The following is a 70154-nucleotide window of genomic DNA, read 5'->3' as shown; positions in this document are numbered from 1 at the left end:
GATGTGGATGACTTTTCCGTGTTGGTTAAAATCCCAGCAGTTCCACTCGCGGTGGTTTGCGTTAAAATCTCCACCTATAATAACTCGATTGTTAGTGTTTAATAAGATTTGCAAATCTGTCTTGACAGAATTTGTAGGTGAGTGTATAGGGAAATAGGTGGAGATGACTGTGATTGGTCGTGAAGTGTTTGGCGTGAGTGTGATAGCTAGGGCTTCAACTGCTAAAAGCTGTGGTAATGTTGTAACATGATGAGGGATGGAGCGCTTGGTTAAAATAAGCAACCCTCCTCTTGCGTTGCCTCTTAGAGCATATCTGCCTTCTGTAGGTCTGTCCCAACGATGCGTCTCGTAGTTGCATGCTCTAAAGTAGTTTTGGGGGCCAAGCATGTGTTCTTGTAGGAATAAAATATCAGGGGAAACTTCATGTAAAAACTCGTTAAGCTCGTAAGCTTTTTGGAGCAGTCCATTTGCGTTCCAAGTAACACAAGTAAAATTGCGTTCCAAGTAATATTTCGCGTTCCAAGTAACACAAGCATATTATGGTTGAGCTGAGACATTATTGTGAATTTCATTTACTATTTCATAGAACATAAATAATTTATCAACAGGGTCACTTAATTCTTTTAACTTTGGTAAATATGTTTTGAACACATTGTTCATTAATCTGATTTTGTTAATTCCTAAAACATTATTGAATTCTGAGATATTTTTCATAAAATACAAAAATTCGGAGCCTTGTGGCTTCTCTTGGTTATCATTTATGACATTTTCACTAGATTTGTTTACATTAGACATATATAGGTTTTTTAATGCATTACTGAGATCAGTTAACTTAACATTTTCACAGTTTTTACTTTGTGCAGCAGAAGCCGATTTTGGGACTGACATATTTGGATTTTCGTTGAACATATGCGCCTGGTTTTTTAACATATCTGCAAAAGAGATTCCTTTTTTAACAGTGTTATCCTTTTTTGGGGGATTAATTCTGTTTTGGGGAAACTTTTCGCAGCCACGGTAGGAAGCCACGTGATTTTTTAGGCAGTTGGCACATTTAGGTTCTTCCATTTTTCCTTTCGTCGGGCAGTCCATAGTTTTATGCTCTTGTGAACATTTCACACAACGTGGAGCGAAATGGCAATTTTCTGATGAGTGGTGCCACTTTTGACAATTATAACATTGTGGCACCTGATTTTTGGAGATGTATTTTTCCACCGTGACCGCGAAAAATAATAAATCACTAACGTTATATATTTCCTCTGCAATTTCATTTTTAATGACCTGTACCAAAAAGAGAGGCATTGGAGCTTTAGTTCGTCGTCGTGTGAGCTGGGTTACTTTGCTGATTCCAAATCCTTTGGCAGTAAGGGCACCGGCAATATCATCTGTGCTTGTGGTTATGGATAAACCCCTAATAACCACTTTTATGGGTCTGGCGTAGTTTGCATTTATGATATAATGCTCCACTTTCTTTTCCAAAAATAAGGCTGTAAGCATCCGATGGTCGTCAGCTGTCCTGGTAGTAGTTTTAGGAGGTTTTTGGAGGTTGGTAGTACTTTTAGGAGTTCTCCGTTCACTTTTCCTAAGAATTTTGCCTCTGTTTTTAAAGATAATTCTTTTAGAAAAACTTCATGGGTTAATTTCCCTGGGTTAACCATAATTGGGGGGATAGTTTGGGTATGATTATTAGTCGGCTGCTGCTGCACTGCTTGCTCATCTGGGGTAGCAATAATATTTACATTATCAACATCAGCATTTTCATTGAGTACATTAAATCTGTTCGTACTTTCCATAACAACAGGAATTTTTTCAAGTTTCTGCTGCTTAGCAGTCTTACTGGGAATTTTAAATCCATCACTAGCAGTAATAATTGAGTTACTACTATTTTTCCTTTTATTTTCAAAATTTTTCCGTTTAACATTAGGGTTGACTGGGGGGGACAATGCCTGAGAAATAAGAAAAATCGCACTTACTTCTAATATCCGCCGCTTGAGCCTGGAGAGTTTGCAGATTTTTCTTCATAATATCCGTGATGGTGTCTGGATCCGATACTGGTCGAAGACGTTGGCACGCTTTCATCGCAGTCTTAAGTCCGTCGATTTCTTTTTCCAAATCCATTAATTTTTCGCGGTAATAATCCATATTGGTTTCGTCAATCTGAGTTTGCGGGGGAAGACCAACGCAGCTCTCAGTAGTAGTAGTCGCCTCTGATGAATCGCTGGTATCCATCCGCGGGCCATTTTCGGCTGGGGTACTCGTTTCCGTCGGAGCGCTCATGACACGCAACCTACTCGTACGAGGACGATGGACCGAATCGATGTGCTCTGAAATGAAAATATATTTGAAAGCATAAGATTGTGTATGCAAAATAAAGTGCAATTCATTAGCCAATGGTCTTGTATTTATCTTTTTCTATCATCGGCTGATCTAGGAAACTTTTGCTTCAGCAGAATTCAAATGCCTACATGGCAGAAAGAATATGACATTCACGCCTTCTCTGAGATTTGATACATGAAACTGAACTAGGTTGAGGTGACAAATTCTGTTTGACTATTAGGATTATCTGGGTTATTTGTAGAAGGCTGATTGCTATCTTGGGGTTTAGATGAATCAAGATGACAACCTTTTTTTACTAGTTACATATTTAGTAGCATTTTTTGGAAGTTTTCTTCTGGCAATTTTAGAAAACCTTTAGGAATACCTTCAGATTTTCTTCATTACTACCAGAAAAAGTATCTGGTTTCCTTTTAAGATGCAAGATTCCATTACTTTGTGTACTTAATTTGTCTATTGTCAGGAAGTGTAGCCTGCTATAGAAATAAAAAAAATCTATTCCTTTCATTGCATAACATTAAGAGTTCTCCCCCCCCTTTTTTTTGTTAAATATTTTTGGCAGTTTTCAAAGGTGAATTTATGCAAAAATCAATCTATGGAGTAGATTTGTCGAGCCATACATAGTATCCCTTGATCAATAATTCCATACTCTGATCCAATTCTTGTACTACCACTTTGATAGTTTCAATATCTATATAATTCAGTAGTATTCTTAATGAAGTATATATCTTGTTATGAAGTATTCACGCATAGGCTCATTCCAATCAATCTTTCCAAATGGAACATCACTCGCTGGCCTTCTAAGGCTGAAACCTGAATGTATGATATATACAAGGTATGTCTTATGAATGTATACAATTATGATTTTTATGAAGGGTACACTTTTAAACTGAATACTTTGCATAATAAGCATTGAGCAAGTTTTTAATTACACAAGTATTATTGGGGGCACATGTATGAACACAAGTCATTTGCAAAATGACGCCACAATAGTCTCAATATCACAGCTTAAAAACGGAAAATAAGTCCATAACTGTTTCAAAGAAAAATGTAAAAATACAATGCAAAAATTTATTCCATCATATCAAAAATGTGCCCACCAGTGCTTGAGCAGTAAAGTTGCTCAAAGCTGGTAGTTTGACCTGACTGCAATTCCAGGTAAACAGATTGGCTGCATGTGTAATGAGGATACGAGTGAGTGTCTTTTAGAAAGTCCTCTATGAAAGCATGCTTCTGCTTATGCAAATAGCTCTCACATACTTTGCCATAAACAAACCATGCAGACCAAGTCAAATCAAATTAAAATAAAAATGAAAATCACAATAAAATAAGTCAAGCTATTACTAAATAAGCTTAATTACTAAATAAGCATATAAATTAATAAATTATATGTTTTTTTCAAGAAGGGGAGCAATTAGCTAATCTAGAATCAATATTATTGTTAAGCATATTAGTTGAATAACTGTATTGCTCTTACATGAGTAACAGATATTACATGTTTCATTATTTAAAAGCCTTACAGATTTTCTATGTCTCATTATTTACATAGCTTACAGGTGTTAAATGCTTCATTTTGTTTTTATTTGGTAAAAAAGGGAGATAATAAATTTCATTGCGAAACATTTTGATAGGTAATTATATATATGACTTATGATATGAACTTTATATTTAATTTTCATATAAATACTATTCCTAATATACATAAAATTTAATTTTTATTTGCCTCTATAATATCTCTCAAGGTATAATACAGCATGGCTTAAGTAATAATTTTCGCAATAGAATGTATTGTGGAATGTGAAACATGAATACAGAAACATATTACTTGCAAAGAACATAGCGAATAAAATGCCATTTTAATCATAGATATTTACAAGAAATAATGCTTGATATTTATCAGAATTGTTAAGATGAACTGTTACTAACTGCAATACATGCACCACAATGACAAAGAAGTGATTGGCATATACTGTGAAAGCTATTCAGGAAGTCTCTGCTGCAGTAATGCTAACTGGCTGACAAGGTCTGCAGTAGAATCAATCTCTGTTTCGTAAACAAGATCCAATGTCATTGTAATGCATGAAGTTTGCATTATCTATTTGTACAATTCATTTATAATAATTCTCAAATATCTTGCTGTAATCATAAACAATTACCAAGGACTTCAGTTTACTTAATTAAATTAAATAAATCATGAAGGAAATACTGCAAAATGTTCACTATCACATTCTGTAAGTTGGAGATGATTTATATTTGTGACAATTAAATTTATCGCATACATATTTCTAAAAAGTTATTATTATTTCTAATTCGTACAATAAATACTAAAAACATTAAATGTGCTTTAAACTAAATATCAGACTGAGGCTACAAATGTCCCAGAACAAATATACTGCAAATATGTTTAGTCTGAGAACTTAGGTCTGTTTAAGCCAGATATTTCTAGCAATTGTGAAGTAACATTGCCACTCTATAGGCAAATTTAAAGTTCCTCTGAATTCAGATTACTGTTCATATCTATGAATATGACATGAAAGCACACATTGACTTATTTTATTGCACTATGATATGAAAGCACACATTGCAAGAAAGTACAAAAAAAAAAAAATGTTTATAGATTACTTGCAATCAATGCACATTAAATAAATACTAAAATGCTTGAACATCGATGAGTACAGGGAAGCATAACAAAGCAAATGAAAACATAAAATAAAGCATTAAATAAATGAAAACATAAAATAAAGCATTAAATAAATGAAAACATAAAATAAAGCATTAAATAAATGAAAACAGAAAATAAAGCATTAAATAAATATTTACTGGTGCAAGACACTTATTTTTACATATATTATCAATATTTTATATTTTATTCAATTATGTGCTTTTTCTAACTCAATAGTCTTTGCTTGATAAGCAAACAGCAAACATACGTATCCCGATCTGCTGCTACGGATAATCCCTTAGCAGGGAAAAAGTATCACGCTGTCCTCCTAGAAGAAGTATGTCATCGGATGACAACCATAACGTGGTCTTCCATAATAAGCTGTTTCTCCCCGTTTTGGCGTTAAGGCTGTTCTCCGAACCTTATCCCAAATTTGGCCTGTAAGAGAAAAAAAGTTAACAAATGAAACTGAACATTTCTTCATATCCTTGAACTATTTTGAGATGGAATCATTTCAGTTAATTAATAGGAGGTATTTTCTACATCTTATATTTCTACGTTTATATTAAAATTACATACTGTTAGACATATTTAAATACCTTTTTTAAAACCAATAAGTGATCTTTTGAAAATTTTCTGTTTTGGCTCTTGACTGCAGCACAACTTATGTAAAAAATGTGATTGTGTTTCACTTTTAATTTCAAATATAAAATGTGAAAAGTATTTAGAATAGTATCTTTAAAAATTAGCCACACAGTTTTGTTACAGGAAATAGCATTAAATGTCCGAACTGTTTTTCTGTTATTTTTATCATAAAAACTAGTATATTGAGGGTGTTATTTATACATAATAAAATTTATGTAATCTTGTATTCTGAAAGTCTTTTATACTTATTTAATAAATTATTGTTATCATTAAAATAGTTGAACTTATTTCTAAATCATGTTCATATTCATTAGTGTTACAAATATATTTCTATCTGATATGCATTATACTTACATTTCTGTTAGTTCTTTCTTTTCGAGAAACTTTGCCCGATGTTTTGCATATGCAGAGTCTTTGAAGAATTCGCATATTTCTTCACGTACCTTTCTCTTTTCCACTTCACAGAAACTGTGCTCTGGAGGTGTTTTCACATGACAGAAATCCTGCAGAGGAACAGGAGTATATGCTTATACTTCCTAGTGTTCTAAGTGCATTTGATATCTGTGGCAGATAAATCCTCCAGCTCATTAATATCGTTCCTGCGCAAATTAAAGTATGTTGGTAAAATTATTTCCTTGATTTTAATTTTATAAAAACTGTCATTAATTTAACTATTTATTTCCATTAAAATATAATAGAAATATCTATCTTTCATTAGGGAAACTGCATAAAAATTCATTCTTTAAATAAAATATAAAATTTTAAATTTTAGGAGGAAAAGTAAATTAATACAGAAAGAAATTTAAGATTTTACGAGAAAGACAACATGCAGTAATTTTAGACCTAAATTTTTTATTTTCCCACACGAGTTATTCGGGAAAGGCATCTATTGCTGCTACTGACATTCAATTTTATACAGATAATATATCGAGAAATGATAGAAAAAATAATTTTAGGCTCTAGTGTAGAATTGGGTGCCCCTTCGATTAGCGACAATTTTTTTTCAAATTTTGGCGATGAAACCTCACTTCCGGTTACCATGATAGTTTTAACTTTGTTTCAGCTTCCTGATTTTATTTTAATGAAAATAGATTGATGTGTACATGGACAAATTTAAGGCAGTGCGCAATGCCTAGTTTGTGCAATTCTAGGATTTTTTTTAAGTGAAAACAGATCGATGTGTACATGGACACAGAGTTTGTGCAATTCTTTAACTTGCACAAACTCTGTGTCATTTATTTTGGTTTTGCCATCTTGAAATTGTGCCTTCCTACCACCGGTCTTGGCGTCAAAAAAGAATCACCCCCCCAAAAAGGGGGGAGGCATCCAATTGTAAACATTTACCTAATTTTATTATGCATGTATGTATGCACGCAGGTATGTACAAATATTTATCTACATTTCTGAAACTGCTCAGAAATATACATACATATGTACCTACATTTCTGAATCCGATCCTAATAGCAGAAAAGTACAAATATCTTTGACCACTTTGTTATTGGATTTATGTCAAATTATCCATTTTGATGACAAATTTTATAATATATAAAATCACAGCATGTAAAAAATACATATTTTAATTAGTTAAAATATCTAACGAATACAAATAATGATACTAGATAACATAAATTTTATATCAAGAACGGTTATTTGCTTGTTTAATGAATAGAAAAGTAATAGCTGAGTGAAAAACATAACACATTTGACTAATTCAAAATTATTAAATCTTACTTACTCATGGCAGAATAACATAACAGAAACACAATGTTTGCAAGATTCGATTGCTCCAGCTTTGCAGCTGCAATGAAATGACTTCATTTTCCATCTGCTTTCATTTTCAATGAATACTCCATTAACCACGTGCGGCGGTGAAGAAGTCGAACTTGATTGAAGACATAATGCTTGTATCGCGATTTCTTCATCTTTCCGGGCCTTAATACCGCACATTATCAGTCGTTTTGAAGCCAAAATTGCTTCCCCTTCTTTTATATAATTACTCGAACTGGTACCTTGTATAAATTCCAAAATTGTTGAAATCTGCAGTTTTTTATCCATCGTAATACTAGAGCTTCAACTGCAGCTAGCTCAGTAAAAAAACAACTCAGACTTCAGGTCTATTAGCAGCATGGAGGTAGGAAGTAAGAAGGAGTCGCCCTAAACAAGTTTCTCCGTACCCTGCTCTGAAGCACCGGCGATCCCTACGTGGTGACCAAAACATTGGGTCATTTATCATTGAGTTCTATGGGATTTGACGCGTTCGGGTGTAAATATTTTGTAATTACGTCGCAAATATACATATAAATGTATATATTTTCTTTTTCTACAACACTTCAGAGTCCTAAGTATGTGAAAACAACATATTTTTAAACAACATTTCATTCTGAACGGAATTAAATGCTATACTTTTCACAGGACAGTTTTCTCAGAATGGTTTAATTTGAATGAAATATTTTCACAAGTTTTCGTTAATTACATTAGAAAAAAAAATTAAGGTAATATGATTGTATTCGGTTAAGGTACAAAAATTAAGGTCAAAGTTTATTGTATTATTAATATTAAAATTATGCATTATTTCTTTTCTATTTATAGAGCTTCTTCCTAAAATACTTTCTTAAATATGACATGATTTTTTGGCTTCTTTTAAATCGAAAAATGTAAGTCAATTTATAATTAATGCTCTATTCGGTTCATTTTAAATTAGAGAATTATTAGGAATTAGCGAAATACTTTAAATAAGTATTTCGCTAATTTCTAATAATTAAATAGGTATTAAATAGTATTTGACTTTCTCTGAACATTTCTGAAAGGGAATAAAATAAGTTTTTTTTTTAAAATTTTTTTTTAAGTATTATTTAAAACTTGTAACTGAGTTATTATAAAATGTAAAGGGAATAATTCTTTTAATTATACTTATCAGATTTTTTTTTTTTTTTTTTTTTACCCTTCATTTCAACAATACATATTCCAAAACTCTTTATTACGTTCTTAAGTGCGCATCTCATAGCATTTGCTTTACAATACCTTTTAACAGATTGCTTTCCAATACGAACAATTCTTGCTTAAATAGTTTTATAACGTATTTGTCAACAGGATTTCAATTTATGTTTACTATTCAATATTAAGGTTATTATATATTTAGATAACATTTATAATCATTATAAATTAGATACATTTAATCATTAGATTTCTTCACAGTACTTTTACAGTTGTTTATAAGTGAATAAATTCTTCATTTCAAATACGTTTATAAATAATTTAATGAATATTTAAGTATTTTGTCAAAGGCAGATACATGCTTTTTGCAAGCACATGCATAAATACCCATACATATTTCCTATTTATCATTTCCGGCATGTGGAAATCTTTAATTTCTGTGCATTCACTATATTTTTCGTGTAAAGGAATTTACACTAATTTAGCATACACCCGAAAGTTTTACATAAAAATATATATGAATATAATTTGAATGAAAATTATAAGTATTATTTTTAATACCCACTCAAAGGTGAGTTTTTCTTCAAAATTCCTCCGCGATGGCATCTCTCTCTTTAGGCAGATAGCCCTTGCATGCGTTACTCTATTTAATAAAAACTTATCTGACCTATGTGCCTAATTACAAATATTTTAACATACATAATTTTATATTTACATTTAGCCATCAAGTTTCAAACTTTTCAAATCTTCTAGAAAATAAATTTTGGCAGATCTCTTTTAGCAATTTTTTAAAATCTATATTTTTGTAGTGCAACAGCTTATAATTTTATAAAACAAATTCATAATCAAAATCGCTGTTGTTAGTTATCGAAAAATAACCAAGATGTTAATAATAATAATTAACATCGAAAAATAACTTTCATGCGAGAGTGCCCCTTTTTCGATTTCTATGGAACTGTCGTGTGTCGAAATACTATCAGAATCTTGTCAAGCGAGCTTCTGAATGTAAACAAAGAACAACCCCGTCTGGTGACCCAAGCTTCAAAGCAGTGCTTCACTTCTAGCGCGGAATGGCCCCTCCTCCCTTTCCTACCTCCATGATTAGCAGTTGCAGACGAATTTGAAATGCCCTCTATCGGTCATTACAATCGCCAATTATAAAGCCACAATGCTAAGCCAGCTTTGAAATTACGAAATGGCAACAATCTGTTGTTCGTTAACCATTTTCGAAATTCTGAAGTTTGGCAATGTGCGTAGCGATATGTGTTGAATATGTTATTTTTGTTTTACAGTATTTATTAAGGACTTTGAAACTTTAAACTGCAAGTAAATTTGAAAGAAATTGATTATGAACTTTGAAGTGACGGTATTGTGTAAAGGTAATCACATTTTGTATTCTAAGCAAAGTATTCTAAATAATGATCTCGCATCTTCAGAAGAGGGTCCTGTGCTTAAACCCGCAGCAGGCCTATTACTGTATTTGAGAATGTAATTCTAGGCACGTCATCTTCAGAAAAGAGTTTGTGCATAAATGTTTCACTTTCGAATTGGCGACTTGAATTGAACTGGAAACTTGAATAGCAAGTGTCTACAACCTTAGATATAACATCTGTGTAGTTGCATTCATCACCTATAAATGACAGCTAGCGTGGCTATCATCCAAATCGAGCCAAAGTTTGTCAACTTTGTGTTTTGAAACTGCCGGGACGAACATTTAGGATATTATTTATGATAATGATAATAGTGGACTGAGAACACATGCAGAAAGATGTGAATGAGACTGTAAAGTCCGAACGTAACATCTGGCAAAGTGTGTACCGAGAATATAAAAATATTGGCAAAACATTGTATGCAAGGCATTAATGTGGATTTTCAAAGACAATGCTTGTGACAAGAGGGATATATCACAAATGGTGTGCAGGAAACATATTTTCAGTAGTGTTAACTCATTTGGAAAACAAACCTTTGATGAGTTGATTGTGGTGTTTGCAGTTGACATGATGCATGACAAGTTACTTTTGACTTCACTGATATGAATTCCGAATGATTCAAAGGTTGCTTTATCCACACTTATGGATGCCACTCCTGCGAAGATAAAAAATGTTGTCTGTTTCTCTAAATGTTTCATATAATTGCTTTATTGTCTTCCTATCAGGTTGATTGCGTTTATAGCAGTGTTGAAATTCATGTTTAATACAAATGCCCAATTTCATTTTGTAAAGCTAAAGCAGAATTTGAGTTTTCTTCATCGAACTCATTTTGGTCAAAAATGTCTTGCTTGAAAATTGATTACTGATTCATTCTTGCTATGTAAGAGATGAAATTGAAGTGATGCACAAAAGTTATCCAGTTAAAATTAAACTATGCTGTAGTGCAGAAATTATGTTATTACAGTCATTAGTTATTTTGTATAACTTTTTTAGTTGGGGGCAAAATTTTGTGGCTGCACTGTCATGAGATTTAAATGCTGTGTTTGTGACTTTTTTCCCTCAGAAAGATACATATAGAGATTATAGTTGAAAGATAAGTTATGTTTTTGCTGAGTAAATATCTGAATTTAGTGATTTTTTTCATGATGAATTACAGTTTTTTAAACTATTGGGTGTTTTTGAAAAACTGAATGATTTAGATATGTCACTCTTCAAGAAAATAACATATATAGTTTAAAAATGGTAAATTGTATGTAGACTGAAAAAGATTTGATTGAATTAACATCAATAGAAGAATGTTCGATTTATCCTGTTAGCTCTTCCGACTATGGGGGAATTGCGCAATGGTTGACCTTAGGCCGCGGATACAAATCTTCATCAATAGGTTCAATATTTTCAGAATGTTAAAAATTTCATAAGATTGTAGCATTTATTCAAGCTTTGTGAAAGTGAACTTCTAATTAATCACCGACTTCAAAATTAATTTATGCAACGTTTTATGCCACTTTGTAATGACAACAAATGTGTTTCCATTGAAATGAATGTACTTGCTTGTGAATTAACATATTGGGTATTAGCAAAAGTATGCGAATTAAAAAGAAAACTTGCCATATGAGCAGTCGTCGGCTAAAGAGAGAATCGCCCATATATTTGATTGGCGTTTGGCGCTTTTTACAAGAGTAAGTAGAATTGGATTTTTGTCAGTTTTCTTTGACTTTTAAGTGAAAATAGGTCAATGTGTATATGGATACCGATTATGTGCAATTCTTAAAAATGTGCCAAGCAATGGGCTATTCTGTACTTTCCTCCAATCTTCTTGAGTCAATTGTCTACCAGAACACTTTTACGCACCTTAGGTTAACTTGCAATTTTCAGATGAATGGTGTCACAAGTGACAATTATGGCACTTGGTTTTTGTAAATTCATTTCAGTTCGTATATTTTCTCGTAATAATACTTATGTATAATTGCAAAGTCATTTTTCTGAGAATCATGGCAGTGGAGACTGTGATCTTCCTTCAGTATTTGTGATATTTTTTCTTACAATTTATCGCTCTCAACTCTACAGGTTTTTCATCACATTTCTCAGTTGATCGCTGAATTTCCCAGTTTTTAATTTTTAGCCTTTCTTATTACATTTTATTGACCATTGTCTTTTATTATGCCCTATCATTGAGGAACTTTCCCTCTCTGATATGCGCCTCCAAGCAGTACAGAATTTTGGGGTTTTCTTCCGCAGCGGATCCGTTGGCGCCGGTGCGTATTTATTCGCCAAGCTCACCAACAGCTGATCGGCCATGATTTTAGCGGTGTATAGTTAGTTACGTTGCAAGATATTTAAGAAATGGAAGCGATAGAAGTAAAATAAATAGGTTAACCATGACATTTAGCGGTGAATAGTTAACCCGGGAGGACGCGTGCTGTATTATTATGTAACACGAGAACGCGCGTCGCAATTAAACGACGTACAAATGTAATAATGTAAAATAATGCATTCTATGTTAATTATAACATTTATTATATAAAATTGCTTAAAAATAAGGTTACTTTTAAAATTAATGACAAATAAATCAAAAGTACTTACGTTTTCTTCATATGACTAGGAATCATTGATTTCTATGAGAAATTTGTGTTTTTTTATTTTTGAATGCAATTATAATCCAAATTAATCAGAATTATTACATGGACAATGAGTTATATAATTAATTTTCAAATCAATTAGGCTGAAGAAGAATTATAGATATTTTATAGTTTGAATGACGTTTCTATTTCACAGTGTTCTTGACATAGTATATTTTTTTATACTTCACACATATAGTTTTTGATTTTCTGTCTTTTTCTCTTGAGCACATGTAACATCTCCGGTAACATAATTTTCTTTTCTTTGTTTGCGAATCTTCAAGAGAATCTTTGTTGTATTCCTTCTGTTTCTGTCGTGATTTTAAATGAGGATCTAAAAGTGCAAAGGCCAAATCAGAAGTGCCTCCTATTCCTGAACTTCTCTGGTGGAGTTTTAGTAGATAAAAGCAAGATCTTTGAATTTATGGTGGCAATATTTAATAACAAAAAAAATATGCCCTTAGGCCATCAGTTTGATACTCTGGCCACAGAGTAAGTGCCACCTATTTCGTCGACTATATCAACTGCTCCTTTTTTCATGGGGTCCTCCAGCAGCTGAGCGGTAAAGTTGCTGAACACTGGTAGTTCGGTCCGAGGTTCAAATCCTGCGAACAGGCTAGCTGCATGGGCATTTTCGTGGTTTTTCCCATGTGTAACGTGTATACAAGACAGTTTCTCTTAGAAAGTCCTCCACGAAGGCATCCCTCCCTTTAGGCAGATGGCCTTAGTGTACTTTGCCATAATCTCAATAAACTTTTGTCATGTTATAAAACATAATTATTTCAGATTTTTTTCAAATCTCCCGTGCTTTCATCGGTATGGTCATCATTGTGCATAGTTGACAAAGGTTGACACATTTGTTCATTTCAACCATATAAGAAAGTAGCATTATATCCTTTTGAAACCCAAAGAGGGTTGAATGCTGTTCTTTATTCTTATTTGACACAAATTCAGGTGGGATAATCTTCTCATCCCTGCATATTGTTCCAACGATAGAAAGTTTATTTTCCTGTAAGAAATTGGTCAATTTATAAACTGGTATACCAACTGTCTGTGGTAACGTTTCTTCTTGAATTGTACAATGGAGTTAGGATGCGCTTTGCTTTTTCACAAGAACTGTTGACTTTCTTGTATGGCCCATCTGGCTACTGACCTGAGTAAATTTCCATGTTGAAAGTATAGAAGGTTCTAAAATCAACCACAGTAAATATCTTTATACCATATCTTACAGGTTTCTTAGGCATATACTTAAGAAAGGAGCATCGTCCTTGAAAAGGTTCTAGCTTTTCGTCCAAAGTCATGTATTTCCCTACATGATATAATTTCTGACAATTCTTGACAAAATTTTCAAACAAATCTCTTATTGGAGCTAATTTATCACTCTTTTTTCTGCCATCCCGTGTTCTGACATCATCAATCATAAGGCACGAATGAAAAGGAAACACTTATAGTTCATTGTTTTACGAAAAATATTCAATCAGTCACCCATAATTTTCTAACATTTACATGGGAGGATAGATAGTGGGAATGGGATTTACATAAGTCCTAAAAAAGCAAGAAACACTTCTTTCTCCATAGGTTTTGCATCTCTTTAAAATTTCCCGAACTATTTTTTACATAAATATTAAAGCATTTCACAATCATTTCAATCATTGTGTCGTCGAATATTAGCTTCCATGCATCGATGGGTGAAGCCACATCTTTAGATATATGTGTGTTGCCAGGCAATTTTTTTATGATATTATGGGATGCCATGCATCTTTGAATTCGAAAGGGTTCTTTCTTCCATTTTGTTGTTTTATCTTTTCCTCTAAAATAGTCACTTTGATCACAAGGAATGTCTTCTGAAGACTCGTACTGTTTTTCGAATTCAGACTGATGATCACTAAATATATCTTCATTATCTAAATCTTGTAAGAAAGTCCGTTTCTGAAAAGATGTTTGGAAACTTATAAGAAATGATGTTCCGCAAATTTACCTTAAAATGGACATAATTCAGTGCTGTATACATTAGTGCAATTTAGAATATCCAAAGTAAGAATGGAAAAAGCATATTCTCATTTCCATTTATGAAATAACCAACGCTGTTGACAAATTAATATGTACCCTAGGATAATTGCAGTTCTAGGATATCATTGAAATAATTTATTCTTATAACAGATGTAGGAAAAATCAGCAGTTCCAGTATTTTAGACTTATTAAAAACCAGCAGTTCCAGTATTTTATTCTGCATCAGGCCTAATGAAATTAAACATGACAACATCATTTTCTTCTGAATGATGCAGCGATACTGAAAAAAAATAGATGAAACACTTCTCAAAATGTTGTATCTGAAATGAGTCGTAAATGCTTTGCGTGGAAAGTTCATAAATTGTTGCCAGACGTTGACACACCTATTTGTATTCTAAGAAAGATCTTTTTAAATCTCTTTTATAGTGAGAGTCTTTGGAGAGACTGCAGCTGATATATTAATTTTGGCAAAGTGGGTAACATGGTCAAGTGAGATTGCTATTATGCCAAGCAGTAATAACTTTAGGGGGCATGGCAGTGCGATGGCCCAAGATACTGAATACTGAAGATTCAAACTTGGGTCAAACTACCAGTATTCAGAATTGTACTGCTCAACTGCTTATGAACTTGAACAAAAGTATGAATATCTTGTTAGTGAAACCCATGACGTAAGAAAATCTGGAAAATTTAAGTTTTCAAGATTAAAACATGGTCGATTTTGTTATAAATCCCATGATTCTGACATTTTTTAAATACACTCCTGCTACACTGATAGAGGCAGAATGATCATTGTCCAGCTTACAACAGATACATCATGTCAATGTAGAATCTGAAGGAAAGTTTAGGTTATTCGAATATGGCAATGAATACCGGCTATGGACCTGAAGAAAAATGCCGTTTTGAACAACTTTCTAAGGAAAACTGGCTTGTATTTGCATTATTACTAGAAAAATCAACCATGCAGCCTAACCATGATATGAAACCAGATCAAACTACCACTATTCAATATCAGTTGCAGGAAAAATCTGAAGAAAATGCTTGCAATATCATGTAATCAGAAATTAACTATGCATAGCAGGATTACTTTTGCAAGTGTCAAGGTAGAGAATATTCTTTTTTTTTTTTTTTTTTTTTTTTTTGTGTGTGTGTGTGTGTGTGTGTGTGTGTGTGTGTGTGTATGTATGTGTGTGTTTCTTTTTCTTTATATAGGTATTTGGCCATGGTATTCATTACACATATTCTCTGTCATTCATACAGAATACTAATATTTTTAGTTAAAAGTGACTTTTTCATTACGTGCTTTGCTTGTTGATATTCTAAAAATTATGTTTAATAATTAGTGCTACTGTACATTGAATAGATTAATGGATTCATTACTAAATAATACATTTAAAACATTCATTTTACACAAGCAATTTTTCAAAGTTGTTTTTTGAATTTACTTGCTGATAGCTTAAAATATTTTATTTTGAAACAACTGTCTTTTTCATAATAATTTTAACAATGACAAGTATCTTCAATAATATTCAAATCCTTTAAAGTAGCATTGTAAATAAAACTAGAATAAAAATTATATGTCTTGTTATCTTTCAAGATTCATTCAAACTTCGATTAATTACTCAAAGCAGTGGTTTACTAACTTTGATGACCCTGGGAATACATAAAAGTATTTTGTCACCTCAGAGAATCAATAATTTTTTTTTTCATTCTAATCATCTATTGTATATAAACACCTAGTATCCTCTGAAAAGTAATTTTTAAAAATGCATTAAAAATATATCAAATTTTTAAGCATGAAAATTGATTTAATTCTTATTATTTTAGGTAAAAATAACAGTAATAAAAATAAAAACTTAACCCACGTTAATCATAATACTTTAGGAGCCCTGTGGTTCTGCGTGTTTAAAGTCTTTTAAAAATTACGTAAGAACACAGCCATACTCTAAAAAGCCATATTAATTCACCCTTCCCCCACCTCCGGCCATTTTCACTACCTAATGCGGTACTGACGCACTCGCTAGCCAGCGGGCAAAACGAAACCCCAATGCCAATGCCAATGATTTGCTAATTTCGGAGTGCCTATGGTTCAAAACCATTTACCTCCACATCAGAATTACTAAAAGTGAGCAGAAATTGGAAAAATTTGGCATAAGTGATTTACTTGATGCTCAATAGAGGGAGCCACAGGCTCAAGAAAGTTTAGGGATAGAGATGAGAATACAAAAACTTAAGTATCATAAATTTTTTATAAGTTTTTAGGTTTTTATAATTTTTTTGTATTTTATATTTTATACTTTTTTTGGTTTTTTATAATATTTTATACACAGTACAAACACTAAAGCAAAAAGCGGATAGGAAAGAGTTTACGATTAATAGGCTCATTGGCATGTGGCTTGTGTTGGAGAGTGCAAATAATTACTGGGATCGCGATGAAAATATTCTTAGGCAGATTTAAAATCTGCGGGAGATGTGATTCTTAAGTAAACAGATTGATAACTTTGCTTGAAGATCTTGATTGTAGTAGAAAAAGATGGAATAAGCAATTATATGGCAGCTCGCTGAAGAGACGTCCTTCCTTCATGGCGCGGGGGCTGGAACTGAAGTTGAGAGGGCGTCTCTTGCCCTTTTGGATGGCGGATAGATGCCAAACTCTCGGCCAATCACGGCTCTCGGTCTCTTCTGTGAGCTGCGAATAGCAGGATCGTATGCTGGAATCTGCTGAAGTGCTCGGTTATCAATCTGTTCAATTTTGAGGAATAAATTTCGACTAAGCTTTTTAATATGGTTATCTACAGGTTTAATATTTAGGTCCGAATGAATCACATCTGTACGGACGTACCAGGCTGCATTCAGGGCCATACGTAGGGTCTTACTTTGAAAAGATTGAAGTTTCTTCACATGAGTTTTTGCAGCAGTACTCCAGATTGTACATGCATACATAAAGACAGGTCTTATAATTGATGTATAGGGAAGAATTTTGTTTTTAATTGACAGATGGCTCTTTCGAGCTAATAAAGGGTAAAGTTGGGCTCTAGCACCTTTTGCTTTATTGAGAATATTTTCAATGTGAAGGTGCCAGCATAATTTTGAATCAAGTACAAATCCAAGGTACTTGTAAGAGTTTGACCAGGGAACATAATCGTCGAAAAACTTTAAATTAATGGAAGGGTACGGGAGGGGGCTACGTTTGAATATCATAGCAGCACATTTAGCAGCATTAATTTTGATTTTCCAAGTGATGAGCCAGTGCTCAAGGCTGGAGAGATATCTCTGAATGGTGTGTACCAGGTTTTCAAGGCGTTTGTGTTGTGCTAGAATGGCCGTATCATCTGCATAAAGTGCAAGAGTGATACTTGGTGATTTTGGTATGTCATTTATGAAAATGTTGAACAAAATTGGGCCTAAAAGTGACCCTTGGGGGACGCCGCTTAGTATTGGACGGGGAGCCGAAATGAAAGAATTAACTCGTACAGAAAAAGATCTGTTAGTGAGGTACGAATTAATTATATGAATTAAATGGGCCGAAACGTCAAGTCGTATGAGCTTGATAATGATTCCTATATGCCAAGTCCTATCAAATGCTTTGGCTATATCAAGAAATAAAGCGCCAGTAAGCATATTGTTACGAAACCCTTCGTGAATGAACTCCACTGTCCTCAGCAGCTGGTGCGTGGTGCAGTGTTTTGCTCGAAATCCAAATTGTTCATCAATCAGAACGTTGTGATTTCGGAGAAAATCATTCAGGCGTTTAAGTAACACAAATTCGTATATCTTAGATAACGAAGATAGGAGGCTGATAGGTCTATAATTTTGAGGATTTGAAAGGCTTTGGCCTGGTTTTGGAATAGGCACAATGAGTGCTTGTTTCCAGCTTTGAGGAAAATAGCAATGCTGTATCATAAAATTTATAAGCATTACTAGGAAAAATAGATAACTGGTGGGTAGATTTTTAATCATACGATTAGAAATAGAGTCCATACCAGGGGCTTTTTTGGGTTTGAGCTTGGTAACGTATTCACTTACCTCGCTCATGGATGTGTATTGTATTTCTCTTGCAAAAGGCGAGGAGAGGAAACGTTCAACATCTTGGAAAGAATTTGCGTTGTTCGCAAAAATTCCTTCATTATGTGGTGTAAATTGAGTTTGAAGAGAATCCGCAATTAGTTCGGATTTCTCAGCGTCTGTGTGAGCCACCACTGCGTCCGTAGCTAAGGACGGAATGTGAGATTTGTGTTTGCGTAGGCGGGCTGATGCGCGCCAAAGACTGTTATTATTGGTCGTTAAGGACTGAATGTAATTCGTGTATTGTGATTGGAAGAACTGGTCACATGATGCCTTGATCTCATTTTGGAGAGTACGGAGTTGAATTTTTAAGCCAGGATTTCTATTTCTTTGCCAAAGTCTCCGTACTTTATTCTTTTCTTTAATTTTGAGTTTAATTTCTTGAGGTATTTTATGAAAATTGGGTCTGAGGGTGGGTTTTGATACTTCCTTATAAGTATCAGTTAGGGTGTTCGTTAATTGATCTACTGCCTTGTCAATATCATGGCTGGATTTAATTTCGAGGGAGGGTATGCTTTTAGAATTTAATTTAAAGCAAAAATTGTCCCAATTTGTTGAGACGAGTGCCGGAAAATTTTGAGTAAAAATAGTACAGCTAAGGTCGATGATTACGGGGTTGTGATCTGATGATAAACAATTTTCAACAGTCACTTGGTATCCAAAAGGGATGTTTCTAAAGAGTGCCAAGTCAATAAAAGAGGGGGCACCCCGTGAACCATATCTAGTGGGGGAATCCGGCGCAATGATTTTAATTTGGGCGCACTGAGCCCATTTTAGGAGGCCACGACCAGCAGGGTTTGATCTATGACAACGCCAATGCTGATGGTGACAATTTAAATCACCAGCTATGATAAGATTATTTGAAAAATTGAGCAGTTTATTAAAATCAACCACAGGAAAATTTCCACCTGGTGGAAGATAGGCAGAGATCATAACTAGGGATGGCGAATTTTGAATAAAAATTTCGATAATCGTTGCTTCAAGTTTGCTCATATTTGGAGTGTCAATTCTGCGATGCGGGATTGAATTTTTTATGTAAATACAAGTGCCACCATGATAAACATCACGTGTATTTGAAGCTTGTCTGTCATTTTTATAAAGTGTATAATTTACAAGCTTGGGAGCTGGAGTTTGGTCTCTTGGACAAAAATGATATCAAAATCTATCTCTTCTACATAGTCTCTAAACTCATGAAATTTGGAAAGAATGCCATTTGCATTCCAGGTGCATAGTTTAAGATTTTTCAAAGTATTAAATTTTAATGAATGTGGGAATCAGAGAATTGGAGAGTGACATAGCTCTCAAAGATGTAGTAAGCCGCATCAGCACCAGATGGAGCCACTCTGAGCTGCGGTAAGGCATTTTTGAATGCCAAAAGTAATTTGCTCTGGTCAATACCAGGCTGGTTAGAAATTTGGATTATAGCCAAAAGGATTTCGGTGCAATTTAGATTCGAATTTACTCCAGTGGGGACCGATAAGTTTGGAATAAGTGGGGGTGCAGTCTGTTGCATACCCGTAAGGGCAGCAGAGTATGAAACTCCAGGGCGAGTATTATTTGCACTGGGAGTGTGTGCAGCCGGCAGTGTTGGAAATGTATTGTGTTGTAAATTAAATTTGTTCGTGTTGTCAACGGTCTGACTGGGCTTTGTACTTGGTTTAGGTGGCTGACGATTCTTTGATCCTGGGAATCTCGGGCAGGATCTCCAGTTGGCTGCATGGCTCCCGGAACAGTTGGCACATTTGTTTGGTTCTTCGAAGGGCTTGGTGCAGTCTTTCGCCTGATGCGGACCAGCGCATCTTACACATCGTTGGGGTAGCATACAAACCTCCGAAGAAGGAAAGAATCCCTGGCAACGCCAGCATTGAGAGGGACCTTTCTGCCCTTTGAAATGCTCCATTACCACTTCTGTTCCAAGGAGTTCGGTGACTGAGTAGACTTCTGATGCTTTGAGGCTATTGTGAATTTGGAGATAGAAGAGAGGCATAGGCATTTTGGTCTTGAATTTTTTGAGTTGAGAGATCTTGTGGATTCTATAACCAAGTACTTCGACCGCAGTCTGTACAACGTTGATCGGTGTGTTGGAGGGTAATCCCCTAATGACCACTTTGAGTGGTCTGTCCGATTTTAGTGTGTGTGATTTAAATTGTATGTTGTTTTCAGTGAGAAATCTAACGACTGTCCTATAATCTGATTCGTTAGTGGTGGTGAGGCGTAGAAATTCAATGTCTTGTTTGGATTGGACAGTCGGTGCGTGTCTGCGTAACTGATTTAGTAAAAAGAACCAATCAGCACGCGGTTTAATGAAGATGGGTGGTGATGTTTGAATTTTAGGTGTTGTAGTTTCAGCCGGCTGCTGCGTTAAGTTTTCTGTGTTTTCTGAGACGTTTTGTATGTTTGTGTAAGAATTTGTGGTTGGAATGTTGTTAGTATTATCATTAGTGTTGGGAAGTTTCTTTGCAATCAAGTGTTTGGGGGGGGGACTGCAAAGCCGTCACTGTCGACAGGTCTGGTTCTCTTTTTGGTGTCAGGCTTAGAATTTTCTTTGGGTGGGTCTGAGGATGAGGGTGAGTTAGAATTTGGATTTTTGGTTTCAGGATCAGATGCTATTGTGGTTTTTTGAAATTCTCTAATAAATTCTTCTTCTGTTGCAGGTAGGGTGAAAAGATTAATGTTGAGTATGGTGCAAAATGTGTGTAAAGAAAATAAAATTTTCTCACCCTCATCCTGTAGTTGCTTCATCATCAGTTCCCTTGTTGGGAGTTTCCGATCGTTGTAAGTGTTGAATGTCGAATAGTAGATCCGTGTGCCTGGTCTTTAAAGCATAAATTTGTAGTGCGCTTTTCGAAAGTTCGTGAGCAGAAGGAGAAGCAGGAGGAGTTGAGTGCGTTGTGTCCATATCCATTTGGACTTGTAATGGTTGAGAAGTCGAGTGGTTGCCTGTTGGCGGTGCCGTAATCGAGGTTTCCGTTTTCGCATTGCGGAGCTCGGAGCTCTCACGTCTGTCGCTCTTGGCGTCCATGACGCGAATCAATGAGAAAACGAAACCCCGAACACACGGCAAATATTCTCTTTCAAAAAGCGAACGAGGTTGCCAATTCGCCGGGTTACCAGCTTTGAACGTTTATCGCCATTTTTGGCGATGTTTACATTTAACGGATCCTTTGCGGAAGTGCTTCCGAATTTTGAAATCCCACGTTGGGAAAATGCAGGGAAGGATGTTTTCAAGCATCATGTGAAGGCAAGCACTAACAAGATCAGAAAGACTCAGATAACCAGCACTTGGCGCAATTTTTTCCGCCATCTTGAATCGGCAAAAATAGCGAAATCCTCGGAAGGAATTTTTTGATGCCAAGAGGGAAATGATGTCAAAAGACACTAAAATTTACTAAAATTTCCCTCCTTGAGCCCGACATAGGGAAGAAACTGGTGGTAGGCGAAAATCGCCTGATGCTAAATACAATAACGTGTTTGCGTTAAAAAGGTAAACAGTGTACATAAAACTAATTTAGTTATTGATATGGTAAAGTTAATCTACATACTTTTTTTCACCTTAGTATTCTAGATTATGATATATATAACTCCAACATTTTTACCCTTAATACTTCTCTCTTTTAACTCTGACTATTAATTTCTACAATTATTCATAATAATAGTTAAGTATGTTTGAAAAGATGTTCTTCATATAAATGCAGTAAAGATTATGCAAATAGAATATTTATCACGTAACATTAAAAATTTTAAAAGATAAAATATACATGAATATATTATTTAGAGATACTGAGATAACTCGCATTACATTTTATGTTGATAAACTAAACCGCTCATTATAGATTTACTCTCTATATGAAAATAAATCCCTCAGGGGGCTCACTTTCACACACACACACACAGCTTCAACCAAATAGATCATATGCTAGTGCCGTTAAAGCAACAAGGACCGTTGCAACTCAAACATTGATAAATGCACAGATCCTCCAAACAAAACCCTCCCTCAGGGGGCTCACTTTTGTGAGTACGGGTGTGGCAATCCCGAGGTACCCTAGCCCTTCAGGGGATCATCTTCTTGGTGAGACGTGTGTCACGATCTTGGAGCCCCCAGTGATCTATCCTCTTTTCCGTCTCCTCTCCTCTTGGCTGGATCTTTTCCCCTTCCCTTCTCCCTTGTGGTTTCTCTCTACGGAGTTTGGGGCTCGTCACGAGAGACTGGAACAGACCTTGTCTCTAGTTCTCGAGTGGCGAGAAAACTGCCCACGTGTTTGCCGTGCGTGGAGACCCGTGTCGCTGGAAAGGAGGGTCCTGGTAGTTGAGGGGCGAGGTACTGTCCCCAACACACTACTTTGGCCTCTGCTTCAGCTAAACGGGAGGCACCTTAGTCGTCCTCACGGGTGTCAATCGGCTGGTCACTAGTCCTTGTGTCAGTGGCTTGGGGTCAAGCTCTCGGGAGTACCTGCTTTCGGGAAAGCCGACTGTGGGGCTTCAGTTTGCGTATAGGTCCGGCCAGCCCTAACACAGGAATCTGTGTTCCCTTGTTGGGCTCCGTGGTGGGCGGGGCCGTCGGACCCGAATCTTATCTCTTTCAAACATGGCTTCACTTTTTATATTAAAAAAAACTGATACAAACGAAACTAAACAAGAAATGGAAATTATAGACAAATCCATTAACAAAAAGATCCGTACCGATGCAAATGCAAATGCAAAGGAAACTACTAAAAATCCGCGCTTCCTAGTTGTCTCTAGCCCTTCTGGTGAACTGCAAATGATGTCTCCTTTTCTAGTAAGCAAATACATTAAATCATGCATAGGTGAGCCAAAGAACATTAAGCGTCTCCGTTCTGGAGACCTGCTTATAGATACCGTTTCAGCCACCCAGTCTGCTTCACTTTTGAGTCAAACCAATTTTGGACAAGTACCTATAACTGTGTCAGCACACAAAACACTTAACTACTGTAAAGGTGTGATCTCGGAAATCGACCTTATGCTTGTTTCAGAAGAAGAGTTGGTTTCTGAGTTGGCTGACCAAAAGGTTTGTGCTGCTAAGCGGATCAAGATGCGTAAGGAAGGTCAGTTGATCGACACAAAACACGTGATCCTGACCTTCAAATCGCCTGATCTGCCAAAGAATATAAAGGCTGGGTATCTAAACTGCCCCGTAAGACCGTATATTCCCAACCCAATGCGATGCTTCCAATGCCAGCGGTTTGGTCACTCTGAAACATCCTGTCGTGGCAGCCTGACGTGTGCTCGATGCTCGTCGGTTGGTCACGATAGTGAAAATTGCACTGCTGCTGCATTGTGTGTAAATTGCAAAGGCGATCATCCGGCATTTTCTCGTTCTTGTCCAAAATGGAAAACAGAAAAGGGAGTACACACGACAAAAGTCACTAGAAACATCTCCTACGCAGAAGCCAGAAGGCTGGTTCAAAGCACACAGCTTCAACCAAACAGATCATATGCTAGTGCCGTTAAAGCAACAAGGACCGTTGCAACTCAAACATTGATAAATGCACAGATTCCTCCAAACAAAACCCTCCCTCAGGGGGCTCACTTTTGTGAGTACGGGTGTGGCAATCCCGAGGTACCCCAGCCCTTCAGGGGATCATCTTCTTGGTGAGACGTGTGTCACGATCCTGGAGCCCCAGTGATCTATCCTCTTTTCCGTCTCCTCTCCTCTTTGCTGGAACTTTTTCCCTTCCCTTCTCCCTTGTGGTTTCTCTCTACGGAGTTTGGGGCTCGTCACGAGAAACTGGAACAACCCTTGCGTCCAATTTTCAAATGGCGAGAAAACTGCCCACGTGTTTGCCGTGCGTGGAGACCCGTGTCGCTGGAAAGGAGGGTCCTGGTAGTTGAGGGGTGAGGTACTGTCCCCAACACACTGCTTTGGCCTCTGCTTCAGCTAAACGGGAGGCACCTTAGATGTCCTCACGGGTGTCAATCGGCTGGTCACTAGTCCTTGTGTCAGTGGCTTGGGGTCAAGCTCTCGGGAGTTCCTGCTTTCTGGAAAGCCGACTGTGGGGCTTCAGTTTGCGTATAGGTCCGGCTAGCCCTAACACAGGAATCTGTGTTCCCTTGTTGGGCTCCATGGTGGGCGGGGCCGTCGGACCCGAATCTTTTCTTATTTCAATATGGCTAATTCCCAAATTTTTCTGATCAAAGACTTCGAAGTCACTCCAGTCTCTCAACCTAGTTCTGAAACGTCTACTACTAAACCAGTCACTCAACCTAGCTCTGAACCACCTACTAATAAACCAATCATTCAACCTAGTTCTGAAAAGTCTACTACTAAACCAGTCACTCAACCTAGTTCTGAAAATTCTGGAAAAAAATTACGGACAGATGCAAATAAAAAAAATCATCACAATAGTCCCCGTTTCCTAGTCATCTCTAGTGCTTCTGGCGAAATGCATAAGATGTCTCCTTTCGTAATAAATAAATACATCCAGTCTTCTATTGGTGAGCCGAGAAACATAAAGCGTCTCCGCTCCGGAGACTTGCTTATTGATACAAACTCAGCCACCCAGTCTGCTTCTTTACTTCAGATTACTAAACTTGGGCAAGCGAATGTCACTGTAACACCCCATAAGTCACTGAACTATTGTCGTGGTGTAATCTCAGAATTCGACCTTCTGTATGTTTCTGAAGAAGAGATCGCTTCTGAGTTATCCGAACAAAATGTCTGCGGTGTAAGGCGGATCAAGATGCGTAAGGAAGGTAAGTTGATCGATACGAAACATGTGATCCTTACCTTCAACACGCCTGATCTGCCTAAGAATATTAAGCCGGATATCTAAATATTCCTGTAAGACCTTATATTGCAAACCCTATGCGATGCTTCCAATGCCAGCGTTTCGGCCATTCTAAGACGTCTTGTCGTGGCAGCCTCACATGCGCCCGATGCTCACAGATTGGCCACGATTCTGATAATTGTACCGCTGCGCCTTTGTGTATAAATTGCAAGAGTGACCACCCAGCATTTTCTCGCTTGTGCCCAAAATGGAAATCGGAAAAAGAAATCCAGACTACAAAAGTTACTAGGAACATCTCTTACGCCGAAGCCAGAAGACTAGTCCAGAGCACACAGCTTCGACCAAATTCATCATACGCCAGTGCTGTTAAATCATATCGTACAGTTGCCACCCAAACATCAATAGGCACACAGACCCTACCAAATAAAACCCAACCGTCTACATCCAACAAGAAAAAAGAAAATGCAACTCATATAGTACAAAAGAAAGAAACAATTATTCAAAGTAAGCCGAAAACTGCCACACAAAAAATATCAAATAAAAATAGAAGTCGCAGCAATAGCTCTCTTGATGACATGATTTCTGAATCTGCGGATTCAGATTTTATGGAAGTGGAAGAGGGTCTGGAATTTCCCAGGCATCTACTTCCACGAAAAACAAAAGAACAGCACAGGAAAAACAAAAACCATTCATAATGGCCACCCTCGTGTCATGGAACTGTCGCGGTTTCCACCGAAATTTGCTTGACATCAAATCTATAATAAATGCTTACCATCCTGTGTGCTTAGCAATACAGGAAACAAATCTGAAACCAGAACACCATGCAAAACTTCGGAGGTTTTCTTTCGTCAGGAAGGATAACCTTGCAGGTGAGTGTGCCAGTGGAGGAGTAGGTCTCCTCTCCTCACTGGATTATCCCTCAAATGTACTTCCTTTGACGACATCCCTCCAAGTTGTCGCTACTCAAATAAATTTTGATATTGTTGTTTCATTTGTTTCTTTGTATTTGCCTCCAAATGAGCACATTTATCAGCAAGATTTAAATAATCTAATAGAGCAGCTGCCTGAGCATTTTATTATAATAGGAGATAGTAGTCAACTCTGGGGTAGCAAAGATACAAATTGCCGAGGAAGACAAATTGAGCAGATGATCGAAGATCACAGCCTTTGTCTCCTAAATAATGGGCAAGATACATACTTCCATGAGCCTTCAAGGACATTCCACGCTCTCGACCTTGCCATCTGTTCACCATCTCTGTTGCCATTTTGCACCTTTAGTGTCGGTAATGATCTTTACAACAGCGATCATTATCCCGTTTTGGTGTCTCTTGCACGAAGAGGAGCAAACCCCATGTCGAGACTACCTCGGTTTATACTGGACAGGGCAGACTGGGAACTCTTCTCTTCCATTGCAGACCTCACAGATGAAATGGTAGAAGATGCGCATATCGATGATGCTGTTGAAGTTGTTACAAATACTATTATTGAGGCAGCTATGCTTTCCATTCCTAGAACATCAGGAAAAATACTGAAATATTCGAAACCGTGGTGGAATCGCGATTGTCATGAAGTACTGAAAAAACAGAAAAAAGCATGGGGTATTTTTGTAGATATCCTACTCTGCGAAACCTCATTGCATTTAAAAGAGCCAAAGGAATTCTTGGATTTCCTATGTGTCATCAATTACATCCTCTACGCCTAGTAAGCGGGTTTGGGAAAGAGTTCGAAAAGCATGCGGAATATATAAAGACCACTCACTTTCCTTTTTGGAAAAAGATGGCCGAGTGATTAGCTCCATAGAAGAAATTGCGAATACTATCGGTGAGACATTTGCTGCCGTTTCTTCCAGCAGAAACTATTCACCTGCATTTCTCTCTATCAAGCAGCACTCTGAAATAAATCCCATTGCATTCAACTCGTCCAAATCTGAGACTTACAATAGAGCATTTACTATGCTGGAATTAAAGAGAGCTTTATTGCAGACACATAGGTCTTCTCCTGGTCTTGATGGAGTGAATTACGAAATGCTAAAACATCTGTCCTATAAGTCACTGACTGCCCTCCTCACTCTTTACAATAGAGTGTGGAAGGAGCGTATTTTTCCCAGTGCGTGGAGGAGAGCTGTGGTAATTCCTATTGCTAAGCCAGGGAAAGATCCAAGGAATCCATCGAACTATCGGCCAATTGCCCTTACGAGTTGCGTATGCAAACTGTTTGAAAAGATGGTAAACAGCCGCCCAGTCTACTTCTTGGAAAAGAATGATATTATATCGTCTTATCAGAGCGGTTTTCGAAAGGGAAGAACAACTGTAGATAACATGCTCCTCTTAGAGACATCTATTCGAAAAGCATTTGTAAGAAGAAGCCACCTTGTCTCGATATTCTTCGACATTGAAAAAGCTTATGATAAGGCATGGAGATACGGTATACTCCGGGATCTTCACGAGAGTGGCTTGCCCGGCAACCTTACCAATTTTCATTCAAAATTTCTTGAAGACTAGAACTTTTCAAGTAAGAATTGGCTCTGTTTTTTCAGATGTTTTTGAACAGGAAGAGGGTGTGCCACAAGGCTGTGTGCTCAGTGTAACCCTGTTTAGTTTAAAAATAAACTCTGTACTAAAAGAACTTCCTCCCACCATCTTGGGATCTCTATATGTTGATGATCTGCAGATTAGCTGTCGAGGAGCAGACATGAGATACGTACAGAGGCAATTGCAGATGGCTCTGAATAAGATCCAAGAATGGTCAAACAAACAGGGATTTACTTTTTCCAAACAGAAAACTGTGTGTGTTCACTTTTGCAGGAAGCGAGGTCTCCATCCTGAGCCTGAGTTATATCTGAATGGTACAATTATTCCAGTTACGCCCGAAGTAAAATTTCTAGGAGTGACGTTCGACCGAAAATTGACTTTCCTTTCTCATGTTTTAAACATGAGAAAGAAGTGTCTGAGAACACTAAATATTTTAAAAGTGTTGGCGAACACCTCCTGGGGTGCAGAGCGTTGCTCCATGCTTTGCATTTACAGAGCGCTCGTCTTCTCTAAACTGGACTATGGCTCAGTTGTTTATGGATCCGCTCGGCCATCAGTGTTGTTAAAACTGGATCCTGTTCACCATCAAGCTCTGCGCATTTGTTCAGGAGCTTTCAGGACCTCTCCCGTCCAGAGCCTGTACGTTGACTGTAACGAACCGTCACTTTATCTGAGGCGTGAGCAAATGTCCCTCTTGCAAAATTTTAATATTCTATCCCAACCTGAGTGAGTGAGTGATTATGGCGCAAAAACCAGAGATGGTTATGACGCGCCAAACACAAGATGGGATGATTACAATTGATGACATTAAAATTCAATCAATAAAAACAAGTAGATAAATGTACCAAATCCAGAGGATGAAGTCATATAAACACAAGTTAAAAAGCACATATTAAAATTCAAGACACAGTCTTTAAAACAAATTACATTTGGTAATAAAAGCCAATCTCTTTTAAATAATAAAATAGATTACAATTCACCTCTCTTCCGATTAAACGGTCGAGAGGTAAGTCACAGCTATTAAAATATTTCTGGCGAAGACTATTAAAACATGGACACTCAATTAAAATATGACGAACAGATAAACAAACATTACAATTAAAACAAACAGGCTCATTTTCAGCTTTGAGAAGATAGTTATGTGTGACTCGAGTGTGACCAATTCTGAGGGGAGTCAAAAGAATGTCCTCCTTACGATTTCCAACAATATCCTAATGCTCAATTCTATGCTTGACGTTTCTCAACTTGTTGTGATGCTGAACATCCCAAAATTGCTGCCATTTTTTTCGGACCTTTCCCTTGATGACATTGCAGATATCTCTAAAAGGGATAAGGCGACTGGACAGTTCAATAGCAGATTTGGCTGCGATATCTGCAAGCTCATTTCCTTTTATTCCAACATGTCCAGGAACCCAGCAGTGCAGGACTTCATAACCTCGAATCGTTAAATTTATATGAATTTTGAGAACATCCACTACCACAGGATTCTGAGTGTTGGGAAAAGCTTCCAAGGATTTAAGTCCCTCAGGGGGCTCACTTTTGTGAGTACGGGTGTGGCAATCCCGAGGTACCCTAGCCCTTCAGGGGATCATCTTCTTGGTGAGACGGGTGTCACGATCCTGGAGCCCCAGTGATCTATCCTCTTTTCCGTCTCCTCTCCTCTTGGCTGGATCTTTTTCCCTTCCCTTCTCCCTTGTGGTTTCTCTCTACGGAGTTTGGGGCTCGTCACGAGAGGCTGGAACAGACCTTGTTTCTAGTTTTCAAGTGGGGAGAAAACTGCCCACGTGTTTGCCGTGCGTGGAGACCCGTGTCGTTGGAAAGGAGGGTCCTGGTAGTTGAGGGGCGAGGTACTGTCCCCAACACACTGCTTTGGCCTCTGCTTCAGCTAAACGGGAGGCACCTTAGTCGTCCTCACGGGTGTCAATCGGCTGGTCACTAGTCCTTGTGTCAGTGGCTTGGGGTCAAGCTCTCGGGAGTACCTGCTTTCGGGAAAGCCGACTGTGGAGCTTCAGTTTGCGTATAGGTCCGGCTAGCCCTAACACAGGAATCTGTGTTCCCTTGTTGGGCTCCGTGGTGGGCGGGGCCGTCGGACCCGAATCTTTATTCTTTCACTATGGCTTCTCATATTTACTTAATAAAAGATTTCGAGGTAACTCCAGTCACTCAAGTCAATCCTGTCACTCAAGTCACTCAAATCACTCCTGTCACTCAACCTAGTTCTGAAACTTCTACTCCTAAACCAGTCACTCAACCTAGTTCTGAAACATCTACTGTTAAACCAGTCATTCAACCTATTTCTGAAACGTCTACTGCTAAACCACTCACTCAACCACTCACTCAACCTCTCACTCAACCTACTTCTGAAAAGTCTACTGCAAAAAAATTACGTACAGATACAAATGAAAAAAATCATAACAATATTCCCCGTTTCCTAGTCATCTCTAGTCCTTCTGGCGAAATGCATAAGATGTCTCCTTTCGTAATAAACAAATACATCCAGTCCTGTATTGGTGAGCCGAGAAATATAAAGCGTCTCCGCTCCGGAGACCTGCTTATTGATACAACCTCAGCCACCCAGTCTGCTTCTTTACTTCAGATAACTAAACTTGGGCAAGCGAATGTGACTGTAACACCACATAAGTCACTCAACTATTGTCGGGGTGTAATCTCAGAATTCGACCTTCTGTATGTTTCTGAAGAAGAGATCGCTTCTGAGCTCTCCGAACAAAATGTCTGCGGTGTAAGGCGGATCAAGATGCGTAAAGAAGGTAAGTTGATAGACACGAAACACGTGATCCTTACCTTCAACACGCCTGATCTGCCTAAGAATATTAAGGCCGGATATCTAAATATTCCTGTAAGACCTTATATTCCAAACCCTATGCGATGTTTCCAATGCCAGCGTTTCGGCCATTCTAAGACGTCTTGTCGTGGCAGCCTTACATGCGCCCGATGCTCACAGATTGGCCACGATTCTGAAAATTGTACGGCTGCGCCTCTTTGTATAAATTGCAAGGGTGAGCACCCAGCATTTTCACGCCTCTGCCCAAAATGGAAATTGGAAAAAGAAGTGCAGACTGCAAAGTTTACGAGGAACATCTCATATGCCGAAGCCAGAAGATTAGTCCAGAGCACACAGCTTCGACCAAATACATCATACGCCAGTGCTGTAAAATCATCTCGTACAGTCGCCACCCAAACATCAATAGGCACACAGACCCTAGCAAATAAAACCCATCCGTCTACATCCAACAAGCAAAAAGAAAATGCAACCCATATAGTACAAAAGAAAGAAACAGTTATTCAAAGTAAGCCCAAAACTTCTACACATAAAATATCCAATAAAAATAGAAGTCACAGCAATAGCTCTTTTGAGGAGATGATTTCTGAATCTGCGGATTCAGACTTTATGGAAGTAGAAGAGGGTCTAGAAGTTCCCAGGCATCTACTTCCACGAAAAACAAAAGAACAGCACAGAAAAAACAAAAACCATTCATAATGGCCACCCTCATGTCATGGAACTGTCGCGGTTTCCACCGAAATTTCCTTGACATCAAATCTATAATAAATGTGTATCATCCTGTGTGCTTAGCAATACAGGAAACAAATTTGAAACCTGAACACCATGCAAAACTTCGGAGGTTTTCTTTCGTCAGGAAGGATAACATTGCAGGTGAGCGTGCCAGTGGAGGTGTAGGTCTCCTCTCCTCACTGGATTATCCCTCAAATGTACTTCCTTTGACGACATCCCTCCAAGTTGTCGCTACTCAAATAAATTTTGATATTATTGTTTCATTTGTTTCTTTGTATTTGCCTCCAAATGAGCACATTTATCAGCAAGATTTAAATAATCTAATAGAGCAGCTGCCTGAGCCTTTGATCATAATAGGAGATTTTAACGGCCATAGTCCACTCTGGGGAAGTAAAGATACAAATTGCCGAGGAAGACAAATAGAGCAGATGATCGAAGATCATAGCCTTTGTCTCCTAAATAATGGGCAAGATACGTACTTCCATGAGCCTTCAAGGACATTCCACGCTCTCGATCTTGCCATCTGTTCACCATCTCTGTTGCCATTTTGCACTTTTAGTGTTGGAAATGACCTGTACAACAGCGATCATTATCCTATTTTTGTGTCTCTTGCACGAAGAGGAGCAAACCCCGTGTCGAGAGTCCCTCGTTTTATCCTGGACAGGGCAGACTGGGAACTCTTCTCTTCCGTTGCAGAGCTGACAGAGGAAATGGTAGAAGGTGTGCATATCGATGACGCTGTTGAAGCTGTTACTAATACTATTATTCAGGCAGCTATGCTTTCGATTCCTAGAACATCAGGAAAAACACTAAAATATTCGAAACCATGGTGGAATCGCGACTGTCATGAAGCACTGAAAAAACAGAAAAAAGCATGGGGTATTTTTCGTAGATATCCTACTCTGCGAAACCTCATAGCTTTTAAAAGAGCCAAAGCAAATGCACGGAAAGTAAGAAGGCAGAGCCAGAGGGATTCCTGGATTTCATATGTGTCCTCAATAACATCCTCTACGCCTAGTAAGCGGGTTTGGGAAAGAGTTCGAAAAGCATGCGGCATATATAAAGACCACTCACTTTCCTTTTTGGAAAAAGATGGCCGAGTGATTAGCTCCATAGAAGAAATTGCGAATATTATCGGTGAGACATTTGCTTCCGTTTCTTCCAGCAGAAACTATACACCTGCATTTCTTTCTATGAAGCAGCACTCTGAAATAAATCCCATCGCATTCAACTCTTCCAAATCTGAGCCTTACAATAGAGACTTTACTATGCTTGAATTAAGGAGTGCTTTATTGCAGACACATAGGTCTTCTCCGGGTCTTGATGGAGTGAATTATGAAATGCTAAAGCATCTGTCCTGTAAGTCACTGAATGCCCTTCTCACTCTTTACAATAGGGTGTGGAAGGAGCATGCCTTTCCCAGTGCATGGAGGAGAGCTGTTGTCATTCCTATTCCTAAGCCAGGGAAAGATCCGAGGAATCCCTCCAACTATCGGCCAATTGCCCTTACGAGTTGCCTCTGCAAACTGTTTGAAAAGATGGTAAACAGCCGCCTAGTCTACTTCTTGGAAAAGAATGATATTATATCGCCTTATCAGAGTGGTTTTCGAAAGGGAAGAACAACTGTAGATAACATGCTCCTCTTAGAGACATCTATTCGAAAAGCATTTGTAAGAAGAAGCCACCTTGTCTCGATATTCTTCGACATTGAAAAAGCTTATGATAAGGCATGGAGATACGGTATACTCCGGGATCTTCACGAGAGTGGCTTGCGCGGCAACCTACCAATTTTCATTCAAAATTTCTTGAACACTAGAACTTTTCAAGTAAGAATTGGCTCTGTTTTTTCGGATGTTTTTGAACAGGAAGAGGGTGTGCCTCAAGGCTGTGTGCTCAGTGTAACCCTGTTTAGTTTAAAAATAAATTCTGCACTAAAAGAACTTCCTCCCACCATCTTGGGATCTCTATATGTTGATGATCTGCAGATTAGCTGTCGAGGAGCAGACATGAGATATGTAGAGAGGCAACTGCAGATGGCTCTGATTAAGATCCAAGAATGGTCAGACAAACAGGGATTTACATTTTCGAAACAGAAAACTGTCTGCGTGCACTTTTGTAGGAAGCGAGGTCTCCATCCTGAACCTGAGTTATACTTGAATGGTACAATTATTCCAGTTGCGCCTGAAGTAAAATTTTTAGGAGTGACGTTCGACCGAAAATTGACTTTCCTTTCTCATGTTTTAAACCTGAGAAAGAAGTGTCGAAAAACACTAAATATTTTAAAAGTGTTGGCGAACACCTCCTGGGGTGCAGAGCGTTGCTCCATGCTTCGCATTTACAGAGCGCTTATCCGCTCTAAACTGGACTATGGCTCAGTTGTTTATGGATCCGCTCGCTCATCTGTTTTGTTAAAACTGGATCCTGTTCACCATCAAGGTCTGCGGATTTGTTCAGGAGCTTTCAGGACTTCTCCTGTGCAGAGCCTATATGTTGACTGTAACGAACCATCACTTCATCTGAGGCGTGAGCAATTGTCCCTTTTGCAATATTTTAATACTCTATCTCAACCTGAACATCCCAATAAGCTGTGCTTACTTGATAATGAGTGTAACACATTATATGAAACACGTCCATCCTGTGTTCCTACTTTCCCTTTAAGAGTTCGCCCTGTCATTGAGGAACTCTCCCTCTCTGATATGCACCCCCAAGCAGTACAGAATTTTGAAATTCCACCTTGGGAAAATTCACGGATCCAGCTTCTTGATGTTTTTAAACATCACGTAAAGGCGAGCACTAACGAGATCGTTTACAGACAAATTTTCGCTGAGCACAGGCACAAATATAGCAGTTATTATCCGATATACACAGATGGATCAAAGTCAAATGATCATGTCGGGATGGCTTTTGTATTTGGAAATTACATAGAGGGCAGATGCCTGCACCATGCTTTCTCTGTCCTAACATCTGAACTAATTGCAATATATTATGCTCTTTTGTACATCTCAAAGCTCTGCCACAAAAAGTTCATAGTTTACACAGACTCGTATAGTGCTCTTAAATCCTTGGAAGCTTTTCCCAACGCTCAGAATCCTGTGGTAGTGGATGTTCTCAAAATTCATAGAAATTTAATGATACGAGGATATGAAATCCTGTACTGCTGGGTTCCCGGGCATACGGGAATAAAGGGAAACGAGCTTGCAGACATCGCGGCAAAATCTGCTGTCGAACTGTCCAGTCGCCTTATCCCTTTTAGAGACATCTGCTGTGTCATCAAGGGAAAGATACGAAAAAAATGGCAGCAAATTTGGGATGTTCAGCATCACAACAAGTTGAGAAACATCAAACCTAGAATTGAGCATTGGGATTTTGCTGGAAATCGTAAAGAGGACGTTCTTTTGACTCGACTCAGAATTGGTCACACTAGAGTGACACATAGCTACCTTTTAAAAGCTGAGAATGAGCCTGTTTGTTCAAATTGTAATGTTTGTCTAACTGTCCGTCATATTTTAATTGAGTGTCCCTGTTTTAACAGTCTTCGTCAGAAATATTTTAATAGCTGTGACTTACCTCTCGACCGTTTAATCGGAAGAGAGGTCAATTGTAATTTATTTTATTATTTAAAAGAGACTGACTTTTATTACCAAATGTAATTTGTTTTGAAGACTGTGTCTTGAATGTTAATATGTGCTTTTAACTTGTTTTTATATGACTTCATCCTCTGGATTTGATACATTTTCCTACTTGTTTTTATTTATTGAATTTTAATGTCATGAATTGTAATCATCTCATCTTTTGTTTGGCGCGTCATAATCATCTCTGGTTTTTGTGCCATAATCACTCACTCACTCACTATGAAAATAAACTTATGTTAGCATTTTATATAGAATAAATAATTTATATAAAATTATCCATTCACATTATATTACAGTAGAAATCCGCAAAGATTGGGACTAGAGGTTGTGCGGATTTTAGGATTTTGCGTATTTCATAACGGAAAAGATAAATCATAATATTAAGAAATGTACTGCAAAATAAATAAGGCGTATTAGATATATTTAATTAAATTATTATATACATTATTGCAATAACTTATTATATGCATTAAATTATTCCACATATATAAATTGATTATATTATTCATTGTATTATATATACACAGCATCGAGGTTTGCCGATTTTGCCCCATGCGAAGATTTCCGGCTTCGGATTCTGGTGTTAGAATCATGGTTGCTGTTAAATTTCAACAGCTTTTTTTTTTTTATCATACACAAGCGTATTGCAATACCATACGATTCTGCTATAAACCGAGGAGTAGCACCTGTCTCCAGCTTTTGTCGAATTTGCACATTTTGGCATTACCGTCAATGCAATGTTTACGGTTTTCAACGTTGCAAGCAGTAAAATCATGAGTTTGGCTGATCTTTAGAATATGGTAACTGGTAGTTTGGCGACATTTTGGAGGCGATAAAGGTTACTACCTAGGACTTTGGTAATAATGTGAGAAGCACGCAGTTCCGATTACGCATTATTTTGTGTGAGGGAAATGAGAGATCATGAGATATGTCATGTGACATTAACGGACGAATTACAGTTGTTTAATCGGAAAAGGGGGGAAATCTGGAAATTTCGTATTTAGCTATATTCTGTGTTGTGTGAAACGTGACATTAATGGACGAATTACAGTTCTTTAATCAGAAAAGGGGGTTAATTTGGAAAAGCTTCATTGTGTGTTGTGTGAAATAGTGTTGATTAATTTTCGGATTGCATGGCGCTTTGTAAAGTGAATTCTAAATTTTTAATGCGTTTATCTGATAATAATAATAAGTTGAGATTGTGTGAAAGGAAGGATATTACAAGTTTAAATGGCGGTGCAAGAAATATGGTGAAAATGGACATTTTGTGAAAAGGAGTGTAAGGAAGGGTACTTAGTTTGCTGAAAATAGTTTGAGTATAGGTGAAATTTTATTAATTTCTTATTACTTGGTGAATAGACTTCTAGTTGAGTACTGGATTTAAGATTTAGAAATTAGCAGTAGTACTGCAGCGACGTATTGAAGATTCTGAAGAAGATTAGGTTAGTTAGTATTTTTAATAATTTGAGGATATTATTTTCATGCATTGTTCTAAATGTAAGGAGTAAATAAATTAAAATGGTATTATTTGAAAATTGCTATTAGCAATGATTTAGTTTAAAGTAATTAGGATTGTAACCTAATTTTTATTAATTTAATGTATGTGCTTATTTATATTTTAAGTAGAGTTTCTTAATTTAATTATATTTTAATTTAATGATCGTGATTTTGTGAGTTATATGTTTGTAGTATTTTGGAATATATTTGAGTAGTATACGTTGAGTATTTTCATGCATTTTCGTGAAATTTTTCTAATTTATGAGAAAAAAGCAGTGTACATGGATATAGTGATGAGTGTGCGCAATGCCATTTTTGTGCAATTCTGGGTTTTTTTTTAATTAAATGATAGTTATTTTGTGAATTTTATGTTTGTAGGAATTTGGTATATGTTTTAGCTGAAGTAAACGTGCATGGAAATAATTTAAATATTTGACACTAAGTATTTGTAATGTTTGCGGTATGAATTCGTTGGTGACGTTTAAAATATAATAGATAATTTAGAGGTAAAAGTTTTTAGATATTTTATTTATTTTATACGTGGAAATGTTTATATTTGGAAAGGGTATATACTTTTTTTGCGATAAGGTAATTTCATATATGTTCTTTTTACCGGGTTTAAAGATTCAGAAAATTGTCATGTATTTTCGTGAAATTTTTCTAATTTATGAGAAAAAAGCAGTGTACATGGATATAGTGAAGAGTGTGCGCAATGCCATTTTTGTGCAATTCTGGGATTTTTTTTTAAGTAAAAATAAGTCGACGTGTACATGGTTTATGTGTATGTGTTATTTTGAAAAACTCGTAAGGAGTATGGTATTGTGCACTTTTCCCCAATTTTGCAGTGAATATTTGTCATGATTAAGCATTTTGTTAGATAAAATTTTTAGCATAAGTGTAATTCGGCTAGTAGATTGTTTTAAGAAGTGTTCAGTAGATAAAAAGAAAAGAAACATGTCTTTACTTCGTGAAGACAAAATGGCGGCGGGAAAAAAAAATAGAGTGTTCCTGTAGGAGAGTTGGTCGCCAAATTTTCGCCAAAAAAACGCCAAGTTACCATAATGTAAAGATCATCTGTAATCGTATTAAAAAGGGCTGAAATTTAAAATATTCTTAATTTATCCTCAAAATATATGGATAAAAAAAAGGCAGCACTAAATAATCTTGTGAAATAACAAAGCTCAGAAAATACAATGTGAATCGTGAACTTGGAACTTGAAAGAAGAGTTGAGTGAATCGTCTGCTTTTTAACCTCAATGCAGATTAGAGGGGAAAAAACTTTTATGATGGTGTCAATAATTTGGTATTTTCGTTATGACTCGTTATTATTCGGTAAGTACTTTTTCTTCGATATTTTGTACTCAATATTGCGGTTTCCGGAACCTATAAACTGAATGTTTATATCTTGATACGCAACGCGGATTTCAGGAGTTGGGGGATTTCGGCTCGGCGGATTTTCGGTATTTGTACCAACAAATTTATAATAAAATATATGAATGAATGCAAAAATAGGTACAAGAATTTTAACTTACCCCATTGCAGTTGTGCAAAACGTATTGTATATCCTTTTATTATATTCTTGTTGATATTTGCAGTTGTTCTAAAAAACAGTTCCTTGAAATATTTACATCTGAGGTTCATGTTTTGATATAATTAATCCAAATCACTTTGTTATACACTTACGAAATGTTCACACTGCATGCAACACAAATCTAGTAGTTAATAGTCCCTGTCTTGCACTATCCTCCTTATATCAGGTCACACACTCAGAGTCATACTTTACATTCTTAAAAATTGACTGACTTCAGCATCTGTTTAAAATATTCCATATTTAAAAAGGTGGGTGTAAATAGATTCCATTTCCGCATCACCTTAGAAGTAGGTTTGCACTTGCTTTAAAAAACAAACTGTAAAATACTCTTTAAGAATTAAAGAAGCATGCTAAATATTTCAATTGTCACTTTTAAGAATTAATTTCAGTTTTAAGGAAATGAAAGTTGAATTATAATCATGAAGAAATTGGTTATTGCGAAGCATGAAATGCATAACAAATTAAGCAATATTATACGTTAAATATTTAAAAATTTTGAAAGTAATTATGTCTGTACATCAAGTGCAAACCTACATCAGGAGGTAGAAATCGTGATGGAATTTTTTTTTTTTTTTTTTTTTTACGGAGGTGTCGCCAAGAGCCGTAATCGGTAAAAGTTTACAATTGGGTGCCTCTTGTTTATTGGCGATTTTTTTTTATGCCAAGATCGGCACCAGGAAGTCACAATTTCAAGATGGTCGCTACACAAAACCAAAAAAAAAAAAAGAAGTTGAAGAATTGCATAAGATCTGTGTCCATGTACACATCAATCTATTTTCATTTGAATAAAATCGGGAAGCTAAAACAAAGTTAAAACTATTGTGGTAACCAAAAGTGAGGTTTCATCGCCAAAATTTTTTTTTAAATGTCGCCAATCGAAGGGGCACCCAATTCTACACTAAAGCCCCATAATCCTCCGAACCTGAAAAATTCAAAAACCAAGGGAGGTGAAAAATGTTTTTTTAAGTATAACAGTCAAGATATTATAAAAATGAAATCACTGTTACAAGAAAAATAAGATACATAATAAAGAAATAATATACAAATAAGGTGTTTACATATTTTTAGAATAATTTTGATCAGAATTTAAAAAAAAAAACACATGTGGACCATTGTGCCTTTGATCTCATAAAGAGCTAAGCTTTCTAAGTGCAAAGCCACCACAACAGATGGAATCTGGAAAGTTATGGAAGAGGAATAAAAATCAATACCCATGGAAATGTTATGAAAAACCCTTCTTTCAGAGAAATCATGGGCATTTTCTGGGCAGGCTTGCCAAAAAAAAAAGCTATCATATTGAACATATAAAAAAATACTCTTTAGATTTTCAACATCCTTCTTTTGTATATATTTACATTTAGTGCTTACCAAAAATACTTAGGAAATAAATTACATTTTCGAACCTGTAATTCTGCTATATTTGTTTATGAAAGGGCTGCAGGATTTTTAATTTCCATACTCTGAAATGCAATTGAAAAACATGCACTTATTACTTTTTTTTTGCAAAGCTTTTTCTATATATACAGGGCATAACAGAATTTATATCACAAGCTTAAGGGATGACAGAACATGGCAAACTTAATAATTTTCAGTATACATTGTCAAATGTCATAACAGAAACACAATAGTATGGAGGACGAAATATTTTCTTATTGATGGTTATTTACAAGAATTGTTAAAATTAAAAATGGTCAACTGCAATATATAAATCACAACACTGAAGAAGTGGCTGGCATAGACATTAAAAGATGCCCACATCAAGTACTCCTGAATTAACACCAATTGTACTGATACATTTTTGAAGAGAATCAATGTATGTCTCTTAAAAGAAATCCGTCATAGTTGTGGTGCATGTATCACCGTGCTGTTGCTACTTGTACTTTTGAACAGCTGTTGTTAATACCAAATGCTATTTTTGGTAATTATCTGCTCTTAGAAAGCTGTCTAACTTCTGCATTTACATTGCATTGTGTTATGCAAACTTTTTTTGCCATGGCCTATCAGCCTTTAAAGCTGTCATATTTATTGCTAAATGTAAGCAGATAATAATAAAAATGCTATATCTTATTGTTTACTTTTTATGATGCATTTTAGAAAAAGAATCAAGTTCTTAAAATAAATTAAAATGAAAAATTGCTTATTCTTACCCCACATATCATCACCATCTTCAAAAAACTGCATTTCATCATCTTGACGGGCAGCTTTTTTCGGTGACATTAAATCTTCAATATTCTCACTTTGCACTGTTGGCTCATTTATAAATTTCAACTCTAAACCATTTTTTCTTTTTTCCATAGCCACGATATACTGTTTTAATATCTTGTAGGAACTAGTAAATTTTTTTGCCCGGATATTGAAATTGCTTCAAACGGAAACGCTTGTAATAATGAAGGGCCATATACTGTCTCAGACTTTGATCATGTTCTTTTAAAAATTTTGTTTTCATTTTCTAACTGATTTGTTGTATTGAATTTATCCTTTTTAGCTACAAATTCACCTGTAATGGAAAAATGTCAATAAGCTTTTGTGTAGATTCTTGAGAAAATTACTTAACATTAGAAAATTTCTTCGTAAACATATTTTTTTAACAAGCTGACTGTATCCGATTAACCAATCATGACCTGTAAATAAGTATTCACAAATTGTTAATTCATTAACATATTCAGATATGAAAACAAAGTGATTTAATTACCTTTGCTGTGATTGTCTTGTGAACAGAGAACAGAGAGTGTCTCCAGAGAATATGCTTTCAACATTTTTATACTGTTTAGCTGAATCGGTACAAATTACTGAAGTTTCTGGATGAACATGATGCTTTATATATGGCCATATGTCTCACTTGCTTTTCCCATTAACTCTAAAAAACAGCCGTTCTTTGTCTTCTCGACAATATATGCTTAAAACAGTTATTGTCATGTTTTTGGTAACCTGCCCACTGTTATACTTACGCTTGGTAAGAAATGTCTATCAACTAAAATGGTTTTACCTGCAAGGCAAATAAAAGGTAAATGAAACATATCACAATTTTGCAATAAAATGGCGTCTGCCAAGCGAGCAAACTGTTTTCATGATCTTCACCGTGTGTACCGTGAGTATAAGCCAGTTTCCCTCAGAATGTCCTTCACAATGGCATTCTTCCTTTTACACAGGTAGCCCTTTTGACTTTAATATGTTAAAATGTCCTAACGTAACTTAACCTGCAGCTTTCGTCCACACGAATTCTGCTGCATAACTAGGCAAGCAACTTTCTGCCAACCAATTCCCAGCTTAATTACATCTTGAACAGTCGACAACATTTCCATTATACGATTTCTATCATCTGCAATTTGAAGCATTGCAACTGGAATAGTTGCTGTTCTTCGGCAAACTGAAAATTAAATAAAAATGTTTATTATATTTTAACAATTGGCATCTTTCTGGAACTATTATTTCGGAACATCTGCAATATTCTAAAGAAAGCATCCCTGCAGTGTATTGTTAGCAGTGCATCTGTAGGTATTGGCTAATACATAAGTACCCTGAAATGTAACTAATTATTATTTACATCATAGGAATGCAATAAAGGACTATTTGCCTAAAAGGAGAGGTGCCTTCATGGAGTACTTTTTAGGGGAACTTTCTTGTATTCATGTTACACATGGTGAAAACTGCGATTACTCTTGGGATCGAAGCCAGCCTGTTTGCTAGGATCTTAATTATGGTTAAACCACAAGTATTCAGTCATTTTATCACTTGACTTGTAAGGGACTTAAAATATAAGGTAATTGCATATCTCATTAAAAGTTAAATTAAATACATGGGTCAGTTAGTTTGTGAGACAAAATAAATACAGGAAAAAATTAAGAATCCTTTACCTGCTCCACCAAGTTGTGTACTGTGATGAGAGGCAAATACCTCACAGATTTCCCTACAATAGGGCATAAAGTCGCATATTGTTTCGTTGTGTATTTCTGGCAACTTCTGCTCTTTCCTCCATGACATAAAATTCATCTTTATAAACGTGAAATTCATCTCCAGTACAAAGAGGAATATGAAGACTATAAACTCCCTGACTGGAACTTTGGTCCCTCAAAAAATGTGCCTGCAACGGGGTTAACCATTCCTGGACACTTGTGTCTATTCCTGTTGCTGCAAATTCATCTCCAGCCAAGTTTCGCTTCTTTCCTGGAATTGGCATTCATCTTATGACTACATTTTGGACAAGGTAAGGTCTCCTCTTTTTTCGGAAGCAAGCCAGCTTCAGTTGCTAAAATAATTGCCTTTTCTTCATCATTAATCAATGACAATCCTGTCATCATGTTGAAGTACTTCAATTTCTGCATTAATGATGAAGTAGCCATAGCAAAGAAAAAATAGAACCTAACAAAATGAAATTACATAAATCAAAATATTAAATTAAATGTAGTATTTTTAAATCAAAAGAGATGTTAAATTTAAGCTAACAATATATCAAACTAAAACACTAAATATGCAAATATCAATAGATGGAAATGGGTAAAAATTTAATTGAAAAAATACTTGCTTTGGCAGGTGATTTTTTTTTGAAGTGAACCAAATGAGTGAACCAAACTGAGTGAACTCAACCAAACAAATGAGTGAACTCAACCAAAATGAGTGAGTGAGTGAGAATTTATTGGCGCAAAACCAAAGATGATTAAAATACGCCAAACACAGGATGGGATGACTACAAATGATGAAATTGAAATACAATAAATAAAAACAAGTGGACAAATGTACCAAATCAAGAGGATGCAGTCATATGAAAACAGGGTAAAAGCACACATTAAAATCCAAGACACAATCCTCAAAACAAATTTAATTAGGTAGTAAAAGCCAGTCTCTTTTAAATAATAAAATAAATTACAATTAGCCTCTCTTCCGATTAAGTGGTCGAGAGGTAAGTCACAGCTATCAAAATGTTTCTCACGAAGACTATTAAAATATGGACACTCAATTAAAATATGATGGACAGATAAACAAACATTACAATTTAAACAAACAGGCTCATTCTCAGCTTTCAAAAGTTATGTGTCACTCTAGTATGACCAATTCTGAGGCGAGTCAAAAGAACTTCCTCCTTACGATTTTTGGTTAATTCCCAATGCTCAATTCTAGGCTTTACATGTCTTAATTTATTTTGAAGCTGAACATCCCAAATTTCCTGCCTCTATAGTTATGTCAAAACAACTACTAATGAGAACATCTACAGACGAATTTTTGCTGAGCACAGGCATAGTTACAGGAGTTATGTTCCCATATATATGGATGGATCTAAGTCAGCTTGCCATGTTGGCATGTCATTTATAATTGGTGACCACATGGAAGACGTTTACACGATGCTTCCCTCTGTCTTACCCTCTGAACTGACTGCCATATATTATGCGCTTTTGTACATCTCAACGCTGCACCATGGAAAATTCATTGTATATACGGATTCCTACGGTGCATTGAAAGCTTTAGAATCCTTTTCTAGCACTGAGAATCCTCTGATAGTGGATGTTCTCAAGTAGAAAATTAAATTGACAAGTTGCGGATATGAAATTCTGTACCGCTGAGTCCCCGGACATACAGGAATAAAGGGCAATGAGCTGGCGGACATCGCAGCGAAATCTGCTGTTGAAATGTCAGACTGCCTCATCCCTTTTAGAGATATCCGTTGTGCCCTCAAAGAGAAGATCAGAATGAAATGGCAGCAACTTTGGGACATTGAACTTCATAACAAGTTGAAAAGGGTGAAGCCTAAAATAGAGCATAGGGATACTACTAGCAATCGCAGGGAGGAGGTTCTTTTGACTCGCCTTAGAATTGGTCACACTAGAGTGACACATAACTACCTTCTGAAAGCTGAGAACAAGCCAGTTTGTGCAAATTGTGATGTTTGTCTTTCAGTCTATCACATTTTAAATTGAATGTCCATATTTTATTAATCTTCGTGAGAAGTATTTTAATAGCTGCGACCTGCCTCTCGACCGTTTAATCGGAAGAGAGGTCAATAACAATTTGTTTCAGTACCTAAGGGAAATAGGTTTCTATTATTTAATTTGAATTTTGTCCTGAGATTTTATGTTAGAATTTTAAATGAATCACATGTTTTAGGATTTTATATCTATACTGCATATCTCATTATCTGATCATAATCACCATTTTCATCCCACCATTTCATTATCTTTTTACTTGCCCGATTTTAAAAGTGCGCTGTTGTCTTTAGACTTTTTTTTTTCTTTATATAAAAGCTATAGTTTTTAAGTAGAAAAACAAATCGTGCGTTTGGCGCATATGCCCTCTAGAGCTTTGCGCCATATATCTACTACCACCACCAAATTTCCTGCCATTTTTTTCGGATCTTCCCCTTGATGACACAGCAGATGTCTCTAAAAGGTGTAAGGCGACTAGACAGTTCAACAGCAGATTTTGCCGTGATGTCTGCAAGCTCGTTTCCCTTTATTCCCATATGCCTGGGAAAAGAGCAGTACACGATTTCATATCCTTGAATCTTTAAGTTTATATGAATTTTGAGAACATCCACTACCACAGGATTTTGAGTGTTGGGTAAAGCTTCCAAAGATTTAAGTGCACTATACGAGTCTGTATAAACTATGAACTTTTTCTGGCAGAGCTTTGAGATGTACAGAAGACCATAATATATTGCAGTTAGTTCAGATGTTAGGACTGAGAAAGCATGGTGCAGGCATCTGCCTTCTATGTAATCTTAAAATACAAATGCCATCCCGACATGATCGTTCGACTTTGATCCATCTGTGTATATCAGATAATAACTGCTATATTTGTGCCTATGCTCGGCGAAGAGTTCTCTGTAAACGATCTCATAGGTGCTTGCCTTCATGTGATGTTTGAAAACATCAAGAAGCTGAATCTGTGAATTTTCCCAAGGTGGGATTTCAAAATTCTGTTTTGCTTGGGGGTGCATATAAGAGAGGGAATGTTCCTCAACGACAGGGCGAACTCTTAAAGCAAAGGTAAGAACACAGGATGGACGTGTTTCAAATAAAGTGTTACACACATTATCAAGTAAGCCCAGCTTATTCGGATGTTCAGGTTGCGATAGAATATTAAAATATTGCCAAAGGGACAATTGCTCACGCCTCAGATAAAGTGATGGTTCGTTAAGTCAACATACAGGCTCTGGATAGGAGAAGTCCTGAAATCTCCTGAACAAATCCGCAGAGCTTGATGGTGAACAGGATCGAGTTTTAACAAAACTGATGACCGAGCGGATCCATAAACAACTGAGCCATAATCCAGGCTAGAGCGAACCAGGGCTCTGTAAATGCGAAGCATGGAGCAACGCTCTGCACCCCAGGAGGTGTTCGCCAACACTTTTAAAATATTTAGTGTTTTTAGACACTTTTTTCTCTGGTTTAAAACATGAGGAAGGAAAGTCAATTTCTGGTCGAACGTCACTCCTAAAAATTTTACTTCGGGCGCAACTGGAATAATTGAACCATTGAGATATAACTCAGGTTCAGGATGGAGACCTCTCTTCCTACACAAGTGCATGCACACAGTTTTTTGTTTGGAAAAAGTAAATCCCTGTTTGTTTGACCATTCTTGGATCTTATTCAGAGCTATCTGGAACTGCCTCTCTACGTATCTTATGTCTGCCCCTCGACAGCTAATCTGCAGATCATCAACATATAGAGATCCCAAGATGGTGAAAGGAAGTTCTTTTAGTACTGAGTTTATTTTTAAACTGAACAGCGTTACACTAAGCACACAGCCTTGAGGCACACCCTCTTCCTGTTGGAAAACATCCGAAAAACCAGAGCCAATCCTTACTTGAAAAGTTCTAGCGTTCAAGAAATTCTGTATGAAAATTGGTAGGTTGCCGCGCAAGCCACTCTCGTGAAGATCCCGGAGTATACCGTATCTCCATGCCTTATCATAAGCTTTCTCAATGTCGAAGAATATTGAGACAAGGTGACTTTTTCTGACAAAGTTTCGAATAGATGTCTCTAATAGAAGCATATTGTCTACGGTCGTTCTCCTCTTTCGAAAACCGCTCTGATAAGGCGATATAATATTATTCTTTTTCAAGAAGTAGACTAGGCAGCTGTTTACCATCTTTTCAAACAGTTTGCAAACACAACTGGTAAGGGCAATTGGCCGATAGTTCGAGGGATTCCTCGGGTCATTCCCTGACTTCGCAATAGGAATGACAACAGCTCTCCTCCACGCACTGGGAAATGTACGCTCCTTCCACACTCTATTGTAAAGTGTGAGAAGGGCACACAGTGACTTATAGGACAGATGCTTTAGCATTTCATAATACACCCCATCTAGACCAGGACAAGACCTATGTGTCTGCAACAAAGCTCTCCTTAATTCAACCATAGTATAGTCTCTACTGTACGGCTCAGATTTGGAAGAGTTGAATGCGATGGGATTTATTTCAGAGTGTTGCTTGATAGAGAGAAATGCAGGTGAATAGTTTCTGCTTGAAGAAACGGCAGCAAATGTCTCACCAATAAATAGTATTTGCAATTTCTTCTATGGAGCTAATCACTCGGCCATCTTTTTCCAGAAAGGAAAGTGAGTGGTCTTTATACATTCCGCATGCTTTTCGAACTCTTTCCCAAACCCGCTTGCTAGGTGTGGAGGATGTTATTGACGACACATATGAAATCCAAGAATCCCTCTGGCTCTGCCTTCTTACTTTTCTTGCATTTGCTATGGCTCTTTTAAAGGCTATGAGGTTTCGCAGAGTAGGATATCTACGAAAAATACCCCATGCTTTTTTCTGTTTTTTCAGTGCTTCATGGTCGCGATTCCACCATGGTTTCGTATATTTAAGCATTTTTCCTGATGTTCTAGGAATCGAAAGCATAGCTGCTTGAATAATAGTATTAGTAACAGCTTCCACAGCGTCATCGATATGCCGATCTTCTACCATTTGATCTCTGAGCTCTGCAATAGAAGAGAAGAGTTCCCAGTCTGCCCTGTCCAGTATAAACCGAGGGAGTCTCGACATGGGGTTTGCTCCTCTTCCTGCAAGAGATACAAAAATGGGATAATGATCGCTGTTGTACAGGTCATTTCCGACACTAAAAGAGCAAAATGGCAACAGAGATGGTGAACAGATGGCAAGGTCGAGAGCGTGGAATGTCGTTGAAGGCTCATGGAAGTACGTATCCTGTCCATTATTTAGGAGACAAAGGCTATGATCTTCGATCATCTGCTCAATTTGTCTTCCTCGGCAATTTGTATCTTTACTACCCCAGAGCGGACTATGGCCGTTAAAATCTCCTATTATCATGAAAGGCTCAGGCAGCTGCTCTAAAAGACCATTTAAATCTTGCTGATCAATATGCTCATTTGGAGGCAAGTACAGAGAAACGACTGTAACAACATATCAAAATTTGTTTGAGTAGCGACACTAGGTTGAGCGACAACTTGGAGGGATGTCGTCAAAGAAAGCACATTTGAGGGATAATCCAGTGAGGTGAGGAGACCTACACCTCCACTGGCACGCTCACCTGCAATGTTATCTTTCCTGACGAAAGAAAACCTCCGAAGTTTTGGCTGTTGTTCTGGTTTTAGATTTGTTTCCTGTATTGCGAAGCACACAGGATGATAAGCATTAGTTATGGCTTTGATATCGAGCAAATTTCGGTGGAAACCGCGACAGTTCCATGACATGAGGGTGGCCATTATGAATGGTTTTTGTTTTTTCTGTGCTGTTCTTTTGTTTTTCGTGGAAGTAGATGCCTGGGAACTTCTAGACCCTCTTCTACTTCCATAAAGTCTGAATCCGCAGATTCAGAAATCATCTCATCAAAAGAGCTATTGCTGTCACTTCTATTTTTATTGGATATTTTATGTGTACTAGTTTTCGGCTTACTTTGAATAACTGTTTCGTTCTTTTGTACTATATGGGTTGCATTTTCTTTTTTCTTGTTGGATGAAGACGGTTGGGTTTTATTTGGTAGGGTCTGTGTGCCTATTGATATTTCGGTGGCAACTGTACGAGATGATTTAACAGCACTGGCATATGATTATTTGGTCGAAGCTGTGTGCTCTGGACTGATCTTTTGGCTTTGGCATATGAGATGTTCCTCGTAACCTTTGCAGTCTGCACTTCTTTTTCCAATTTCCATTTTGGGCAGAGGCGTGAAAATGCTGGGTGCTCACCCTTGCAGTTTATACAAAGAGGCGCAGCGGTACAATTTTCAGAATCGTGGCCAATCTGTGAGCATCGGGCGCATGTGAGGTTGCCATGACAAGACGTCTTAGAATGGCCGAAACGCTGGCATTGGAAACATCGCGTAGGGTTTGGAATATAAGGTCTTACAGGAATATTTAGATATCCGGCCTTAATATTCTTAGGCAGATCAGGCGTGTTGAAGGTAAGGATCACGTGTTTCGTGTCTATCAACTTACCTTCTTTACGCATCTTGATCCGCCTTACACCGCAGACATTTTGTTCGGAGAGCTCAGAAGCGATCTCTTCTTCAGAAACATACAGAAGGTCGAATTCTGAGATTACACCTCGACAATAGTTGAGTGACTTATGTGGTGTTACAGTGACATTCGCTTGCCCAAGTTTAGTTATCTGAAGTAAAGAAGCAGACTGTGTGGCTGAGGTTGTATCAATAAGCAAGTCTCCGGAGCAGAGACGCTTTATATTTCTCGTCTCACCAATACAGGACTGGATGTATTTGTTTATTACGAAAGGAGACATCTTATGCATTTCGCCAGAAGGACTAGAGATGACTAGGAAACGGGGACTGTTGTTAGGATTTTTTTCATTTGTATCTGTACGTAATTTTTTTGTAGTAGATGTTTCAGAACTAGGTTGAGTGGCTGGTTTAGCTGTAGATGTTTCAGAACTAGGTTGAATGACTGGTTTAGCAGACGTTTCAGAACTATGTTGAGTGACTGGAGTGACTTGAGTAACTGGAGTGACCTCGAAATCTTTAATTAAATATGTATGTGATGAAGGCATATTGAAGAGAAGAAAGATTCGGGTCCGACGGCCCCGCCCACCACGGAGCCCAACAAGGGAACACAGATTCCTGTGTTAGGGCTAGCCGGACCTATACGCAAACTGAAGCCCCACAGTTGGCTTTCCCGAAAGCAGGTACTCCCGAGAGCTTGACCCCAAGCCACTGACACAAGGACTAGTGACCAGCCGATTGACACCCGTGAATACGACTAAGGTGCCTCCCGTTTAGCTGAAGCAGAGGCCAAAGCAGTGTGTTGGGGACAGTACCTCGCCCCTCAACTACCAGGACCCTCCTTTCCAGCGACACGGGTCTCCACGCACGGCAAACACGTGGGCAGTTTTCTCGCCACTCGAAAACTAGAAACAAGGTCTGTTCGAGCCTCTCGTGACGAGCCCCAAACTCCGTAGAGAGAAACCACGAGGGAGAAGGGAAGGAAAAAGTTCCAGCCAAGAGGAGAGGAGACGGAAAAGAGGATAGATCACTGGGTCTCCAGGATCGTGACATCCGTCTCACCAAGAAGATTATCCCCTGAAGGGCTAGGGTACCTCGGGATTGCCACACCCGTACTCACAAAAGTGAGCCCCCTGAGGGGCATTAGATAAAATAGACAAATTTAATTATTTGAAAGGTCATTTAGGTGGTTCTGCTTTAAATACAGTCGAAGGATTACCGATTACTGCTGCTAATTACGATTCCGCAAAAAAGAAAGATTTGCGAAAACAGATGTGCTCATTTACACTCACTTAAATAACATTTTGAACACTAAACCGTTGAAAATCTCGAATGATGTTCGCGCCTTTAGAAAATTTTATGATAATATTTCTATCGAATTAAGATATTTAGAAAATTTGGGTCAGTCTCTCGAGAATTTGTCAAGTGTGTTATGTCCAATAATTCTGAAATCACTTCCCCAAGATATTTTGCTTGAGATTAACAGAATGAGTAATGGAAGTGCATATTGTAATATTAAAAGCCTGTGCATGATTATAGCTCAATGTTTAGATTCACGCGAAAGGGCGGAAGTCATAAATAAGAATTCAGAGCATTCGACAGCGAATAGTGGCCGCAGTCAGTCTGCGTATGCAGTCCAGAAAATAAACACTCGTCATTTCAGCGATGGAAAGAGCAATAAATTAGAAACGAAAGCTTCTTCTGCTTCTGATTTAGTGTCCACAGGTATTAAAGAAAAATTGATTAAGGCATGCGTTTTTTGCGGAGATTTTTCCCATTCAAGCCATAAATGTCCTATTGTCCAGAAACTAACGAATGACAAAAAGGTTGAAATACTACGCAAAAATGGCACTTGTTTTAGGTGTTTACAAAATAAGGGTCACATCAGCAAATTCTGTGATTCTAACATTTTTTGCTCCCATTGTCACTCTAAGCATTCTACGATTATGTGCAACAGAATTAATTCCGAGAGTAGGAAGGGAGCGATCAAAACTGTCCAGGAAGTTGAAAATAAAGTACTTTCGAATCAAAGCAACCGTTCTGAAGTTTATTTACAAACTTTGGTCGTAGGGGTAGCTGGGAAAACCTTAAAGGGTTATTTAAGATTGCTAATAGACACCGGAAGTCAGAACACGTACATAAGTCAATATGCTGCTAAAACGTTGAAATTAGAAAAGATAGGAACTGAAAGAATTAAACATGGGTTATTTGGGGGTGTAGAAGTTTCGGAAGATCATAATCGTTATCAAATAGATTTAACTAGTTTAGATGGAAAGTACAGGTGTAAAATCGAAGCACTAGACCAGAGGAAAATTTGTTCGTCACTACCTAAGATCAAAGACGAAAAGTTGATTGAAGTAATGGAAAAAAGGGGAATCCTTATCAACGACAATCATGCGAATGGAAATCTCTGTCTGTTTCAAGAAAATCCGGAAGAGATTCATATGCTGTTAGGAGCGGACACCGCAGCACAATTGTTCACTGAAAGAATTGAACATTTTGCGGGGGATTACGTAGCCTGAGACCAAGTTAGGCTGGACTTTAATGGGCAAGATTAAAGAGAATGCGAATACGTCGAGTTCCCTGTCCGTTCTTTCTTTATCCTTACATGTTTCCGATATAAATTTGTCCAACCTTTGGCGTTTAGACACCTTGGGGATTTCAAGTGAGGAAAACAAAACGAAAACTGCCTTGTAAGAAGAAACTCGAAAACATTTTTTAAAAAGTGTAAAACGAGATAGCTCAGGGAGATATGAAGTAACCTTACCCTTTATTTTAGATAAATCCGTCTTATCCAGTAACCGTACTATGACAGAAAGACACCTCGTCAAAACCGAAAGTAAACTAATTAACACACGCAGAAGAAAAGATTACGAAGAAATATTTGATGAGTGGGAAGCGGACATTATTGAGGTAGTAACTGAGGAAAAGGAGGAAGGAGTGCACTACTTGTCACACAGACCTGTAATAAAAGAGTCTAGTGAAACTACAAAGATACGGCCTGTTTTCAATGCATCTGCACGTTCTAAGAATTCACCCTCTCTCTATGATTGTTTGAGTAAATGACCAAATTTAATAGAAATTATTCCACGTATATTGAATCGTTTTCGAAAATATCGCATAGGAGTGTCATCTGATATCGAAAAGGCCTTATCAACTCAAATCAAAATAGCAGAAAAGGATAGAGATTTTTTAAGGTTTCTATGGTTCGATAATCAACATAAGTTTAACATTTACAGACATAACCGAGTTGTTTTTGGACTCACATCAAGTCCGTTTCTGCTAGCCGCTACACTTAGTCACCTTTTGACTACAGTCCCAGAAAAGTTTGTAGAAACTTCTAATATTTTGAAAGATTCATTTTACCTCGATAATTCGTTAATTAGCTTAAATCACGTAGATGAAGCCGAAAATTTCATTCAAGAAGCAAGATTGATTTTGGCTTCAGGGCATTTCAATTTGAGATGTTGGCGATCAAATTTTCGCATTGACATGATCGATGAGATAGAGAGCAAGACGAAAGTTGTCCCAGTATTAGGATTAGTATGGGATTTAGAAAAAGATAGTTTGAGTTGCAAGATCGAAGAAACATTTAACTTGAGGGAACCTATTACCAAAAGAAAAGTTTTCTCAATTACCCAGAAAATTTTTTATCCCATTGGCTTTACTGCACCGATAAGTGTAATTCCTAAACTAATTTTGCAAGAAACATGGAACCAGAAGATTAAGTGGAATGAAGATCTTCCTCTTCCCCTAAGTGAGCAGTTTGGGACTTGGTTGAACCAATTGCCTCTGCTATCTCAGATTGAAATTCCTCGTTGGTTAAATATTGATTACGGAAACGAAGATACCGTAGTGCTCCACGTTTTTTCGGATGCTAGTAAAAGAGCCTATGCCACATGTGCATTTTTAAGAGCTGAAACCATCGAAGGTATAAAGGTTCAGTTAGTAAGCGCGAGAAGTCGAATAGCCCCTATTAAGGAACTTACGATTCCACGTCTTGAACTTCTATCCTGCCTGTGATAGGTGCCAGGCTTGCCAAAACAATTCTATCAGATTTGAAACTTAAGAATTTTAGAACAGTGTTCTGGAGTGATTCTTCTACAGCTTTGGGGTAGATAAGAAGGGATCAGACATGGGGTACGTTTGTTCATAATCGAGTACAAGAAATAACATCGCTTACCAGAATATCTGACTGGAGGCATGTACCTGGAAGTTTAAACCCAGCGGATCTCCCATCGAGAGGATGTACTATTGAGCAGTTACAGAAATTGGCATGGCCCATCGTGGCTTTACTTACCAGAAGACGAGTGGCCCCATGTAGAAGAAAAGCCTGATGAGGAACTTATAAACAAGGAAAAAAGGAAAACGATTCTGACTCTTCTAGATCAGGGAGACAATTTGGACCGGTACTACAAATACTTCTCTTCATATAGAAAAACCGTGAGAATGATCGCTTGGATTTTCAGGTTTTATCACAACTTAAAGAACAAAGATAAAAACCTCACTCCTGATGTCTCAGTTGATGAATTGGAGAATGCTGAAAAGGCACTTTGTAGATTGGTACAGAAAGAATCATTTACAGGCATAAAAGATCCCGCCATTCGTGCGCTGAGACCAATCGTAGACCAAAATGGAATTTTAAGAGCCAAAACGAACGTCCTACAGCGTCAAGATAATGAAAATTTCCGATATCCTATCATTTTACCTTCAAAACACCTTCTTGTTGAGAGACTAATTTACGAGAAACATCTAGAACTCCAGCATGCTCGTGTCAGCACTTTAATGACAAATCTTAGAGAAAACTTTTGGATATTAAAATCCAGAAAAATTATTGGATATTAAAATCCAGAAAACTCGAAATATTATCAGAAAATGTGTAAGATGTAAAAGATTTGTTTCACAAAGAGTGGAAGTCGAGCCAGGATTTCCACCCGAAGATCGAGTCAAAGAAGGGGCGACTTTTGAAGTCGTCGGTGTAGATCTAGCAGGTCCTCTCTATCTCCGTGAGAGGTCTAAAGCGTGGATAGTCTTGTATACGTGTGCCATTTATAGAGCCATTCACCTCGAACTAGTTACTTCTGTATCTACGGAAACTTTCATCCAATCTTTACGTAGATTCATTGCCAAACTTGAGGTGGTTACGCTAATATGTTAAGTACTAAAAAATAAAACACTTACGAATTTTCAAAATACTTCTCTAACTCTTAGCATTATTCTTTTCTCCATGTACACAGTGATCTGTTTTCACTTAAAAGACCAATAAATTGCATAAACTTGTACTGCACATCAACTGTTTACCAAACACATCTCATCGCTGTTTGCGTTACATTTTTGTGACAAAATACTATATACTGCAGAATTTTTACTGCAGTTTCTTCCATTGCTGGCAGATTCCACAAGTGATATTATAAAAGTAAGTTAAAAGTTCCCAAGTCCCCAAAAAAATTACGATGTCTGTCAAAATCATTAGAATTCCAAATACAACAAAAATAACACAACAATTGAAACATTGCTTGAGTGACGGATTTTTATGTGCAGAGTATGACAATTTTTATTAAGGTGGTTGAGATAATATGCGAGTACCTCTAATTTTAAAATATTAATAGAGAAACATGAATTCTTATTGCATTCTAAGTAATTATTATTATCAAAATCTTACTCATATTGTTCAAGTTTTTACAAGTAAATGAAGTCCAACCCCGCTTCGCATTGAAAAGTTATAAAAATATGGGATGTACATGCACACAGACTGTTCTTTTAAAAACACTCAAATTATTTCTTTTTACTGTAGTAAATATTAGCTTTGCTTTCTTCTCAGTTTTTATATATGTATATATATATATAAAATTTACAAATATTTTCAATGATAAACTTATATTCACAGCTAAATCAGACATGAGTTAGTCATTATTTTGTTACTTTTAACATCTTTAAACATAAGCATTAACTTCTTATATATTTTCTTTTAAATATATGTATTGCATGTTTTTATTGATACCAAATATGCTACAACTTAGACAACAGAATTACGAGGTTTTTTTGTATTCTTATTCAAGATATTTGACTATTCAACTTTGATATCTCTTGAAAAATCAAGCTTAGGAAATATATTCATTATCCTTATAAATATTTATTTCTGCATGTTTTCCATAGCTTGTTAATTCTGATTTGTTATATATGAATGAATGATAGCTGAAATAGTAAAAATTAAAGTGTTATTTTAATTTGCAGGATTTTAATGATACTGCTACACAAGAAAGATGTGCAGAAGTTACTAGACATTCTGAGGAGATGTTTGACATAAATGATTTTGAAGAGCAAGACACTGAAGAGACACAGATAGAATTATGTCATACACAAACACTACCACAGCTAAACAGACACACATCAAACACTACAACTTCAAACAAAAAACAGAAACACGATAACATTTACACAGCAGCCACAACAACACTTAAAGAAATTTCTACAATATTAAAATCAAAAAACACTACTCCAAATACATTTACACAGTTCGGTTCCTTTGTTGGTTCCGAACTAAGTCTAATCCATGACCGTCAACTCCTCACAGACACAAAATATAAAATATACCAAATTCTCACAGATGCACAGACAGAACAAAATGTATTAGATTCCATGAACAACACAAAATAAATAAGAAACTTAGATATATTTATTATTTATCACATTATTTTGTAACATAAAATAAAAATAATTATAAATAATCTTTATTTTTATTGAGAAATCAGGGATTAATAATATTTTATATGTTTATCTTGCCACGCAACTTTTCCTTCATTATTTACATAATCGCAAATTTTTTCTCGCATCAGCCTTGCTTCAGTAGACTCTGTGTTATAACCATTTTGTTTACACAGGGATTTAGTGATTCCTCATTTCGCCATGATCCAGGTATAAAATTAAGGTCCTCATCTTCATGATCGATTAGTTCTCTTGGTGTACAGAAAGAGGCGCAGCCCCCCATCCACCTAATCGATTTGATTTTATGACTTTTCCAGGGGGGCGCCAAGTTAAAAACCACATAATAAAATACGCCCATTAGGATATAACCTTAATGGACCTTAACGGCACAATACTAATTAAAATAAATACAATAGTTAGAAACTAACCAAACAAAAGGACAAAACACAAGACACAGACCATGCTCTATCATAAAATCACCAAACACATGTTAAATCAAAATTCCGACATTAACACGATTATTATTAAATAAAATTCATTAATTCCCTAGCAAATTCAAATTCAGTGTTTTTTCCAGTAAATGTATTAATATGTCCAAACTTTTGTCTTATATCATAAGTTAAATCACATTCATTTACAAAATGTTTAACTGAACCCGTAACTCCATAATTATAACATAACTCATTTTCTTGTAGACCGAATCTCTTTAGGTACTCCGGGAAGCGTCCATGTCCTGTGATAATTTGATTAAGATCCAGGCAGCATGAAATACATTTATTATATGTAGGGATCAAACTATAACTGTAATCCTTTTTTCTATCAGACTCATTCCAATCCTTTTTCCACATATCAATATAAAATTGTTTTATTTTATTTACAAGAATTCTTCTAGATGGTTGGACAATGGAACACTTCCCGGATTCGCCCATAACTGCCTCCTTGGCCAACACATCGGCCCTTTCGTTACCCAAAATCCCAACATGCGACTTAACCCATTTAAATTTCACAACATGAATTTTGGTGATTTCTCCATAGAGACATTTAATATCAACAACTAATGAGTTTTTACATTCGTAATTTTTTAAGGCCTGGAGACCAGACAGACAATCACTATAAATTGATATTTTATAATGTATAAATAAGTTATCCCTTATCCATCTCAAAGCATAAAAAATAGCTGCCAATTCTGCCTGGAACACTGAATTAAAATTTTCCAATTTAATTTTATCATTGTAAATTTCAGTACCATAGTAATATACAACATAAGAAAAACTTATCTTACCATCGATTCCAGAACCATCTGTAAAAATGTCAATTTCACCAAATTCAACAAAATGAAATTCATAATCAATAATAACTCTTTTAGCAGGGTGTATACAATAAGGATCCAAGTTATAAAAAGCAGTACAACAAGCAAAAAATTCCTCATAATGAATAAAATCAATCTTATTAGTAGATAATAAAAATTTATCGTAATAATAATACACTAGAACTTTTCAAGTAAGAATTGGCTCTGTTTTTTCGGATGTTTTTGAACAGGAAGAGGGTGTGCCTCAAGGCTGTGTGCTCAGTGTAACCCTGTTTAGTTTAAAAATAAATTCTGTACTAAAAGAACTTCCTCCCACCATCTTGGGATCTCTATATGTTGATGATCTGCAGATTAGCTGTCGAGGAGCAGACATGAGATATGTAGAGAGGCAACTGCAGATGGCTCTGATTAAGATCCAAGAATGGTCAGACAAACAGGGATTTACATTTTCGAAACAGAAAACTGTCTGCGTGCACTTTTGTAGGAAGCGAGGTCTCCATCCTGAACCTGAGTTATACTTGAATGGTACAATTATTCCAGTTGCGCCTGAAGTAAAATTTTTAGGAGTGACGTTCGACCGAAAATTGACTTTCCTTTCTCATGTTTTAAACCTGAGAAAGAAGTGTCTAAAAACACTAAATATTTTAAAAGTGTTGGCGAACACCTCCTGGGGTGCAGAGCGTTGCTCCATGCTTCGCATTTACAGAGCGCTTATCCGCTCTAACCTGGACTATGGCTCAGTTGTTTATGGATCCGCTCGGTCATCTGTTTTGTTAAAACTGGATCCTGTTCACCATCAAGGTCTGCGGATTTGTTCAGGAGCTTTCAGGACTTCTCCTGTGCAGAGCCTATATGTTGACTGTAACGAACCATCACTTTATCTGAGGCGTGAGCAATTGTGCCTTTTGCAATATTTTAATACTCTATCTCAACCTGAACATCCCAATAAGCTGTGCTTACTTGATAATGAGTGTAACACATTATTTGAAACACGTCCATCCTGTGTTCCTACTTTCCCTTTAAGAGTTCGCCCTGTCATTGAGGAACTCTCCCTCTCTGATATGCACCCCCAAGCAGTACAGAATTTTGAAATTCCACCTTGGGAAAATTCACGGATCCAGCTTCTTGATGTTTTTAAACATCACGTAAAGGCGAGCACTAACGAGATCGTTTACAGACAAATTTTCGCTGAGCACAGGCACAGATATAGCAGTTATTATCCGATATACACAGATGGATCAAAGTCGGATGATCATGTGGGGATGGCTTTTGTATTTGAAAATTACATAGAGGGCAGATGCCTGCACCATGCTTTCTCTGTCCTAACATCTGAACTAACTGCAATATATTATGCTCTTTTGTACATCTCAAAGCTCTGCCACAAAAAGTTCATAGTTTACACAGACTCGTATAGTGCTCTTAAATCCTTGGAAGCTTTTCCCAACGCTCAGAATCCTGTGGTAGTGGATGTTCTCAAAATTCATAGAAATTTAATGATACGAGGATATGAAATCCTGTACTGCTGGGTTCCCGGGCATACGGGAATAAAGGGAAACGAGCTTGCAGACATCGCGGCAAAATCTGCTGTCGAACTGTCCAGTCGCCTTATCCCTTTTAGAGACATCTGCTGTGTCATCAAGGGAAAGATACGAAAAAAATGGCAGCAAATTTGGGATGTTCAGCATCACAACAAGTTGAGAAACATCAAACCTAGAATTGAGCATTGGGATTTTGCTGGAAATCGTAAAGAGGACGTTCTTTTGACTCGACTCAGAATTGGTCATACAAGAGTTACACATAGCTATCTTCTTAAAGCTGAAAATGAGCCTGTTTGTTTTAATTGTAATGTTTGTTTATCTGTTCGTCATATTTTAATTGAGTGTCCATGTTTTAATAGTCTTCGCCAGAAATATTTTAATAGCTGTGACTTACCTCTCGACCGTTTAATCGGAAGAGAGGTCAATTCTAATTTATTTTATTATTTAAAAGAGATTGGGTTTTATTACCAAATGTAATTTGTTTTTTATATGACTTCATCCTCTGGATTTGGTACATTTATCTACTTGTTTTTATTTATTGAATTTTAATGTCATCAATTGTAATCATCTCATCTTTTGTTTGGCGCGTCATAATCATCTCTGGTTTTTGCGCCATAATCACTCACTCACTCACCCTTATTATTTAAAAGAGATTGGCTTTTATTACCAAATGTAATTTGTTTTGAAGACTGTGTCTTGAATGTTAATATGTGCTTTTAACTTGTTTTTATATGACTTCATCCTCTGGATTTGATACATTTATCTACTTGTTTTTATTTATTGAATTTTAATGACAGCAATTGTAATCATCCCACCTTGTGTTTGGCGCGTCATTAATCATCTCTGGTTTTGCGCCATAATCACTCACTCACTCACTCAGCTACTCATTTGTTATAATAAAATTCACATTAGTGAAGTAGATAAAAAAATGTGCTTATATATTTTAGTTGTGTTCCTATGTTTCACTTTTTATATTTTTTTCTCTCTTGTTTTTGGTTAAGCTACACCATAAATTCTATGTAAAGTTTCCCCTCAGAGGGCTCACTTTTGTGAGTACGGGTGTGGCAATCCCGAGGTACCCTAGCCCTTCAGGGGATCATCTTCTTGGTGAAAAGGGTGTCACGATCCTGGAGCCCCAGTGATCTATCCTTTTTTCCGTCTCCTCTCCTCTTGACTGGAACTTTCTCCCTTCCCTTCTCCCTTGTGGTTTCTCTCTACGGAGTTTGGGGCTCGTCACGAGAGACTGGAACAGCCCTTGTCTCTAGTCTTCGATTGGCGAGAAAACTGCCCACGTGTTTGCCGTGCGTGGAGACCCGTGTCGCTGGAAAGGAGGGTCCTGGTAGTTGAGGGGCGAGGTACAGTCGGCCACAAAAGTATTCGAACACCGGTACCCATTCAGAAAATTTACTTTTCCGTTGAGAAACAAAATTGTCTCCAGAGTCTATCTTGGTTCGATAGACAAAAAAAAAAAAAAAAAACACAAGGATGGCTCATGTCCAAAATTGGCTAGGTGTATGAAACAAAATACAACATGATCTATCTAGGTGAGATGGGAAACAAAATGGCTGCTCACGTAATCCATTATTGCGCTCAGAGAAAACGCAAAGTGTGGCTGCGGCTCGTCTCGTTTCGCGAAGAGTGAAAACCCAAAACGGTCTGCAGTGTCTATCTTTGTTGGATGAGAAAACAAAAGGATGGCTCATGTCCAGTTTATTTAGGTGTGGGTAAACATATAACGTGACCTATCTCGATGAGATGTCTCCAGCGATTCAGTATAGACTTTTTCCCCAACTGCAATAGATAACATCTATAAACAATTTCATTGAAATCTCCTCGAAATATAAGAAACAGCTACCTCGTGAAATTGTAAGGTATTCCCAAAAAATTCCACTTCTTGAAGAAGGAAAAACATCCTAGGCGCAGATGAGGTAGAGAGAGAAAAAGCATGTTGCACTATGGAGAGCCCGCACGGTTCTGAACAGAAAACGTGGAATGCTTTTATAGAAAAGAGTTGAAAGTGAAAGTAAAAGCCGATTGGAAATTTTTCAATTGGTTACCGACTGGGAAAAAATTTTCAGAGCTCAGAAAAAAAATTCTGAGATGTAAAAAAAAAAAAAAAGAAAGAAAAAAAAATCTTTTTGTTAATTTTTATCATGTCTTCTAGACATGATAAAAATTAACCCTACCCCGTTTTGTGTGGGAATGTTGTCTCACTGTTTCTAAAAATAGACCATGGCTCATTCTAGGAATTATATGTTTATGAAAGGATGAGTCATGGTCTTTGGGTTTCTCCATTCCAAAGTAAACAAAGTGAAGACATCAAATTAATAGAAAAAAAGGAAGAGTTTTTTTTTTAAATAGCTCTGGAAATATTTTTCCAATTCAACAGCCAAGAAATATTTCCAGCCAATACAATTTCATTTTTACTTTCACTTTCAATTCATTTCTTATATCTATAAGAACATTTCATTTTTCTGTTCAGATCAGTGTGGGTTGTTCAAGATGCAGCAACTCTACTCCATTCCACAACCAGGAAAAAAAGATGTTCTTTCATGAGATTTTCTTTTGGCTTTCGAAAACAATGATGACATGATGATTGTAATACATTTCGGTTTTCATGTCCCATGCTTGAACTCAGAATTATTTCCAGAACTCTGAAAAATTTCCTAGTCAGCTCGATAACCCAACTTTCGTATATTTATTTTTTAAGCCACTCGTGTTTCGACTTCCCATCCGTGTGTGCTGTGCATTCAACCTGGAGACACATTCCCTGAGCTCTAAGAAAATGTTTCCCAGCCCACTCAATCCCTGAAATGGATTAAAATAAATTCTTTCATACATTTTTAAAGCTCAAGAGTGTTAGGTGTCATGGAAAGAACCTTTTTTTCCCCTGAGCTCTAAGAAAATGTTTCCCAGCAGACTCAATCGCTGAAATGGATTAAAAATAAATTCATTCATACATTTTTAAAGCTTAAGCGTGTTAGTTCTCATGGAAAGAGCCTTTTTTTCTCCTGAGCTCTAAGAAAATGTTTCCCAGTCCACTCAATCGCTGAAATGGATTAAAAATAAATTCTTTCATATATTTTTAAAGCTTAAGCGTGTTAGTTCTCATGGAAAGAGCCTTTTTTCCCCCTGAGCTCTAAGAAAATGTTTCCTAGTCCACTCAATCGCTGAAATGGATTAAAAATAAATTCTTTCATATATTTTTAAAGCTCAAGCGTGTTAACTGTCATGGAAAGGGCCTTTTTCTTCCCCAGCCCACTCAATCGCTGAAATGGATTAAAAAAAACTTCTTTCATACATTTTTAAAGCTCAAGCGTGTTAGCTGTCATAGAGCTGCAGATGAGGTAGAGAGAGAACAAGCATGTTGCACCATGGAGAGCCCACACGGTTCTGAACAGAAAACGTGGAATACTTTTATAGAAAAGAGTTGAAAGTGAAAGTAAAAGCCGATTGGAAATTTTTCACTTGGTTGCCGACTGGGAAAAAATTTTCAGAGCTCAGAAAAAAAAAACTTCTAGACGTGATAAAAATAGACCATGACTCATTCTAGGACATTCCAAAGTAAACAAAGTGAAGATATCAAATTAATAGAAAAAAAGAAAGTTTTTTTTTTTTTTTTTTTTTTTTTTTTTTAGCTTTGGAAATATTTTCCCCAATCAACAGCCAAGAAATATTTCCAGCCAATACAATTTCATTTTTACTTTCACTTTCAGTTCATTTCTTATATCTATAAAAACATTTCATATTTCAGTTCAGATCAGTGTGGGTTGTTCAAGATGCAACATCTCTACTCCATCCCACAACCACGAAGATAAGATGTTCTTTCATGAGGAATTTTTTTGGCTTTCGTAAACAATGATGACATGATGATTGTAATACATTTGTGTTCTCATGTCCCATGATTGAACTCAGAATTATTTCCAGAACTCTGAAAATTTTTCCTAGTCAGCTCGATAACCCAGCTTTCGTATATTTATTTTTTAAGCCACTCGAGTTTCGACTTCCCATCCGTGTGTGCTGTGCATTCAAACTGGAGACACATTCCCTGAGCTCTAAGAAAATGTTTCCCAGCCCACTCAATCCCTGAAATGGATTAAAAAAATTCTTTCATATATTTTTAAAGCTCAAGAGTGTTAGGTGTCAAGGAAAGAACCTTTTTTTTTCCCTGAGCTCTAAGAAAATGTTTCCCAGCAGACTAAATCGGTGAAATAGATTAAAAATAAATTCTTTCATACATTTTTAAAGCTCAAGCATGTTAGCTCTCATGAAAAGGGCCTTTTTTTTCCCAGCCCACTCAATAGCTGAAATGAATTAAAAAGAAATTCTTTCATACATTTTTAAACCTCAAGAGTGTTAGTTCTCATGGAAAGAGCCTTTTTTCCCCTGAGCTCTAAGAAAATGTTTCCCAGCAGACTCAATCGCTGAAATGGATTAAAAACAAATTCTTTCATATATTTTTAAAGCTCAAGCGTGTTAGCTGTCATGGAAAGGGCCTTTTTTTCCGCAGCCCACTCAATCGCTGAAATGGATTAAAAATAACTTCTTTTATACATTTTTAAAGCTCAAGCGTGTTAGCTATCATAGAAACTGAAATTTATGTCATGGTTTGTGTCTCACACGTCGTCAACGGTATGGTTTGAGGTGAAAATTGAAAACCCGGTATGAAAAATCTCTTTAAGTTCACTTTAGAAGAAGCTGTGGGATAGAGAGATTTCGTCATGGAAAAATGTCTTTCAATGTCTTTCAATGTCCGTCATGGGAAAATGTCTTTCAATGTCCGTCATGGAAAAATGTCTTTCAATATCATGACATCTCCTTTCAAATAGGATTGAAGGATTTTTCTTAAACTATGTTGAAATCTTGATCCATCCAAATTACAGATGGGAAATTCTGATCCACGGATGGATCATCCAATTTCGCTAGAACCTGATAAACGGTTGCTGATGAAATCCAAACGAAAACCCTAGCTTTTCAAACAGGAAACATTTTCCCCTAAACGTATTAATGATTTCTATTCTGTGAGACATTAAAAAGTGGAAAGAAACTTGTGTTCACAGAAGCTCTTTCTAGAAGAGTGGTCCTAGGTCCAGATGAGATAGAGAAAGAGAAAAAGCATGCTGCACCTTGGATAGCCCGCACGGTTCTGAATAGAAAACGTGGAATACTTTTATAGAAAAGCGATGAAAGTGAAAGTAAAAGCCAAATTGTCTTGGCTGTCTAGACATGATAAAAATTAACTCCCTTCTCTTTTTGTCTGGGAATGTTGTCTCACTCTTTCTAAAAATAGATCATGACTCATTCTTTCTAAAGAATAGAATTCCAAGAAAAGATTGGATGAGTCATGGTCTATTTTTAGAAAGTGGGAGACAACATTCCCATACAAAAGGGGGGGTGAGTTAATTTTTATCATGTCTAAAAGACATAAAAATTAACAAAAAGATTGTTTTTTTTTTTTTTACATCTCAGATTTTTTTTTCTGAGCTCTGAAAATATTTTCCCAGCCGATCTCATTTCGTTTTTCGACTTTCACTTTCAACTCTTCTCTTTTCTATAAAAGTATTTCGAGTTTCTGTTCAGAACACTGTGGGCTGTTGAAAAGGTAACACGTCTCCCTCTCTACATTAATGGGGAATCCAAGATGTTCTAAAGAAGAATTCTTTGAGAATCTCTTAACCTTTCTGAACTTTAGAAGAGCTAGCTGGATATTTCTTCATTTCTTTTTCAAGTATGGGTTCAAAGGATTCTTTTAAATAGTTGCAAGTAAGACGTTGTATTATTTTCTGTTGATCATGAATTTATTAAAAAAAATTCAATGCCTAATTTTAGGGCTACCTATACCCAACATGATTCATATGTTTTACTCTACGTTTTAGATGAGACCCTCTCTTAAAAACATGATTTTCCTATTCAAAGTTGAAATGAGTTTCCAAAAGCTTGATCCTTTAAAAAAAAACATGTGTGTTTGTGTAGGTGTGGTGGGACGGTTAGCTTTCTTTCTTACGAGATAGTCATCTCCACGAGATGTGTTTTGGATATCTTCTCCAGTCTCTCTCTTTACCCAATCTCGTGATATTCTTTAAGAATTTCTTAGCCATTTGTCAAAGAAGGGGACTATAATTGAAGAATTTATGAATTTGGGAACATGTCACCATGGCAAATCTAAAATCTTGGCACTGGATACTGGAAAGCCCCGCTCTGATTATAATTCTGAGTTCTAGCATGGGACATTTTTTAAATCAATAAGTTAAACAATTTTTTCTAGTCTCATATTCTCTCGTGACTAGGGTTCCAGATTTGGGTAGAGAGACATGTTGCCTCATCAACAGCCCGCACTGTTCTGAACAGAAACGTGGAATGCTTTTATAGAAAAGTGAAGAGTTGAAAGTGAAAGTCGAAAAATGAAATGGGATCGGCTAGGAAAAATTTCTCAGAGCTCAGAAAAAAAAATTCTGAGATGTAAAAAAAAAAAAAAAGAAAAAAAAACAATCTTTTTGTTAATTTTTATCATGTCTTCTAGACATGAAAAAAATTAACTCCCTTCTCTTTTTGTATGGGAATGTTGTCTCCCACTTTCTAAAAATAGACCATGACTCATTCTTTCTAAAGAATAGAATTCCAAGAAAAGATTGGATGAGTCATGGTCTATTTTTAGAAAGTAATTTTTATCATGTCTAGAAGACATGATAAAAATTAACAAAAAGATTGGTTTTTTTTTTTTTTTAATCTCAGAATTTTTTTCTGAGCTCTGAAAATATTTTCCCAGCCGATCTCATTTCGTTTTTCGACTTTCACTTTCAAGTCTTCTCTTTTCTATAAAAGTATTTCGAGTTTCTGTTCAGAACACTGTGTGGGCTGTTGAAAAGGCAACACGTCTCCCTCTCTACATTAATTGGGAATACAAGATGTTCTAAAGAAGAATTCTTTGAGAATCTCTTAACCTTTCTAAACTTTAGACGAGCTAGCTGGATATTTTTTCATTTCTTTTTAAAGTATGGTTTCAAAGGATTCTTTTAAATAGTTGCAAGTAAGACGTTGTATCATTTTCTCTTGATCATGAATCTATTAAAAAATTTCAATGCCTAGTTTTAGGGTTACCTATACCCGGCATGATTCATATGTTTTACTCTACATTTTAGATGAGACCCTCTCTTAAAAACACTATTTTCCTATTCAAAGTTGAAATGAGTTTCTAAAAGCATGATTCTTTTAAAAAAACATGTGTGTTTGTGTAGGTGTGGTGGGACGGTTAGATTTATTCTCTTACGAGATAGTCATCTCCACCCTCTCGTGGTCGCTGAAATCTCGTGATGGCTCAAGTGAAAAGGGTTCGTTTATTTTGACTCACAACCACGTTAAATTTTTTTTGGATATCTCCTCCAACGACTCGTGGAACTCTTTTCCCTGAAATCAGGTATGTTTAGCAAGCCCTCTGAAGTGAAGCTCGGAATACTTTGACAAATCCTGTCGAGTGGATTCTGAAACCATTTTTAAAGGATCTCAGAGAAACACCTATGAAGACAATAGCAACGTGTCGTTTTTTTCGGAAAGGATGAAGCAGGCTCATGGTGTGAGATGTTGCTGTAAAGTGTTTTTTTTTCATAGAAATTTGAAAAAAAATTGAGAGTAGTTAAGACACAGTCTCTTTTTTTCGAAACTGAGTAGGAGGGTCATTTTGAGATGAGCTGGAAAATATTTTCTGAGAGATTTGAAAAAAATTTTTAAAAAATTAAAAAAATATATATTATATAATATATATATTATATAATATATATTATAAATACTTTTTGTTCATTTTTATCATGTCTTCAGACATGATAAAATGAACGACATCTCTCTTTTCTCTTTGAAACCTCTTTCAACCTATCTCGTCCTGTTTCTCAAGTAACATTCCTTTCCTGAAAAGCTAATTTCTTTAGACACCTAAGACAACAGGTAGAGACATCCTTCGAACCAAAAAGAGAGTAGAGATCCTTTTGGATAATGTCGAATAGACAAAAACACGAGTAGCCATTTCAGTTCTATGCTTTTTCCTAGGGACGATCCACGAAAGGGTCCTCTTTTGTTCACGACCCGTGGTTAACCCATGAATGAAACACGTAGGCTCGAAACTTTCTAACATCTCTACCTCCACGGTGCAGTTTGAAAGGAAGGTGACCCATCCATCACCCCAGCTATGAAATGAAACGTCAAAACAGTGCACACGTTCTAGAATAAGGACCCTTGTAGACATTTGGGGGCTCTACAGCACAGACTCAACAGAAACAAAACGATAAAAACTTTCATAGATCCCAGAGAGTGGATGTGCTTAAAAATAAGGTGATGTCTCGTCGATCAAATCAGCTGTAAATAAATGTCTAAGAGCTGTGAAGAATGGATGGTCTACCTTCACAAAAGCTCTTTCTAGGAGGGAAAAGTGTGTATCCAAGCAGAATACACAGCACAGACTGATGTTAAGTCGAAACTCGAGTGATTTCAATACACAAGTATGAATTCGTTCTAATAACACTTTAGATAGGTCTTGTTTGACTCATCGAGTCGAGGGGCAAAACATTGACGTGTTGCCTTTCCAACAGCCCACACTGTTCTGAACAGAAACGTAGAATGCTTTTATAGATAAAAGAAGAATTGAAAGTGAAAGTAAAAAAGGAAATCAGATCGGCTGGGAAAATTTCTGAGCCGAGAAAAAATTCTGAGTCAGAAAAAAAAAAAAAAAAAACTCTTCCTTTTTCTTTATTAATTTGATGTCTTCACTTTTTGACTTTCTACAAGGTCAAAAGAGTGAAGACATCAAATTAATAAAGAAAAAGGAAGAGTTTTTTTTTTTTTTTTTTCTGACTCAGAATTTTTTCTCGGCTTAGAAATTTTCCCAGCCGATCTGATTTCGTTTTTTTACTTTCATTTTCAATTCTTCTCTTTTCTATAAAAGTATTCCACGTTTTTGTTCAGAACAGTGTGGGCTGTTGAAAAGGTAACATGTCTCCCTCTCTCTTTACCCAAATCTGGAACCCATGATGATCTTAAGAAGAATTCTTTAAGAATCTCTTACAATTCCTGAATCTTAGACAAGCTGAATGTTTCTTTTTCGTATTTCGAAGCTATTGATGGATCAAAGAAGAAGATTTCAATGGAATGACTTCATCGTTCTAGGATAGAATATTTTTTCGAAATCTCTTCCTACTTTCGTCTACACAGAAATACTTTCAACGAAAGTTAGGTCCTCTTTTACATTTCCTTTTTAAATAGTTGTTCAAAGGGATTTTCGTTCTGCTGATTCAGGTTTCCCGCGCTTCACGCTACCCATCCTCACCCATTCCTAAAGGATCTCAGAGAAAATTGAAAGGGAGATCGCGAAAAAAAGAAATACCCTCCAGTGAACACAGTTCCAACGACAGTGGATAGATTTTTTCGGTCCTTCCAGAGATATCCCCGGTGACCGATAGGTTGTTCAGCCACATGGGTGTCACGAAAAGGCACACCATGCCTGTTTCCCTCCCTAAAATGTTTCTTCGGAAAAGGGAAAGTTTTTTTCCCACCCCTTTGGAGATTCTTTTTCCGAATCGATACCCAAACCCATCAGCAGAAAAATAATTTTTTTTAAGAACCTTTTTCTCCTGAAACCCAATATAAGATACGTATTCATTGTAATATTTTTAATAAATTATGCATACGTGTATTTTACGAGGTTATTTATTGTTTCTTACAATGCTTCGTGAATCTTACGTAAAGTAGCTTGGAAGAACCGTATTATTATTTCTTTCTTCTAACCTCTTACAACTATATTGTTTAAAGTTTCTAAGGAATTTCTAATACATTGTGTATTTAGCTAAAGCCTATGGCAAGATGAGTTTAACTCCCCAAAACAATTAATATATAGGCAGTTTGAGTTAGCTGGATCCGTGGAAATAATTAGATAATATTTATGTCACGTAAATATTTGCTAACACGTGTTTCGTTTCCTTCTTATCATGCTATTTCAACCATTTTGTTTAGCAATGATCCATCTCAAATAAAAAGGATTTGACGAGACACAAATAGTATTTAAAAGATTGATGAAATAACACTAAAGTCTCATGTTGTTGGAATCACTTAAGAAATTTAGAGTTTACAGACTAGTTCATCCAATTTGTTAACAATATTAGAATGAATACGTATACTTGTAATATATTTCAGAAACGGCAAGTTTTTAAAAAAAACTATTTTTCTGGCCGATGGGTTTGGGTATCGATTCGGAAAAGGAATCTCCAAAGGGGAGGGAAAAAAACTTTCCCTTTTCCGAAGAAACATTTTAGGGAGGGAAACAGGCATGGTGTGCCTTTTCGTGACACCCATGTGGCTGAACAACCTATCGGTCACCGGGGATATCTCTGGAAGGACCGAAAAAATCTATCCACTGTCGTTGGAACTGTGTTCACTGGAGGGTATTTCTTTTTTTCGCGATCTCCCTTTCAATTTTCTCTGAGATCCTTTAGGAATGGGTGAGGATGGGTAGCGTGAAGCGCGGGAAACCTGAATCAGCAGAACGAAAATCCCTTTGAACAACTATTTAAAAAGGAAATGTAAAAGAGGACCTAACTTTCGTTGAAAGTATTTCTGTGTAGACGAAAGTAGGAAGAGATTTCGAAAAAATATTCTATCCTAGAACGATGAAGTCATTCCATTGAAATCTTCTTCTTTGATCCATCAATAGCTTCGAAATACGAAAAAGAAACATTCAGCTTGTCTAAGATTCAGGAATTGTAAGAGATTCTTAAAGAATTCTTCTTAAGATCATCATGGGTTCCAGATTTGGGTAAAGAGAGAGGGAGACATGTTACCTTTTCAACAGCCCACACTGTTCTGAACAAAAACGTGGAATACTTTTATAGAAAAGACAAGAATTGAAAATGAAAGTAAAAAAACGAAATCAGATCGGCTGGGAAAATTTCTAAGCCGAGAAAAAATTCTGAGTCAGAAAGAAAAAAAAAAAAAAAAAAAAAAAAAACAACTCTTCCTTTTTCTTTATTAATTTGATGTCTTCACTCTTTTGACCTTGTAGAAAGTCAAAAAGTGAAGACATCAAATTAATAAAGAAAAAGGAAGAGTTTTTTTTTTTTTTTTTCTGACTCAGAATTTTTTCTCGGCTCAGAAATTTTCCCAGCCGATCTGATTTCCTTTTTTACTTTCACTTTCAATTCTTCTTTTATCTATAAAAGCATTCTACGTTTCTGTTCAGAACAGTGTGGGCTGTTGGAAAGGCAACACGTCAATGTTTTGCCCCTCGACTCGATGAGTCAAACAAGACCTATCTAAAGTGTTATTAGAACGAATTCATACTTGTGTATTGAAATCACTCGAGTTTCGACTTAACATCAGTCTGTGCTGTGTATTCTGCTTGGATACACACTTTTCCCTCCTAGAAAGAGCTTTTGTGAAGGTAGACCATCCATTCTTCACAGCTCTTAGACATTTATTTACAGCTGATTTGATCGACGAGACATCACCTTATTTTTAAGCACATCCACTCTCTGGGATCTATGAAAGTTTTTATCGTTTTGTTTCTGTTGAGTCTGTGCTGTAGAGCCCCCAAATGTCTACAAGGGTCCTTATTCTAGAACGCGTGCACTGTTTTGACGTTTCATTTCATAGCTGGGGTGATGGATGGGTCACCTTCCTTTCAAACTGCACCGTGGAGGTAGAGATGTTAGAAAGTTTCGAGCCTACGTGTTTCATTCATGGGTTAACCACGGGTCGTGAACAAAAGAGGACCCTTTCGTGGATCGTCCCTAGGAAAAAGCATAGAACTGAAATGGCTACTCGTGTTTTTGTCTATTCGACATTATCCAAAAGGATCTCTACTCTCTTTTTGGTTCGAAGGATGTCTCTACCTGTTGTCTTAGGTGTCTAAAGAAATTAGCTTTTCAGGAAAGGAATGTTACTTGAGAAACAGGACGAGATAGGTTGAAAAAGGTTTCAAAGAGAAAAGA

General features: G+C 36.7%; 1 protein-coding gene across 1 annotated transcript; it reads left to right on the top strand.

The window, feature by feature from the left end:
• The first annotated feature begins 9778 nt into the window (after window positions 1–9778).
• Window positions 9779–57021, top strand: LOC146996114 (uncharacterized). The gene is made up of 2 exons (XM_085819942.1): window positions 9779–15730; window positions 54871–57021. Exons 1-2 carry the CDS (start codon window positions 15665–15667, stop codon window positions 55291–55293), a joined length of 489 nt encoding a protein of 162 aa, XP_085676068.1. The 5' UTR covers window positions 9779–15664; the 3' UTR covers window positions 55294–57021.
• Window positions 57022–70154: the final 13133 nt, after the last annotated feature.

Source organism: Stegodyphus dumicola, chromosome 7 (assembly GCF_044657685.1).
Source record: "Stegodyphus dumicola isolate Sdum_Otavi_A_Nest chromosome 7, ASM4465768v1".
NCBI classification, from domain to species: Eukaryota; Metazoa; Arthropoda; class Arachnida; order Araneae; family Eresidae; genus Stegodyphus; species Stegodyphus dumicola.
The sequence above is the reverse complement of the archived record's forward strand: the minus strand, read 5'-3'. Positions and strand labels throughout refer to the sequence as shown.

Bases quoted from the DNA above. Each gene is read 5' to 3' on its own strand.
- LOC146996114 (XM_085819942.1), top strand. From the start codon at position 15,665: ATGCTTGCAATATCATGTAATCAGAAATTAACTATGCATAGCAGGATT. The intron at 15,731-54,870 runs GTAGAGAATATT...TTTAATTTGCAG, and splicing joins TTACTTTTGCAAGTGTCAAG to GATTTTAATGATACTGCTAC.